General features: G+C 40.6%; 1 protein-coding gene and 1 pseudogene across 3 annotated transcripts; both read right to left on the bottom strand.

The window, feature by feature from the left end:
• Positions 1–39553: 39553 nt before the first annotated feature.
• LOC100722461 (small ribosomal subunit protein eS1-like) lies at positions 39554–44440 on the bottom strand (annotated as a pseudogene).
• Positions 44441–44846: 406 nt separating this feature from the next.
• Positions 44847–60521, bottom strand: Mro (maestro). Of its 3 annotated transcripts, none has more exons than XM_013157249.2 (7): positions 60375–60521; positions 59940–60091; positions 50326–50472; positions 49114–49296; positions 46917–47072; positions 46025–46132; positions 44847–45718 (listed from the first exon to the last, which is right to left on the bottom strand). In XM_013157249.2, exons 1-7 carry the CDS (start codon positions 60421–60423, stop codon positions 45665–45667), a joined length of 849 nt encoding a protein of 282 aa, XP_013012703.1. In that variant the 5' UTR covers positions 60424–60521; the 3' UTR covers positions 44847–45664. The 3 variants fall into 3 exon arrangements, with proteins under 3 accessions (XP_013012703.1, XP_003474089.1, XP_063087712.1); XM_003474041.4 differs by lacking the exon at positions 60375–60521 and adding an exon at positions 52051–52150 and having other exon boundaries at positions 59940–60360; XM_063231642.1 differs by lacking the exons at positions 59940–60091; positions 60375–60521 and adding exons at positions 52051–52150; positions 52576–52691.
• Positions 60522–72089: the final 11568 nt, after the last annotated feature.

Below are 72089 nucleotides of genomic sequence, written 5' to 3'. Positions count from 1 at the left end.
AGAAGGCAAAAGGAAGGTGTGCTGCTGCCCTCCTCTGGTCACTGAGCAGCTGTGGCTTTTTCCTTCAGACGGACAGTCCCAAAGGCCAGGGCACGGAGAATGTCTAAACAGTTCCCTTGCTGTGTGTAGCGAGTGGCTGTGGGTATGAATGTAGCGGAGGTACCTGGCCATTGCTCTCCCAGGTCCCTCCACACATGCTGGCATCCTATGCAGAACCCACAGGACCTTGTAAGCGCTCACTTCCCTCTCTGCTCATAACTCAGAAGACAAGTTCATGGCTCTTTCCATATGTTTATTGCTAACTTCTATTGTTCTACTCTGATCTTGATAAATCTTACTACTCTGAGAACCTCGTAGACACGGAATTTTGCAGGATTTTTCCTTTCATTTCTGGTTTGTTTCTCTTAGCACAGTGTCTTCATCAATACCCTTTTAAAACTTTTTAAAATATAGTACTTGGGTCACCTTTATCCTTTCCTTGTTGCTATTTGGACTTCGTGTACACTGAAGATCAAACCAAGACCCTCTGGTAAGCTAGACAAGTTCTCTGATGCTGAGCCATGCCTCTGCTTCTTGGGGGAGCTTTTGGAAAAATAACAAAGTCTGAAATTTGCCTACTAGAAAGGCTGGCTTGAATGGCTTGTGGTGCAGCCTAGACCTTTGGATCATTAGGACTTTTGAGGTGACTGATATGCATGCAGAGAGAGAGCCACAGGACAGGACCACCACCAGACATACTTTTTAAAACCCAGATTTAGACTCCCACACCCCACCTCCAACCCACCCATACAAAACATTTGGGAATATGTGGTTTTCTCCAGCTATCAGTGACTGGCTCAGGGCTGCAGAGAAGCAGCACTGTTCTAGACAGGGCTCTGGCATACAATGCTGTGAACTTCCACCCAGCTGCAGGGGTTAATAAGCATAGATAGCTGTCTCCCTCCCACTCTACCCCGGCCCCAGGTACTAGGGAAACAACAGGGAAAAAAAAAAAAACCCTGCTAATTCAGGAGGAAGGTTTCTTGATTTTCATAATGCTAATAATAACCATGTTCACACTTGCCTGTGATAATCTAGATGTTGGAATTGTTCCTTTTAGGGAAGGAGTTACAGGAATGGACAGTCTGTTTCTTCCTATTTCTCCCTGATGGATCTAAGCAGCCCTGAGGAGGGGCTGTATCCTCACTGCATGGGCTCTATAGGATCCACACAGCAGGTAAGAGCTGAGAGGCCCACAAATAAATGCACAGCCCACAACACTGGCCTGTACAGTCTCGGCCTCTCCTGCTCTTCTGCCATTCTAGAGACAGCTGCTGTTCCAAGGGAGGGTGAGTGAAGGAGAAAGGCATATTCCTCAGCTTTCCCATGAATCTTCTCCATTTCCAACACCCCGCCCTTTTTCCCGCCTGCACTTGGCATCGAGTCCCACCTCTGTTACTGTCCTTGTTCTAGTTTGCCTGGACTATTCCAGTTTAGCACAAAAGATTCTGTTGTTGCAGAAAAACCAGTATCAAACCAGGTGGAAGACTCTTTGCAATGATAAATCTAGAAAGCAATGTTTTTTTATCATAACGCCAGCAGGCTGGGGGACAATTAAGCATCCAAATCACCAGCAGTGACTTAAGAGTGAAACAAAAACTTATACACATTTTGAAGCAGGAAGTAAAAAGCAAGTGCCATGATTGATTACATACATTGTCAGGTCTAAATAGATTCTAAATAGATTTACTTAGCAGGAATTGTTTATAACATTCTGGAAAAGAAAGGAGGGTTTTTTTTTTTTTTTTCAAGAAAAGTAGAGTTAAATGTGTCCTTGACTTGGCCCTTTTGTTCTAGGCCTGAAGTTCTTGAAGCTAGTAACATATCTGAGTTGATTCAGTGCATTACTTGGATATAGACAATCAAGGCTAACCGTGGTTAGGAGGCTTGCTACATGACAGCAGGAGCATGGTCATGGGCTTCTAATTGATCTCTAGATTTTATGATGCAATACCTATAAGTTTGCTATTCTACAGGTGTGCCCTTATACTATGGTTGTGCTCCAACACTGTGAGTCAGGAAATCTCCCTCTTTATTTTGTGCTACATGTTCAAAATTCGCAGAGCATTATATGCACTGACAGAACTTTTGGGAAAGATAGCAAAGCTGGAGATTGAACCTAGGATCTCACATGTGCTAATTTTGTACTCTATTGCTGCACACGTTGCCAGCCTCGGCCCATATTAATTTAGATTATCAAATTAAAGAAATCAATTGCTAGCTGTGGCTAGTGGTTACCATGCAAGATAGTACTCGAGAAAGGTTTCACTCAGTCCCTGCTCAGAGTAATGATCCAACAATTCTGTCTCCCTGGAGACTAAAAGGAACAGGAGGGCTCTTGGGAAATAGGATATGTAATTACTGTATTGATTTTTTTATTGTAGCAGAGAAGAGGCAAGGCCAGGCTAAAAAGAACAGCTTAACATGTGGCTACTGCCATGATCTGACTCTGGGCAAGGGTTTCCCACACTAGCAGCTCTTGGCCTGGAACCATCACATAAGGCATCGGGTCAAGGGGCAGCAAATGGTACTTGAAAGGCTGAAGATCTGTCACATGTTACCATTGTTTCAGAAGAAACAAGAAGGGGTCTTGCAAGGTTGTACGTAGAAAGAAGGAGTGCCTCACACATTCCTCCATCACCACCACCCACCAGTTGAGGCTGTCTCTGTAACCGTCACTGTAATTGTTCATAAAGAACATCTCTCCCAAGGAACATCCCACCTCAACCAAAGCAGAGATATTAGCTCATGCCAGCCAAGTCACATAAGAATCTTTAGGCAGCACTTCCAAGCAGAGGTCTCAGAACAGATCTGAAGTTCTTAATATAGACCACTTTAGTTGGAAAGAATGTAAAGGGTGGATCACTCTCTAAAGGCCCTGTATTCTTAAGAATGTGATTGTGGGTCAGAGAATGCTAAGTTTCTACAGTTCAAAAGTTAGTTACCAAGTTGCAAGTGCTTCAAAAAGCAAAAATGATGGAAGCAGAAATGAGAATAAAAAGGAAACTTCTTTAGGTTGGACTATTGTCATGATGGGATGGTGGAAGTGTGACAGAATTCCAGAGTGTTGAATTTCCAGCACTCGTTGAAATAAGCACTCCTTGATAAGGAGTGTGTCTTCTTTCCCTGAAGAAGCAGCACTCAAATATAATCTATAACCCCATACACACTGCAGATTTTTTGAATCAATGGCATCACAGCATTGAAGAAGTCAGCTAAATAAATACACTTAAATTTGGCAATAAATTATAGTCTGATGGTAGGAGGGGATATAAAGCAATCTTTATTGACACATCTTCCAGGTCTATGTTAGTTAAGGGCCCAGTTATAAAACAGTAAGAGTATAACTATAGCAAACTTATAGATATTATGTTACAAATAAAAAATCAATTAGTGGCCTCTGATTATGCACCTGCAGCTTGTCATGTAGTTAGCCTGCTAAATTCTGTCAGCCTTGATTGTCTGCATCAAGTTGCTTTTCTTTGATAATGCCCTGAGTCAAGGTGACTGTGCCCACCTTTTGTTTTTCCTTAGTTAGAAGAATATATATAGTTTCCAATTTGCTTCAAGGACTTCATACTTGGGACAGACTGACCCAGTCAAGGACACTTTTAACTGTACTTACCCCACTCAAGCCCCCTCCCCTTGCTCCCAGGATGTTCCTATACTGTGACAAACAATTCCTTTTAAGTAAATCTATTTAGAACTAGCTTGCCTTACAATATGTGACTTAATTTATATAACAATTATGTAATAACCCACCATCGGTCTTGTGCCTCCTGCTTGTAAACTATATTTAAACTGCACTCTAAGCTGACTTGCACTTGGTGATTTGGAACTGATTCCTACCAACCCACCAGTGTGAGATCAATAAACATTGCCTTCTAAGACTCCTTGGTGCAAAGAGTCTTCCATTCAGTTTGATACTGGCTTTTCTGCAACATTTCTGGTGTGTTGGCCAGGAAGACACTTTGCTGATTAGTTAGGCCACTGGAGTAAGCCTGCTAGCCACTGCAAGGACCCATCCCTCGATCTGAAAACAGAAAGTACACTCTCCATAATTTTCTCAGAGTCTCCTTGGCAGTTGAGAGAGGAAGCCCTGGCATGACAGTAGAGACTTCATTAGGAGGAGTCAAAACATGGCCAGACCAGGCCATCCAACAAGGTATGTCTACCCTGGGATTTATACCCTGGAGTTAGCCTTGTTACCTGCTTGCTGCCCTCTGTGGATGGACCTGATTACTTCTGATGACTTTGACAATCACTTGTTCCTGTTTCAATTTTAGTCAGAATAGTCAGCTGCAGATGTTGTTCCAGTAAGAGTTTGCACTCAGGATTGAGGAGCTGCAATGTGTTAACTTCTAAGTGCCTATGTATGCAAGTGTGGACTAAGTGAAAGCAGATAGCATTAAGCAATGGGCTGCACTGTCTGTGCAACAAGACCGGGATACATGGGCCATGATGCTTGACTGGGCCCTCACCTGCAGTTCTGTGGTGATTGAACATATGGCATAATGGAGACCTCGCACCCTCATTAGCTAAGTTGCACCTAAGCTCCCACAAGGGGATAGCCAGGCAGACATCTGAGTGGTCTCTCCACTGGGAGGGACTTACCCCTACACCCTTGTCATGACACTGTTCAAGTCTGTATTACACACACCATAGGGAGAATGAGTGTAAGTCAGGGTAAGCCCACTGTGTTAGACTATGTGGTGGAAAATGTCAGGAAAAGCTTCTCAGCAGACTACAGAGTGAAAATGAAACTGTAGCAGCTCTGAACTTTTTGTGAGATTTATTGACCAGGCTTATGCCCCCTTGGCCACCAGAGGGACCCCTTAATGTGAAGATCATCTGCCAAGTTTGGGGCAAAGAGATAGATCCTGCACTGAGAGGCCATCCTTATTAATTCCCTTATATTGTTGATGGCTGGAACTGTAAAAATTCCCCACCATGGCTCTGGGCTTGTGCTTACTAAGAAGAGGGAACTCTCCTAGTGATTAAAGCCAATCAACTGAACCGGGGTTCCCACATAAACAGCATCCCAAAGACTAAAACTAAGATGATTTACCCCATGCTGCCCAATGACCCTGATAAAGACTTCCCCCCTCCTCAATACATGGGAGTCCATGCAAACCTTCCAGATCCTCCACCACCAACCCTGGAGGCATCTGCAACTCCTGACCAGCCATCACCTGCATTGCCTGATTCCATTGCTCCATCCCCACTCACCACTCCCTCACCACCTAGCCATGAGAAGTCACCTGCATTGAGCCCTTATTGGCCACCAACTCCACTCATCACATCTCCACAGGCCCCTTTGAGGATGTCCCAACATAGGGGGGCCAAATCAGCCATCTGCTTTATACTATCAGTTTTTTAGTTCCACTAATCTCCTCACATGGAGACATCATATGCATTCATACTCAGTAAATTCCCAAGCCATGATCAAGCTCTTGACCTTGATCTCCCAGACACATCAGCCAACTTAGGACGACTGCTGACATATTCTCTTGACTTTTCAACACCAAGGATCAGGTTTACCTTTTTAAGGGAGTGCAAGCTTGGATAAAGACTCAAATTCCAGATGATGCTGTGGACCCTGAGGCCTGGGTAAATACTGACTCACATGCTAACCCACTGAACTGGGAACTGTAATACTGAAACCAGTTGTACAGTTTTGACCAAACATTGGAACTGTTTTTGAGGGAACAAAAGCAGGGGGAGGGGAAGCCCACAAACATGTCTAGGATTGCTGATATTATCCAAGAGCTTAATGAAAACCCTATGAAATTTTATGAGAGACTGTGTGAAACTTAACAAGCCTACAACCCATTTGACCTAGAGGCTCTTCAAAATCAACAGATAGTGAATTCAGTTTTTGCGTCACAGTGTGTCTCTCATACACAGAGGAAAATCCAAAAGATTGAAAGTTTTCCTGGCATGAATTCAGCTGCTCCAGATAGCTCAAAAGGTTTTTATAAACTGAGAAAGAGAGGAAAGGAAAGAGCATAAGTGTGATCAGGCTGCTTTCTTGGCTGCAATTGTGGGAAAATCACTCCCCAAAGAGTTCCAAATAGACCAACAGCATTACTGAAACCAAGGCAACAAGACCTCACAGGGGCCTCAATTCAAAATGGGTGGCTGTCCGTATACCCTAACCCTGAGCAAATACCTGATTAAAGCTGTTTGGACATTGGAAAGACAAATGCCACTGCTACCTAAAGGATCAGCAGGCTTCCAAAGCATTAAACCTGCTATCACCTGAACCCCTGTATATAAAGAGCCTTTTCCTGAACCTCATCTCAGTTCATGAAGTTTATATTTGTAATCTCATGGAAAAATTATTGGAATGCTAGTGAATTAATTCCAATCTACCACTTCACTGCAATCCATGATGAGAATAAAGACATATTTGTAGTTATGGGGAGCCAAGAAAGTCCTATGTCCATCCAAGATAGCGGGTCACCAGAACAAAGGCCTCTACCAAGGGCCCAACATGAATTTTGTGAATTCTTGAAGAAGGGAGTTGCTTGAGGATGAGTGACTGTGAGAATGGCAGGAAATACATGAGTACAGTGAGCTGGGCTAGCTAAGAGGCTTGAAAGCACCTCTGCAATATGCAGAAAGAAGGATATCCAAAAGACTAATCTGCATAACATCATTGAGGTAACATTCAGTGTTTTGGGAGCCAGTGCTTCAGCTCTGATGTGAAAACTTTTCTGCCCTGAGAAGTCATAGCCTCTTACCTCAAGGCTCAATCCCAGGTGACAGTCGTACAGCCGTGGCTCTTCATTCTACGAGGCTCAACCGTGTTTTTGGACTCATAAGGTGGGGAAACAGCAACTGTCACCTATCTAAAGATTATGCATCAGCACCTCAGCTTGCCATTTTTGCTTAGAGTCAATTGAAGGGAAAAGAAAATGGCCTAGCAAGCTCTGTACATATCAGTACATGGAGACAGGGCCAGATTTAGCCAAAGTGGAGATAATTGCTCTTTGTTCAAGAAGCATTATCCAGGTGATGTCTACACTCCTGCTCTCACTTTTTGATGGCACTGAATAGGACAGACCAGGTTCCATAAGATTGGGCCCCTGGGAGCCTATGGTTACAGTGAAAATCAGGAGAAAACCAATGACTTTCATGGCCAACAGTGATGCTGAATATGCAGTTGTCACCCAACACATTGCCCTGACTTCTCAACAAGTCCAAGTAATGGGGGCTACTGACACTCTCACTGCAAAAATATTTTAACAAAGCAGCAACTTTGAGCTTGGAGGGTATCTCATCAAACATGAATTTCTATACACCCTGAATGCCCCATCCTTTCCTAGGCCAAGCTCCTAGTCAGCTTGTCGCCCGTTCCCTCAGGCCTCCAACTTCAGGCTTCTTGATGACTCTAAACATGTCCCAGATAGGTCTGCAGAGGAGGAGCTGGGCAGATCTGGGGTGCCCTCACTGGCCTCTCTGCGTGTCTGGAGGACTCTGGATATCTGCACCCAGACTGCTGGAGTTCCCTCAGGCTTCCAGGTGCAGTGAAGGAGAGAGGTGGGTTTGAGGCTTCCACATCAGCCTCCCCATTCCGGCTTCATTTGGAGACCTGCTGAGCTCCCGATAGGTGGGCTGGCCCACACTACCAGCCTAGCCCAGCCTGTTTAGCTGCCGCGCCTGGCCATAGGTCTGCAGAGGAGGAGCTGGGCAGATCTGGGGTGCCCTCACTGGCCTCTCTGCGTGTCTGGAGGACTCTGGATATCTGCGCCCAGACTGCTGGAGTTCCCTCAGGCTTCCAGGTGCAGTGAAGGAGAGAGGTGGGTTTGAGGCTTCCACATCAGCCTCCCCATTCCCGGCTTCACTTGGAGACCTGCTGAGCTCCCGATAGGTGGGCTGGCCCAAACTACCAGCCTAGCCCAGCCTGTTTAGCTGCCGCGCCTGGCCCTAGGTCTGCAGAGGAGGAGCTGGGCGGATCTGGGGTGCCCTCACCGGCCTCTCTGCATGTCTGGAGGACTCTGGACATCTACACCCAGACTGCTGGAGTTCCCTCAGGTTTCCAGGTGCAGTGAAGGGGAGAGGTGGGTTTGAGGCTTCCACATCAGCCTCCCCATTCCGGCTTCATTTGGAGACCTGCTGAGCTTCCGATAGGTGGGCTGGCCCACACTACCAGCCTAGCCCAGCCTGTTTAGCTGCCGCGCCTGGCCATTGGTCTGCAGAGGAGGAGCTGGGCAGATTTGGGGTGCCTGCATCGGCCTCTCCATGTGTCTGGAGGACTGTGGATATCTCTGCAACCAGGGAGGGTCCACAGGTTCCTGAAGCACTGCGGCCTGTGGTGAGTACCCTAACCCGGCTGCGATTGAAGAACTGTGGAGCTTCCAAGGGGCAGGTGGGCGCACAGTGTCCCTGAGGCCCAGCTTGTCTGGAACTGCGGAGTTCTGAACAGGCAGAGGAGGGCCACTGGTTCTGTAGGCCTAATGGCTTGGGGTAGCGTGGCGCCAGAGTCTCAGTAGCTCCAAACATAGAAGGGGATTTTCAACAGATCCTGAGGAAGCTTTCAAATAACACTTGAAACACAGAAATATAGGAAAATGACAAAACGAAAGACCAAATTACAACCTCAAACCTCCAGCCCATCTCAAAAAACCCTAGGAGCGATGTATATAGAAGAAAATATATCCCATCCACCTCATATATCGGACACAATAGCCACTGAAATTGACAAGCAACTCCAGGAAGCTTTAAAGAAATTCAAACTCGAAATAATCTCCCAGATAAAAGAAGAAATGATAAAAGAAATGAAAGAGATTCTAAATATATCTAAAGAAAACACAGATAAAAAATTGGAGGAACTAAACAAAAAGATAGAATCCCTAGACGAGCAATATAAGAAACAAACAGAATACATAATGCAGATGCACAGAGATATACAGGAAATAAAAAACTCCACTGAAGGTTGTAAAAACCGCCTTAATGAAAGTGAAGATAGAATTTCAGACCTTGAAGACAGGATTGCAGCTAGTGAACAGGAAAGGAAAGATCTTTTGAAAATAACAAGGAACCAGGAAACAACAATTCAACAACTGCAAGACGATGCAAAGAAGAATAACATAAGAATGATAGGGATTAATGAAAGAGAGGGAGACAACATGAAGGATGTCAGGAGGATATTTAGAGAAGTAATAGCTGAAAATTTCCCAAGCATGAGATCAGAAACTGACATCAGGATCAGTGAAGCATATAGAACTCCAAATAGTCATAACCAAAATAAAACTACACCCAGACATATAATAATCACCATCCCAGAAATCCAACACAAGAATAGATTATTAAAAGCTGTCAGAGAGAAAAGACAAATCACTTATAAAGGAAAACCTATCAGAATCACAGCAGACTTCTCAGCACAAACGATAAAGTCAAGAAGAGCATGGAGTGAAGTATTCCAGATCCTAAAGCAAAATGATTTCCAACCAAGACTGATATATCCTGCAAAACTATCATTCAAAATAGATGGTGCAATACGATACTTCCATGACAAAGAACAGCTGAAGAACTTCATGAACACCAAACCAACCCTGTAAAAAATATTGAAAGACAGTTTAGATACACAAAGGAAAAAACCACTAAGCAAAGCAAATAATTAAACAGAACCGAAAGATAAAGATGCAACAGCAGAGAGATAACATTCCTACAATTAACCAGCATTTAACAGTAATAACCATTAATGTAAATGGTCTCAATGCACCAATCAAAAGAAACAGACTAGCAGAATGGATCAAGAAACAAAATCCAACCATATGCTGTTTACAGGAAACCCATCTAACCCAGAAAGATACTCACAGACTGAAAGTCAAAGGATGGAAAACAATTCTTCATGCAGCAGGAATCCAAAAAAAGGCAGGAGTAGCCATTCTGTTTGCAGACAACGTGAACTTTAAACCAACAATGACCATAAAGGACAAAGAAGGTCACTACATACTCGTAAGGGGAAAACTCCAAGAGGAAGAGATAACTATCTTAAATATATACGCACCAAACTCCAGAGCACCCAGTTATATAAAACAATTATTAACAGAAATGAAAACTCAAATTATCAGTAACACAATTGTAACAGGAGACCTTAATACACCACTGACACCAAGGGACAGATCAACCAGACAGAAAATGAGCAAAGAAATAACAGAACTGAATCACACCTGTGAACAAATGGGTTTGATAGACATATACAGAATGTTCCACCCAACAACATCAGAATACACATTCTTCTCAGCAGTACATGGATCATTTTCTAAAATAGACCATATATTAGCTCACAGAACATATTTAAGCAAATGCGAAAGAGTTGAAATCATCCCTTGCATATTATCGGATCATAGCGCTCTGAAATTAGAAATTAATGACAAAGGATACTGCAAAAATTCCGCAAACACATGGAAACTAAATAACACACTCTTGAGTAATCAGTGGGTCACAGAAGAAATTAAAGAAGAAATTAAACAATACCTAAAAGAAAATGAAAATGCAGATACAACTTACCGGAATCTGTGGGATGCAATGAAAGCCGTCCTGAGAGGAAAATTTATTGCACTGAGTTCCCACATCAGGAAAACAGAACGAATACAAATAAATAACTTGATGCTACACCTCAAACAGCTAGAAAAAGAAGAGCAAGTCAAGCCCAAAGCCAAAAGAAGAGAGGAAATTATAAAAATCAGAGCAGAAATCAATGCAATAGAGACTAAGAAAACAATCCAAAGAATCAACGAATCAAAGAGTTGGTTCTTTGAAAGAATAAATAAAATCGATAAGCCCCTAGCCAACCTTATTAAAAAAAGGAAAGAAAAAGCTCAAATTCATGCAATAAGAAATGAAAAAGGAGAAATCACTACAGACCCAATAGAAATACAGAGGATCATCAACACCTATTTCGAAAACCTCTACTCTCAAAAGTTTGATAACACAGAAGAAATAGACAGATTCTTAGAAGCATATGAAGTACCAAACCTAGATCAAGAGGATATAAAACTGTTGAATAACCCAATCTCTGCTAATGAAATTGAGAATGTAATTGGGTCTTTGCCCACCAAGAAGAGCCCAGGCCCAGATAGATTCACTGCAGAATTCTACAAGAAATATAAAGAAGACATAATGCCGACACTCCTCAAACTATTCAATGAAATTGAAAGGGAAGCAATCCTTCCTAAGTCATTCCTGGAAGGAAATATTACTCTACTACCAAAACCTGAGAAAGACCCAACTATAAAAGAGAACTATAGACCGATCTCCCTAATGAACACAGATGCAAAAATCCTCAATAAAATATTGGCAAATAGGATCCAGCAAATCATCAAGAAGATTATACACCATAACCAAGTGGGATTCATCCCAGGAATGCAAGGATGGTTCAACATACGCAAATCAATAAATGTAATCCACCATATCAATAAAGCCAAAAATAAGAATCACATGATCATCTCTATAGATGCAGAAAAAGCCTTCGATAAGGTCCAACACTTATTCATGATAAGAACTTTACAGAAAATTGGAATAAATGGTCTTTACCTCAATATAATAAAGGCCATTTATGACAAACCAACAGCCAGCATCATACTAAATGGCCAAAAATTGAAAGCCTTTACTTTAAAATCGGGTACAAGACAAGGATGTCCTTTATCACCACTCCTATTTAATATAGTACTGGAAGTACTAGCCAGAGCAATTAGGCAAGAAAGAGAAATAAAAGGGGTAAAGATAGGAAAAGAAGAAGTTAAATTATCATTGTTTACAGATGACATGATACTCTACATAGAAGACCCCCTAAACTCCATTGAAATACTCTTAGATACAATAAATAAATTCAGTAATGTGGCTGGATACAAAATCAATACTCAGAAATCAATAGCATTCCTATACACGAACAACAAAATTACAGAGAGGGAAATAAGAGAAACTGGACTATTCACATTAGCAAGCAAAAAAATGAAATATTTAGGAATTACTCTTACAAAAGAAGTGAAAGACTTATACAGTGAAAATTATAATACACTGAAAAAGGAAATTGAAGATGATCTCAGAAAATGGAAAGACATCCCTTGCTCATGGATAGGAAGAACAAACATTGTGAAAATGGCCATTCTCCCAAAACTGTTATACAGATTCAATGCAATCCCAATAGAAATACCATCAACATACCTTATAGATCTAGAGAAATCACTCCTAAATTTCATCTGGAACCAGAAGAGACCTAGAATCGCAAAGGCAATTCTAAGCAGCAAAGACAAAGCAGGAGGCATCACAATCCCTGACTTGAAGTTATACTACAAAGCAACAGTAGTAAAATCAACATGGTATTGGAATCAAAACAGAGCTGAAGATCAGTGGAATAGATTAGAAGATACAACCACAACTACGAACACACTCAACCACCTTATTTTTGATAAAGGAGCCAAGCAGGTTCACTGGAAGAACGACAGTCTCTTTAATAAATGGTGCTGGAAAAACTGGCTCTCCATTTGCCGAAAACTAAAGCTAGACCCATGTCTATCACCATGTACTAAATTAAAATCTAAATGGGTCAAAGATCTGAATATTAAAACAGAAACACTAAATCTATTGGAAGACAAAATAGGTAGAAACCTTGGAGACATAGGAGTAGGTAAAGAATTCATGAACAGGACTCAAACCGCACGGGAAATACTTCCCAGAATCAATAACTGGGACCACTTCTTATTAAAAAGTTTCTGCATGTCAAAAGAAATCTCCAGCATAGTGAAAAGAAAACCCACAAACTGGGAAAAGATTTTAGTGAACTCTCTCTCAGACAAGGGCCTCTTGTCTAAAACATATAAAGAATTAAAGAAACTCAGGCCTCCGAAATTCAAAGATCCAATCCAAAAATGGGCATCTGAGATGAATATGCAATTCTCAGATGAAGAAATGCAAAAGGCAAATAAATACATGAAAAAATGCTCATCATCATTGGTCATTAGAGAAATGCAAATTAAAACCACACTGAGATACCATCTCACTCCTGAAAGAATGGCCAGGATCAAGAAAACCGACAACAAATGCTGGAGAGGCTGTGGGGAAAAAGGAACTCTCCTGCACTGCTGGTGGGAGTGTAGACTGGTACAGCCTTTGTGGAGATCTGTCTGGAGATTTCTCAAAAAGTTGGGACTGGAAATCCCATTTATTCCAGCTATTCCACTTCTGGGCATATTCCCAGAAGAACTGAAAGCATCATACCACAGTGATATATGTGCACCTATGTTTATAGCAGCACAATTTGTAATTGCCAGATCTTGGAAACAACCCAAGTGCCCATCAACTGAGGAATGGATAAAAAAGTTGTGGTATTTCTATACAATGGAGTATTATTCAGCTACAAAGAAGGATCACATTGAGATATTTATCAATAAATGGGCGCAGCTTGAGACCATACTCATTAGTGAAATAAATCAATCTCGCATGTGTGAATACCGAATAGTTTCCCTAATGTAAATAATGATTCAAATATATAAAAATATGTGGTAATCATGATTCCCCATTAGGTGGCCTTGAAGCCTTATAAAGTTTTCACTCATTAATTAGAAAGGCTTTATTCTGGGCTTCTTGATATGAAAATATTTGAAGCTAGAGTATATGAAGTTTTACCCAAATATTTCAAGGAAAAAGACACTATGGTAACTACTATTAAGTCAGGTTATAAGGTGGTGAAGTACTAGGTTATTGAAACAGTCATGCTGTGACCTCTATTGTTATATTGTTATGTCCTGTTTTATCTCAATCTCCCCCTTATTGTTTCAAAAAAAAATTATTTAGTCATTTCTTATGTTTGTCTTAATTAAAGAAAAAATTCAAAAAAATTAGGATATATAAATAGTAACTCTTTTCGATTTCCTATTAACTTGTTTTGAAGTCCTGTAGTACTCCCACGATCTTGTTTTGACTGATTAGACTCTGTTCCATTCTATATGATAGTATCAAGTTTGAAGACATAGGCAACTACTTTGAAGACAATAAGATCACTAAGATACCCATTCTGGTTTGACTATTGTCTTCTTTGGAAGTCCTGTAATGTTTACAACGCCTAAGTTTTATTGGTCTTGTTCTCTACTGTTTTGTCCAACTTTATAATATTTAATAAGATAGACAATTCTTTTTAAGGAAACAAGGGACAACGTTGATAACCATTGTTGATAAACTTGTACTCTGTTCTACACCATGTGCTATGTCTATCCTTGGTATTGACTGACAGCTTTGTTTTGCCATATTTGACTGTATTCTTCCCCCCCCCCCCAAAGAAAGTAATAAGCACTAAGGAGTAATAAAATCCAAGATGTGTAAATTTTGTTGTAAAAAAGAGAGGGAAAAAAAAAAGAGCTCTAACGGATATAACAGCAAGTGTGTTTGGGGGTGTTAAATAGCTGACTTTATCAATGTTTTTGGAACATTGAACACAGCTGTTTGCAGTCTCCCTGTTTGAATGTCCACCTTGTGTTGTTTGATACTGTGATTTGAGGAACTATTTTCAAGAAGATAGTGTGTAATCTACTAGCAGGTGATTTCTTACTGTTATGTTTTTTTGTTTTGTTTTGTTTTGTTTTGTTTTGTTTTGTTTTGTAGTTCTGTATTGCGTGTACCCTTACGCCGCTTTGGTTTGTTTTGTGTTTTTCTCTTTTTCCTCTTAAATAAAAAAAAAAAAAAAACATGTCCCAATAAGAAGAGTAGTGACTCTATCAAACATAAATGCCCCAAGACTGTAACCCTGTGGGTCTAATAACCATGTTTCCAGAGGTCTGGGCAGAAAACTTGCCATCAGGGCTAGCCGTTAAGCATGCCCCCTTAATGATTGGACTTAACCCAGAACTGTTCCCATTGCCATCACCTAGTATCCTATGTCCCAAAATGCCAGCCTTGGAATTCAGTCCCACATTTTCAGACTTAAACAAGTCAAGGTTTTAATAGACTTCCAGTCACCCTGCAACACTTTACTACTACCAGTTAAATAGTCTAATGGGGACTGGCAGCCAGTACAAGATCTCCACACTGTTAATGCAGCTACTGTAACATTAAATCCAATGATTATGAACTTGTACACCCTTCTGAGCCTCCTCCCTCCTGATGTTGTCTGGTTCACCTGCCTGGATTAAAAGGATGCTTTCTTCTGCCTGCAAATAGCTCCTATAAGTCAGCTACTTTTTGCCTTCGAATGGGAAGACAAAAAGGACAAATTACATGGACACACCTTCCTCAAAGGTTCAAAAAATTCTCCCATGTTGTTCGGAGAAGCCTTAGTGGCTAATCTAGCCAAGTTCACCTATAGCAGATTTCACTGTATTCTTCTGAAGTATGTTGATGATATTCTGATGAGAAACCCCGCTAATGAAGACTGTTGGAAGGATACACAGGCCCTTCTCCATCACTTACATGTACAAAGTCTCCTGAAGAAAGGCTCAAATCTGTAAGCAGAAAGTCAGATATTTGGGGCTTATTTTAGAGAAGGTGCTCCAACACTTAGAAATAAAGAAATAAGTAATTTGTTCCATCCTGCAGCCCCACAACAAAAAGGAGCTCAGAGAGTTTTAGGGGCAACTAGTTTTTGCCAAATTTACATATCTAGTTATGCTGGAAAGGCCAGGCTGCTTTATGACATGTTTAAAAAATGTCTGTGACCAAAACAGATGTAATAAATTGGACTTTGGAAGGAACTGAAGTATCCAAGCAAATCAAAAGACTCTGATCCCAGCCCCAGCTTTAGAAACTCCAAATGTGACTCTGCCTTTCAACCTGTTTGTGGACAAGAAATAACGTGTAACCTCGGGAGTCTGACCCAAACAGTGGGACCCTGAGAAAGACCAGTCACCTACCTAAGACTTTAGACTCGGGGTCTCTTTTGGCCTATGGGTAAGTCCATGGAGACTCTAGAGGGGGAGTGGGGATGAAAGGGGACAAGAGATGCAAAGAATGGAGACAAGACAGAAGTCCAATCAAGTCTTGTTTATTCAAGGAAAAAATATCAAATATATAGGGTATTGGGGAGGAAGGAATTGGGTTCTGAGACATCAGCAGGTAACTTAGCAACAGTGGCAAGCCTAAGGGTTATAGGTTAATTCAAATTTTCAAATTTCCTGTGCTAGTTCATAAGGCAGGCTGATTAGCATAATCCCTAAATAGGCCAAACAAACTAGGCAAGTTGCTTGCTTAACTTACCAAACCGAACTCCTAGAGGGAGTTAAGGTGGTGCGGCCTGTAGATATAAGGTGGCAGCCAATTATAGGGCTTCCCACAAGGGTCCAGAGGCTGACCTCCTTGTTTGTGGACACTTGTAGCAACTGCACTCCTGATTAAGGAGGCAGATAAATTGACTTTGGGACAAAACCTGACTTTCCACACAGTCCACACACAATTCTTGAGCTTTTCAATAATCGAAGACACCAGTGGCTTTCAAACAGATGCATTACCCAGTACCAAGGACTGTTTGTTGGGAATCCCCAACTCACCTTCCAGTCAGTAAAGACTCTAAATCCATCCACCTGTTTGCCCACAGAGCTCTGGAAGCCAGTGTTGATTGAATGGCACTGACAGACGAGCTCTTCACTAGCCACCCTGTCCTCTAGGTGGAGCATATGGCAGATGCTGTGTAGACCTTGTTTATGATGGAAGTAGCTCTGTTAAGGATGGACAGTGTCAGGTGGGCTATGCTGTTGTTAACACTGAAGATGTGATCCTACCCAGACCTCTTCTCCAAAATTGGTCAGCTCAACAGGCCAAGCTCTGGGGACTTATACAAGCCCTCAATTGGGAAAAGGACAAAAAGGTGACTATCTACAGGTTCCTGTGATGCTTTTATTATAGTCCATATCCATAGGATGTTGTACAAAGAGTGTGGACTCCTGAAAGCTGAAGGAAAACTAAACTAGAACAAAGATGAAATCTCTCAACTTCTGACTGCAATATGAAGGCCTGAAAATGTTGCAGAGGACACCAGAAAGTAAAGACTCTGTTATTCTTGGTAATCATAAAGCAGATGAAGCTGCTAAATTGGCTGCCAAGGCCTCAAATTGGAAAGACAATGATTTAGTCCAGAATTTAGAAGTTCAACACAAGATTCCACCAAAAGACTGTTCTTAGCTTGCATAAAGACTCTCTGCATTACACTGAAGAAGAAATAACATGGTCACAGCAGAAAGGGGCTTATGAGAGCCTAAATGGCATCTGGATGCTACCAGATGATCGACTGATCATTCAAAGGAGTTAGCCTACACCTGGATGAAGCATCACCATGACATCACCCATGGAGGGAAGTCTGCTATGGCCCATCTGCTGGGTTGATATTATTATATTCCAAGATAGCAATTTATATATCCATCAGAAAATGGTGTCTAACTAGTGATTTACTACTGTTTATTTTTTCTGTAAGTCTGTATAACTTTTACCCTTTTTTTGTTTTCTTTTCTTTTTTCTCCTTAAATAAAATTTTTTTAAAAAGAAAGAAAGAAAATGGTGTCAAATCTGTCCAAATACTGCGGCCTCAACAAGCCCCCAACCACCACTTGGAATCCAACACACAGGACTTTCTCCATTTGAAGATCTCCAAATAGAATTTAAGCTGTGCCAGAGGTATGAGTATTTGCTGGTTCTTGTTTGCACTTGTTCTGGTTGCCCAGAGGCATTTCCCACAAAGACTGAAAAGGTCTTTGAAGTGTGAGAGTTTTTATTAAGAGAAATTATTTTCAGATATGAGATGGTCTGACTATAGGCAGTGATAATGGGCTGTCATTTGTAGCAGAAATAGCTCAGAAACTAGCCAAGGAACTAACAATCAGATGGAATCTCCCTACTGCCTGTAGTCCCCAGAGCTCTGGCAAAGTAAAGTGAATAAACAGAACCCTAAAGCAAGTACTGACAAAGTACTACCAAGAAATTCAGACTCCATGGGTGTATTTATTACTTGTGGCTATCTTGAAAGTCAGGATTTCCCCTAGGACCACTGGATACATCCCTTTTGAAGTCCTGCTTGAAAGGGTCCAGCTCTGGATCTTTACTCCAGAATCAAGCGAGCTCATCCTGATGACTGATGGAGAGTCTGCCCTGCTGAGTCAAATCCTCTAAAGACTAGCTTGCAGAGACAACACACTCAAAGCCTTGCTTCTGCCACTCCAGAAGCTGGAAGGTCAAGGCATGCCTGAAGATTGAAAGGACATCGTACACTGGAGTACCTGTCCTAATTGACTGATGCTTTGTTTTCTTGTTTGGGCTTTAATTTCCCTTCTCTAACTGATTTTAGTGCTTACTACAGGACTTGGGGCTATATCTCCAGAGGACTGGAAAGTTCCCCTACAAAATTGCCTTCACTTCCTTCTATATTGGTGTGACAATTGTATTAGGTTCCTTGATCTGTTTTGTCAAGTAATAGGTTTGATGTATTGTTATTCTGCTTGGCGTTTAGTCAATCTCCTCTTAATCTCTGTGTTTGTTAGCATTCTCTGGGCCACAACTCCAACAGACTTGAAATCCATAGAAGGCTGCCTCTGTCCTCCACTTCATAAACATAATTCTTAGGTTGCTTACCTTTATCTGCCTGTACCTAAAGTACAAATGACTCTGCTATGGATACCATGGGTTAAGATTTTAGGAGCATTTGGAAATCCAGTACATTGGGAATTCCGGGTTTAACCTGAAGGTGCAAGCCTTAAGGTTATTCTTAATCAGACCAGTAGGACTCCTCACAGCCTAAAGTATGTGTGTATTTTAATATATGTCCAGCTCAGGCTAACTCTCTGGATTGAGAAAACTGTCACTATTCCTTGTTTTATGGAGGATTAAATTGGGAATGAGAATATTGTTCCAATAATGAGTAAGCCTATCCAGAACGGTGACAAGCCAAAATGCATTGGGAGCCCCCTTTCTCGTTTATGTTATGCCCCAAGGGGGATTGTGTTATAGGCTAGGATGGATCCAAAGATGGTCTCAAGACTTGTCTTCAGGACACCAAATAAAAGTCCAGGTAAATGACAGGGACAAGATGCATAGCTTATTTTAAAACTCATAAAGTTCTGGATATGCCCTGGACCCTTGTCCACATTGGGATTCCATCCCCTAGACCACTAGTGTTGCATTAGCCCATGCACCTTTGTAAAGAACATGGGTCCCCTAACTCCTGATCTCCTACATCTGGTCGGTGGCACCCACTGTGTTCTCTAAGCTGTAAACCCTGATTTAGGCAAAGATTGTTGGCTCTGTGTCTCCCTTTTAGTTCTATCTTATGGAGATCAGGGTCTCACTTGAAATAATTCTAAATTTAATTCTATTAATGCTCCTGATCACTTACTCCACTTCCCGGAATTCAGCAAGGGCCAAAATGCATCTGCTGACTGAAGATAAAGTTTTGAATGTCACTTCAGTTTCTCTGGCAGACCCTCTTAGGACTTCGTTTGTGCTGATGCATTACATCAAGCATTTGATAACACAAAAATGAGTCTTTGTGCACTTGATTTCCTGGCACCTGACCTCTCTGTTTATTTAGGACAATGAGCACCCACACATGCCCATCAACCATGTCAAAAATGTGACCTAGTGATAATGCTCATATTAGCTGGTCTAGCGATAGTAGGGAGTTTGACACTCGGTGCGACAGCTATGGTTGTAAGCCAAAAGCAATACTGACACAGTTAAGTGCTCAGATTGCTACAGATTTTGCCAACATACAAACTTCCTTACACATGCTTCAGGATCAAGTAGACTCCTTAGCTATAGGTGTCCTCCAAAGTTGAAGAGCCTTAGGTCTTCTGACAGTCCAATATGAGGTGACCTGCCTTTTCCTGGCAAAAGATTACTGTAACTATGCCAACAAGTCAGGAATAGTAAGAGAAAATTCCCATCAGCTGTGGGAAGGCCTCAAGCATAGGGTTCCAAATCATATGGGAGGCTCTTCCTGGTGGAGATCTTTTGATTTTTTTCCCTTCATCGACAGGAGCGATCTTTGGACATTTGGTCGATATTCTGACATATCTTCTTCTAGGCCCTTGCATGATCCACATTCCAACATGCTTTATGTCTCAAAGCTTTGAAGCTATGTACTACCAACTCCTTTTGCAAGTTACTTCCCCTTAGTAGCTCCTTAGTACTAAAAAACTGGGTAAACTAAGGAAGAAGAATATCCTCTATAATAATGGGGAAGTGTAAGGGCACAATATAAAATAGTAAGGTCACAGTCATAGCAAACTTACAGATATTATATTATAACTTAAAAATCAATTAGTGGCCTCTGACTATGCACCTGCAACTTGTCATGCAGTTAGCCAGCTAAATTCAGTCAGCCTTGACTGTCTGCATCAAGTTGCTTCTCTTTGATCATACACTGTGTCAGTTTGACTGAGTCCAGCTTATATTTTTCCTTAGTTTGAAGAATATATATTGTCTCCAACTTGCTTCAAGGACTTCATATTTGGGACAGACTGACCAATCAAAGACACTTTTAACTGTACTTACCCCACTCAAGCCCCCTCCCCTTGCTCCTAGGATGTTCTATACTGTGGCAAACAATTCCTTTTAAGTAAATCTATTTAGAATTAGCTTGCCTTACAATATGTGACTTAATTTATGTAATAACTCACCATCGCCCTTGTGCCTCTTGCTTGCAAACCATATTTAAACTGTACTCTAAGCTGCCTTGCAGCTGGTGATTTGGAACTGATTTCCACCAACCCACCAGTGTGAGATCAATAAACATTGCCTTCTAGACTCCTTGGTGCAAAGAGTCTTCCCTTCAGTTTGATACTGGTTTTTCTGAAACATTAGTACAACTCAAGCTGTTAACTTGTTCTAGAAAAGGCAGGGAAGTATGAGGTATGCAGAGCTGCTCAGGCAGTCTCACACCCGCTGCAATAGGGCCCTGGCTGTTACCCAGCAGAAGAGCATGAAGGCTAACCTGAATAATGAATGTTTGCATAACAGAACAGATCTCCAGGGAAAGGACTGCATTGAGAAGAACATGGAAATATGCCTGATAGGCAGCAACTGTGTTAGTAGAGCAGCTGGAAATGCTGAGTTTTGAGGAGCTAAAAACTCCACCACCTCATCACACATGCACACATGAGTCCCATTCTAGCTAAACCTTCCTTTGATAAACCTCTAGAGATGTCCAACTCACCATCCCTCTGAAATACCTCACAGTCCACAAAAGCTGTATTCATTACTCCTAGCAGAGCCAGGGGAAGGGAAAGGAAATTGTGAACCAGAGAAGAGGCAAGAGCTGGGTCAGTTTGTTGCTTGTTCATCTTTATAACTTTAGCACCCATCCAGGAAAAATATCTACTATTGCTTTCCTAAATTAAGACAGCACCTTGTCTGAGACTGAGACAGATAGGAGGATACCAATTTTGAGCCTGCCCTGGCAACTTAACAAGACCCTGTCTCAAAATATTTTTTTAAAAAAGTTAAAAGGCTGCAGCACTGGCTTCAATCTCCAATAACACACACACACACACACACACACACACACACACACACACACACACACAACTATGACCTGTTTGATCTTTGAAGGGGATGAAACCTTATAGTCAAACTCCCTGCCACTGGCCTTACCCCAGGATGCAGGTCTTGAAACATATAGATGTACACAAGGCATGATTTGCATGTCCCCTAAAGAAAAGGTGATCCAACCTGGTCCCCTCGAACTCTTCTCCAGTTTACAGCCTGAGAAGTGAGTATCACACAGTGTACTGTGAAAGTTATGCATCAGTGCTGGGGAAATTGGAAGCTACTGGCTTTGATTCCTTGGGATGACCTTATTTATTGACACACAAATCTAAATAATATTCAAAAAATCTTATAAAATTGAAATGTCCAGCTACTACTCTCCTTGGGAAAGGAGAAAGCTAGGAGATTAATCAGTTGTTGGGTCCTGGTATAAACATATATTCAGACAGGGCAAAGGTCTTTTAAGGATATTCAGATTTATTGAGCATATTCTATTACCTTCTTCATAAAACTCTTCTCTGTGTGTTTACTAATAGTTAATGAGAGGAAGTAAGGCGTAAATAAAATATTTTAACCATCTACACAGGTAAACAGTGTTTAATACAGGAAATTGTGTTTGTTCCCCTAAGTCATAAAAATGTTTTCATTTAGGAAATTGGATTTTGTCACTTAGATTGTAAAGTGAGCTCATAAGTTTTGAATTAAGTTAATCTACCACTCTTCATATTACATAGATCTTCTTGCCAATCAGAAAAATCAAAGGTCCTTGGAATTATTTTTCTTAGGCTCATGCAAAGCTAAGCTGTCCCCCTAGCATGTTTAAACCAAACATACTAAAATGTTCCTTTTTCCCCAATACAGTAATAAATAGTTTTTGAGTTAAACTTGATCCTAATATTCTAGTAATCCAAAGGGAAAGTGTCAAGATTTCCACAGTTTCTGGATGTTTCACTTCCTATTACAAAAATTAAAGTACAATTGAATTGTACAAAATCAATAACATGTTAATTTGTAAACTGAATCCCATTTCACATTAAAATGGGGGTATTTGTTATCTGAAAAAGTATGTAAAACAATATATCATACTTGATTTTACCATTTTTTAAAGCAAAACAATAGTTCACCACAAAACAACCTGTAGCTACCATAAGAGTAGCTACCGCACTGTCTCTTTCCTTGAAATAGTTGAGCACATTTTCATACACAATAGTATCAAACATAACAAAATAGTATAAAACCATTAAAAAGAATGAAAGTATTACAGGGCATTCAGAACCAAATAACAGAAAATGAACAATGGTTACTATATTATCTCATTGTCCATAAAAATTTGTTTATACTACTTCATATGATAAAATCCAATAAGATACTACATGATAGAACCAATGGAAATAGAAAAACAAAAGTATGGTAGGACTTCAAAACAAGATGATATTAAATTGGCATTGGCTATTATAATGTCTTGTTTTCTTCAAAATAGCTGTTCATACCATCACAGATAATAAAATCAAACAACCCAGCATAAAACCATTCCAACAAATGAATGGAAACATTATAAGGCTTCAAAGCAATGCAATGGGGAATCATGATTACCATAAAATCTTATATATTCTTACCATTTCTTACACTAGGGAGACTATACAGTATTTACACATGAGTTTGCTTTATTTCATTTATGAGTATGGTCTCAAGCTGCGCCATTTATTTATAAATATATCAATGTGATCATTCTTTACAGCTGAGTAGTACTCCATTCTATAAGAATAACAAAACGTTTTTATCCATTCCTCAGTTGTTGTACACTTAGGTTGTTTCCAAGATCTGCCTATTGCAAATTGTGCTGCTATAAACATGGGTACACATATATTACTGTGGTGTGATGCTTTCATTTCTCCTGGGAATATGCTTCAAAGCGGAATAGCGGGATCAAATGGGACTTCCAATCCTAGCCTTCTGAGAAATTTCCAGACTGACCTCCACAATGGTTGCACCAGTCTACACTCCCACCAACAGTGCAGGAGAGTTCCTTTTCCCCACGTCCTCTCCAGCATTTGTTGTTCGTAGTTTTCTTGATCCTGGCCGTTCTTTCTGGAGTGAGATGGAATCTAAGTGTGGTTTTAATTTGCATTTCTCTAATGACTAATGATGATGAACATTTTTTCATGTATTTATTTGCCATTTGTATTTCTTCATCTGAGAACTGTGTATTCATCTCAGATGCCCATTTTTGGATTAGGTCTTTGAATTTAAGGGGTTTAATTTTTTTAAATTCTTTATGTTTTAGACAGAAGTCCTTTGTCTGAGGGACAGTTCACTAAGATTGTTTCACAGTTTGTGGGTTTTCTTTTCACTATGCTAGAGATTTCTTTTGCATGCAGAAACTTTTTAATAAGATGTGATCCCAGTTATTGATTCTGGGAAGTATTTCCCATGCAGTTTGATTTCTGTTCATGAATTCTCTAACTACCCCTATATCTTCAATATTTTTACCCAATTTGTCTTCCAAAAGATTTAGTGTTTCTATTTTAATATTCAGATCTTTGATGCATTTAGATTTTAATTTAGTACACGGTGATAGGCATGGGTCAAGTTTTAGTTTTTGGTACATGGAGAGCCAGTTTTTCCAGCACCATTTATTAAAGAGACTGTCGTTCTTCCAGTGTATATGTTTGGCCCCTTTATCAAACATAAGGTGGTTGAGTGTGTTTGTAGTTGTGGTTGTACCTTCTAATCTATTCCACTGATCTTCAGATTTGTTTTTATTCCACTACCATCTTGATTTTATTACAGTTGCTTTGTAGTATAACTTCAAGTCAGGGATTGTGATGCTCCTGCCTTGCCTTTGCTGCTTAGAATCGTCTTTGCTATTCTAGGTCTCTTCTTGCTCCAGATGAATTTTAAGAGTGATTTCTCTAGATCTATGAGGTATGTTGATCATATTTTCACTGGGATTGCATTGAATCTGTATATAGACTTTTGGGAGAATGGCTATTTTCACAATATTTATTCTTCCTATCCATGAGCAAGGGATGTCTTTCCATTTTCTGAGATCCTCTTCAATTTCTTTTTCAGGGTATTATAATTTTCCATATATAGATCTTTTACATCTTTTTTGAAATTTATGCCTAAATATTTCATTTTTTTGGATGCTAGTTCAAAGGATGTGGCTTCTCTTATTTCTCTCTCTGTGATTTTGTTGTTAGTGTATAGGAATGCTATTGATTTTTGAGTATTGATTTTGTATCCAGCTACATTGCTGAATTTATTTATTATAAATAGGAGACTTTCACTCGAGTTTTGGGGGGGTCTTCTATGTAGAGTATCATGTCATCTGCAAATAACAATAACTTAACTTCCTTTTTTCATATCTTTACCTCTTTTATTTCTCTCTCTTGTCTAATTGCTCTGGCTAGTATTTCCAGTATTATGTTGAATAGGAGTGGTGATAAGGGACATCCTTGTCTTGTGCCTGATTTTAAAGTAAAGGCCTTCAGTTTTTGGCCATTTAGCATGATAATGGCTGTTGGTTTGTCATAGATGTCCTTTGTCTTATTGAGATAAAACCATCTCTTTCAATTTTCTGTAAGGTTCTTATCATGAATGAATGTTGGACTTTATCAAAAGCTTTTTCTGCATCTATAAAAATGATCATGTGATTCTTACTTTTGACTCTATTGATATGGTGGATTACATTTATTGATTTACATATGTTGAACCATCCCTGCATGCCTGGGATGAATCCCACTTGGTTGTAGTGTATAATCTTTTGATGACTTGTTGCATCCTAGTTGCCAATATTTTATTGAGGATTTTTGCGTCTGTGTTCATTAAGGAGATCTGTCTATAGTTCTCTTCTTTAGTTGGGTCTTTTTCAGGTTTTGGTTCTAGAGTAATATTTGCTTCCTGGAATGACTTAGGAAGAATTGTTTCCCTTTTGATTTCATTGAAGAGTTTGAGGAGTGTTAGCATTAAGTCTTCTTTGCATTTCTTGTAGCATTCCACAGTGAATCCGTCTGGGCCTGGGCTCTTCTTTGTAGGTAAGGACTTAATTACATTTTCAATTTCATTAATAGAAATTGGTTTATTCAGCAGTTTTACCTCTTCTTGACCCAGCTTTGGTACTGCATATGTTTTTAGGAATCCATCCATTTCTTCTGTGTTATCCAGCCTATGAGAGTAGAGGTTTTTGAAATAGGTGTTGATGATCTTCTGTATTTCCACAGAGTCTATAGTGATTTCACCTTTTTCATTCCTTATTGCATGAATTTGAGCTTTTTCTCTCCTTTTTTAATAAGGTTGGCAAGGGGCTTATCAATTTTACTTGTACTTTCAAAGAACCAACTCTCTGATTCATTGATTCTTTGGTTTTCTTAGTCTCTATTGCATTAATTTCTGCTCGGATTTTTATAATTTCCTCCCTTCTTTTGGCTTTGGGCTTGACTTGCTCTTTTTCTAGATGTCTGAGGTATAGCATCAGGTTGTTTATTTGTATTCGTTCTGTTTTCCTGATGTGCGAACTAAGTGCAATAAATTTTCCTCTGAGGACAGCTTTCATTGCATCCCCCAGATTCTGGTACGTTGTATTTGTATTTTTGTTTTCTTGTAGGTATTGTTTAATTTCTTTTTTTTTCTTTTAAAGAGGGTAAAATTAAACAGAACAAAACAGATCATAAAGAAACAATTTTAAGAAACATGGATTACAAAGCAAGATCACTGGATATCTTCACTGTCGATCGTATCATCTCTTGTTTTCTTCCAAATAGTTGTCCACATCTTCATACACAGTGAATACATAATGAACATTATAGTACTAAACTAATCAGAACAGGATGATGAGACTTTTTAGGTCTTCAAGACCAGACAATAAGGAATTCAACAATGGCTGCCATAATGTCTCTCGTTCTTTTTGAAATAGCTGTCCATATCTTTATGTACATTGAAATTAAACATAAGAGACTAGACTAATATCATTCTGAATGGTGAATAATAGTATTGCTACATATTATATCATAATGCTACAGAATTAGCACTGGGTATCTTAGTGTCTCCTCTTCTTCAGAGTATCTGTTCATTACATTGTGCATGATATAATCTGTTCCTGTAAACTGTTTAGAAATTCTACACATGTGTGAATCTCTACATGTATACCTATCCTTTCTGAAATACAGATCAAAACAACAAAACAAATTCCTAGAAAAATATGAAGCAAAAAAGACATATAAAATCACAGTACTAGGTGATCTATAGTAGTTGCTATGCTGTCTCTTGTTATTTTCAATAGAATTGTCTATATCATCAGGCATAATATAATTGAACATAGCATTACATACCAATTTTAATAAAAACACAACATTGGAGACATTGGAGACTTCAAATACAGTTAATAATCAAACCAGAATGCATTTACTGCATCTTGTCATATTCAGAGAAGTTGCCTCTACTCTTAGACTTGTTACTATCAAGCATACCAAATTCGAATAAAATCAGTCAAGACAAAACAGCAGTTTAACAAACCAGATTCAAATAAAATCAGTCATAGCAAGACAATGTAAGTAATACAGGGCTTCAGTTTAAGTTAATAGGAAATTAAGGACAGTTACCGTAGTATATCCTACTATTTTGGGGATAGCTGTCTGTGCCCTCAAATCTAGTCTGAGTAGCAGACTGGAACAAAATAAAATTAAATTAAATTAAACAGAGCAATAAGACTAATGTGGCTTTTAAATCCTGATACACTATTAACAATGTCCTCTGCCTTCCTTTTTTAAACAATTCCTCCCTTTTCCCTTTCTTGGGATGCTTTGTACATTTTGGGTCCCACTGGCTCCTTTAGTTATTTACCTAAGTGGTGCTGAACCTTTTTATCCCTGAGCTTGATCTTGAGCTGTATTCCTTTACCTACTAAAGCCTTAAGGTTTTCCTCCCTTCTAGCTGAGTAGTTCTCCACTGCATTAAAATCTCATGACTTTCAAATCTATCTGTGGCTGCTGGACAAGTTGTACCTGTTTCTTTCTGGTTCCTTGTCATATAGGGCATCGTTTTCTCATCTTTGACTTTCAGTTTATTAACCCTGTTTCAGGTTGAGTATATTTCCTATTCAGAACATTTTGATGAATTCTATCTCCTGATCTACTCTGCCTGTGTTTCTTTTTGTTAGTGTATCAAGTCCATCTATATTAGAGATTATAGCCAACCCTTTCTGCCTCATCTCTGCTATTCTATTTTTCTGCTATTATTTGTCCCCTTTTCTCTTTCATTCCACTGTCTGCCCCATTCATTGAGGCCTCTCTGCCACTGTTGTTGGAATCCTGGTATTTTTTTTTTCTATCTCTCTCTAGAATGTCCTTCAGTATTTTTTGTAAGGTTGGATTGGTGGTCATGAACTCCCCCAGTTCCTCCTCATCATGGAAACATCTTGTTTCTCCATTAATTTTGAGAGAGAGTTTTTCAGGGTACATAAATCTGGGTTAGAGGTTATTTTCTTTCAGGGCTTGAACTATTTCCCCCCAGGCTCTTCTCGATTTGAGAGTTTGTGTTGATAAATCTGTCGTTATTTTGATGATTTTTCCTTTGTAAGTGATCTGCTTCTTTTCTCTGGCTGCTTTTAATATTCTGTTCTTGTGGTGGATTTCTGGGATCTTGATTATTATACATCTGGGTGTAGATCTGTTTTGGTTGTAGTTGGCTGGAGTTCTGTATGCCTCATTTATCTGGATATCTTTTCTTTTTCCTATGTTTTCCTTAATTATTTCTGTGAATAGCTCACATTTTTATTCTTAAACCACTCACCATCTTCTAGCCTTTGTATTTTTACTTCCTGGCTCCATTATTTTTAAGAGGTATTTTCTTTCATGATCACACCTTGCAAATCTATCTTCAAATTTTGAAAGGCTAACTTTAGTTTCTGTCAATTGCCAGCTTTCAATGGAGTTTTTAATTTCCTAGTAATCTCTTTGGATCTGTTTCACGTATTCTAGGTTTTGTTTATATTCTTCATCAAAGGTTTCTCTTCTTTTTCTGGGTTCCTCCATTATTCCATCTATGTCTTCTTGAGAGGGACTTAGCATTTCTTTTATTAATCTTTTTATATCTTGCCTCAATTGGATTAGAATTTCAGTTTTAAGTTCGTCTATGAGATCATGAAGGTTTTTCTTTATGTCTGCTGATACTGTGGCCCATATTGCATGATTGCTGCCCTGGATCTCTTCTATATTTACCTCTCCTAGATTTATTTTCCCAGGGTCAGTGGCTAGAGGCTTTTTCTTATTTCTTTCTCTTGTCATTCTTCTGGTTTCTTTCAGATAGGTGTATGGTAGAGGTCTCAGGCCCTCTCCATATTGCTTGCAGTTTTTCTATAGCGTGCTGGCTGTGGGCTTGCTGCCTTCTCCAGTTTACTGTTATCTGAGGTACACACAGAGACAATGTGAGATGGTCCCTCTCCTCTAAGCCAGTCAACTTGTGAGTGCCTTCAGCACGTTAGTCTGTGCTATGCAGATATCACAGGTTCAGGACAGTTTTGTCCCTGGCTATTGGGTCTCAACAAGGGGTGTGACCCAGCCCAAGAAGATCCCACCTGTCCTCTCCGGGCCAGGGGTGGCTGAAACCACTGCAATTCCAGGTTCAGGCCTTATTCTGCCCAACTCCAAGATATCCTCCAGCTGGCCACACCCACCATGGGACCCAATTTTGAGCACTCACCACAAATTAATGCAGCTTTCCACCTTGGCTACACTCTATGCTGTGCCACATCCCGACCTCACCAACTTCTGTTTTCGGCGGTCGCAGCTTCACTGTGACTGTGAATCATCCGATTCCACCGCATGCTCAGCACAGCACAGGACCAGTCCCAGTGAATATGTCTGGTTCCAGCCTTTGTTCCACGTTTTTCCTTCCTTTCTTTCTTTTTTTTCCCCTTCAGTTTCTTCCTGGGTCGTGAGAATCCTTCTCCTTTCATATGGTCTTCTCCATGTTGTTAATTTTTAGCATCTGAGTTGTTTTCTCAGAGAGGCTCTCTACCCTGCTACCTATGAAGCTGCCATCTTCAGAACTGTATTATTTAATTTCTTCTTTAGTTTCCCCTGTGACCCACTGATTGCTTGAGAGTGCATTATTCAATGTCCATGTGTTTGTGAGGTTTTTGCCGTTTCTTTTATCATTAATTTCTAGTTTCATTGTGCTATGATCTGATAACATGCATGGGTTAATTTCAACTCCTTTGCATTTATTTAAATATGTTCCATGGGCTAGTATATGGTCTATTTTGGAGAATGTCCATGTACTGCTGAGAATGTATATTCTGATGTTTTTGGATAGAAAAGTCTGTATATGTCTATCAAGTCCATTTGTTCACAGGTGTGATTCAGTTCTGTTATTTCTTTGCTGATTTTCTGTCTAGTTGATCTCATTTCTTGGTGTCAATGATGTATTAAAGTCTCCTGTTATAATTGTTGTATTATTGCTATATTGTGTTTTTGCTTGTGTAATTGTGTTATTGCTAATTTGATTTTTCATTTCTATTAATACTGGCTTTGTATAACTGGGTGCTCTGGAATTTGATGCATAAATATTTTTTTATTTAAATGAAAAAGAAAGAAAAACAACAAAACAGTAGTACAGAATTTCAAAAGACAAAACAGTAAGAAATCACTAGTTAATAAATTACATATTGTCATCTTAGAAATAGTTGTGTAACTTACAGGATTAAAGCATACAAAGTGGACATTCAAACAGTGAGACTGCAAACAGTTGTGTTCAATGATCCAACAAAAACTTAGTAATATGGTCATCTATCTTACACACCTAAACACACTTGCAATTGTATCCTTTAGAGCACTTTTTTCCCCTCTATTTTTTACAACAACATTTATGCATTTTGAGTTTTATTACTCCCATAGTTCTTATTACTTTTTTTGGAAAAGAATAAAACCAAATATGACAAAAGAAAGCAGTCAGTCAAAACAAAGGATTGACATAGTACATGATGTAAAAACAGAATACAAGGTAATCAACAATGGTTACCATAATGCCTCTTACTACCTTAAGAAGAATTGCCTATATCATTAGGTATAATAAAATTGAACAAAAAAGTACAGAACAAGCCCAATAAAACCTAAACATTAGAGACATTACAGAAAAGAAGATAATAGTCAAAACAGAATGGGCATCATAGTGAATCTTATTGCCTTCAAAGCAGTGGCCTATACCCTCAAACTTGATACTATCAAACAGAACAGTAAAATCAGTCAAAACAAGATGGGAGCAATACTAGGCTTCAAATTAAGTTAATAGGAAATCAAAAATTTTACTATACTATATCCTGCTAATTTTTTTTGCTTTTTTCCTTAATTAAAAAATAATAATAAAATATGGGGCTGGGATTTAGCTCAGCGGCATAAGCGCCTGCCTTGCAAGCAGGCAGTCGTGAGTTAGATCCCTGGTACCAGTAAAAAGGAAAAAGACAAATAATAATAATAATAAATATATAAATAATTTTTTTTAAAAAGGGGGAGATTGAGATAAAAAAGGACATAACAACATAACAATGCAGGTCAAAACAACAATTTCAGCAACCTAGTGCTTCAACCACAAGATAACCCAATTTAACAGTAGTTACCATAGTGTCTCTTTCCTTAAAATATTTGAGTATAACTTCGTGTACTATGGCTTCAAACATATCAAGACAGTGTGAAACCATTCAAGAAGATGAAAGTATTACAGGGTATTTAGAACCAGCTAATGGAAAATGAACAGTGGTTTCTATATTATCTCTCTGCCTATAAAAATTTTTGTTTATATTATCACACATAATAAAATCCAGTAAGATACAACATGATAAAACCAATGAACAACAGTTTGGTGGGACTTCAAAACAAGATGATATTAAATCAGCACTAGCTATTATGATGTCTTGTTTTCTTCAAAATAGCTGTTCATATCATCACAGGGAATAATATCAAACAGCCCAAAATAAAGCCATTCCAATTAATGAGTGAAAATTTTATAAGGCTTCAAAGCCACATAATGGGGAATCATGATTACCACATACTTTTATATATTTGAAACATTACACTAGAGAAACTATTCAGTATTCATACATGTGAGTTTGATTTATTTCACTTATGAGTATGGTCTTAAGCTGCGTCCATGTATTTATGAATATCTCAATGCGATCCTTCTTTATAGCTGAGTATTAATCCAATGTATAAAAATAACAAAATTTTTTTATCTATTCCTCAGTTTATGGACACTTAGGTTGTTTCCAAGATCTGGCTATAACAGATTGTGCTGCTATAAACATGGGTACACATATATCACTGTGGTATGATGCTTTCAGCTCTTCTGGGAATATGCCTAGAAGTGGCATAGCTGGAACAAATGGGACTTCCAATCCCAGCTTTCTGAGAAATCTCCAGACTGACCTCCACAATGGTTGCACCAGTCTACACTCCCACCAACAGTGCAGGAGAGTTCCTTTTTCCTCACAGCCCCTCCAGCATTTGTTGTTGTTGGTTTTCTTGATCCTGGCCATTCTTTCTGGAGTGAGATGGAATCTCAGTGCGGTTTTAATTTGCATTTCTCTAATGACTAATGATGATGAACATTTTTTCAAGTATTTATTTGCCATTTGTATTTCTTCATCTGAGAATTGTGTATTCATCTCAGATGCCCATTTTTTGGATTGGATCTTTGAACTTTGGGGTCTGATTTTTTTTAATTCTTTATGTTTTAGACAGAACTCCTTTGTCTGAAGGACAGTTCACTAAGATTTTTTCCCAGCTTTTGGATTTTGTTTTCACTGTGCTGGAGATTTCTTTTGATGTGCAGAAACTTTTTAATAAGAGGTGGTCCCCGTATTGATTCTGGGAAGTATTTCCCATGTGGTTTGAGTCCTGTTCATGAATTCTCTACCTACTCCTATGTCTTCAAGTTTTCTACCCAACTAACTTGTCTTCCATTAGATTTAGTTTAGTATTCAGATCCTTGATCCATTTAGATTTTAATTTAGTACATGGTGATAGGCATGGGTCTACTTTTAGTTTTCAGCATATGGAGAGCCAGTTTGTCCAACACCATTTATTAAAGAGACTGTCATTCTTCCAGTGAACCTGTTTGACTCCTTTATCAAAGATAAGGTGGTTGAGTGTGTTTGTAGTTGTGGTTGTATCTTCTAATCTATTACATTGATCTTCAGCACTGTTTTGATTCCAGTATCATGTTGATTTTACTATGGTTGCTTTATAGTAAAACTTCAAGTCAGGGATTGTGATGCCTCCTGCCTTGCCTTTGTTGCTTAGAACTGTCTTTGCTATTCTAGGTCTCTTCTCACTCCAGATGAATTTTAGGAGTGATTTCTCAAGTTCTATGAGATATGTTGATGGTACTTTTTTCGGGATTGCATTGAATCTATATGAGAGTTTGGGGATAATGGCCATTTTCACAATATTTATTCTTCCTACCCATGAGCAAGGGATGTCTTTCCCTTTTCTGAGATTGTCTTCAATTTCTTTTTTCAGTGTATTATAATTTTCCCTGTATAGATCTTTTACTTCTTTCATGAGAGTAATTCCTAAATATTTCATTTTTTTGGTTGCTAGTGTAAAGGGGGTGTCTCCTCTTATTTCTCTCTCTGTGATTTTGTTGTTAGTGTATAGGAATGATATTGATTTTTGAGTGTTGATTTTGTATCCAGCTACATTACTGAATTTATTAATTATATCTAAGAGTCTTTCAATGGACTTTAGGGGGTCTTCTATTTAGAGTATCATGTCATCTGCAAACTATGATAATTTAACCTCTTCTTTTCCTATCTTTACCCCTTTTATTTCTCTCTCTTGTCTAGTTGTTCTAGCTAGTATTTCCAGTACTATGTTAAATAGGAGTGGTGATAAAGGACATTCTTGTCTTGTGCCTGATTTTAAAGTAAAGGCCTTCAATTTCTGGCCATTTAGTATGATACTGGCTGCTGGTTTTTCATAGATGTCCTTTATTATATTGAGGTAAAGACCATCTGTTCCAAATTTCTGTAAAGTTCTTAACATGAATGAATGTTGGACCTTATCAAAAGCTTTTTCTGCATCTATAAAAATGATCATGTGATTCTTATTTTTGGCTCTATTGATATGGTGAATTACATTTATTGATTTACATATGTTGAACCATCCTTGCTTGTCTGGGATGGATCTCACTTGGTCACGATGTATAATCTTCTTGATGATTTGCTGCATGCTATTTGCCAATATTTTATTGAGGATTTTTGCATTTGTGTTCATTAGGGAGGTTGGTCTATAGTTTTCTTTTTTAGTTGGGTCTTTTTCAGGTTTTGGTACTAGAGTAATATTTGCTTCCAGGAATGACTTAGGAAGGATTGCTTCCCTTTCAATTTCATTGAAGAGTTTGAGGAGTGTTGGCATTACATCTTCTTTGTATTTTTTATAGAATTCTGCAGTGAATCCGTCTGGGCCTGGGCTCTTCTTTGTAGGTAAGGACTTAATTACATTTTCAATTTCATTAATAGAAATTGGGTTATTCAGCAGTTTTATATCCTCTTGACCTAGCTTTGGTATTTCATATATTTCTAGGAATCCGTCTATTTCTTCTGTGCTATCAAACCTTTGAGAGTAGACGTTTTTGAAGTAGGTGTTGATGATCTTCTGTATTTCTGTAGAGTCTGTATTGATTTCACCTTTTTCATATCTTATTGCATGAATTTGAGCTTTTTCTTCCCTTTTTAAAATAAGGTTAGCTAGGGACTTATCAATTTTATTTATTCTTTCAAAGAACCAACTCTTTGATTCATTGATTCTTTGGATTGTTTTCTTAGTCTCTATTGCATTAATTTCTGCTCTTTTATAATTTCCTCCCTTCTTTTGGCTTTGGGCTTCACTTGTTCTTATTTTTCTAGATGCTTGAGGTGTAGCATCAGGTTGTTTATTTGTATTAGTTCTGTTTTCCTGATGTGGCAACTTAATGCAATAAATTTTCTTCTGAGGATGGCTTTCATTGCATCCCACAGATTCCGGTAAGTTGTATTTGTGTTTTCATTTTCTTGTAGATATTGCTTAATTTCTTCTTTAATTTCCCCTGTGACCTACTGATTACTCAAGAGTGTGTTATTCAGTTTCCATGTGTTTGTGGAATTTTTGCAGTATCTTTTATCATTAATTTCTAATTTCATAGTGCTATGACCTGATAACATGCAAGGGATAATTTCAACTCTTTTGCATTTATTTAAATATATTCTGTGAGCTATTATATAGTCTATTTTAGAGAATGACCCATGTACTGCTGAGAATGTGTAGTCTGATGTTGCTGGATGGAACACTCTGTATATGTCTATCAAGTCCATTTGCTCACAGGTGTGATTCAGTTTTGTTATTTACTTGCTGATTTTCTGTCTGGTTGATTGGTCCCTTGGTGTAAATGGTGTGTTAAAGTCTCCTGTTACAATTGTGTTACTGATAATTTGATTTTTCATTTCTGTTAATACTTATTTTATATAACTTGGTGCTCTGGAATTTGGTGCATATATATTTAAGATACTTATCTCTTCCTCTTGAAGTTTTCTCTGACAAGTATGTAGTGACCTTCTTTGTCTCTTCTGATCATTATTGGTTTAAAGTTCACATTGTCTGCAAACAGAATGGCTATTCCTGCTTTTTTGGGTTCCTGTTGCATGAAGTATTGTTTTGCACCCTTTGACTTTCAGTCTGTGAGTATCCTTTTGGGATAGATGGGTTTCTTGTAGACAGCATATGGTTGGATTTTGTTTCTTGATCCATTCTGCCAGTCTGTTTCTTTTAATTGGTACATTGAGACCATTTACATTAATGGTTATAACTGTTATATATTGGTTTATTGTTGACATGTTATTTTTCTACTGTTGCATCTTTATCTTTCTGTTCTGTTTAATTGTCTGCCTTGCTTAGTGGTTTTTTCCTAAATATATCTAAACTGTCTTTCAGTATTCTTTGTAGGGCTGTCTTGGTGATCATGAAGTTTTTTCAGCTATTCTTTGTCATGGAAGTATCTTATTTCTCCATCAATTTTGAAGGACAGTTTTTCAGGGTACATCAGTCTAGGTTGGAAATCATTTTCCTTTAAGTTCTGGAATACTTCACTCTATGCTCTTCTTGACTTTATTGTTTGTGCTGAGAAGTCCTCTGTGATTCTGATAGGTTTTCCTTTATAAGTGATCTGTCTTTTCTCTCTGACAGCTTTTAATATTCTATTCTTATGTTGGATTTCTGGGATGGTGATTATTATATGTCTGGGTATAGTTTATTTTGGTTATGACTATTTGGGGTTCTATATGCTTCACTGATCCTAATGTCATTTTCAAATCTCATGTTTGGAATTTTCAGCTATTACTTCTCTAAATATCCTCTTGACATCCTTTATGTCATCCCCTTCTTTTTCATTAATAACTATCAATCTTATGGGGTTTTTTGCATCATCTTGCAGTTGTTGAATTATTATTTCCTGATTTTTTGTTATTTTTAAAAGAGCTTTCCTTTCCTGTTCACTAGCTGCAATCTTGTCTTCAAGGTCTGAAATTCTATCTTCACTTTCATTGAGGCAGTTTTTACAGCTTTCAGTGGAATTTTTGATTTCCTGTATATCTCTTTGCATTTGCTTTATGTATTGTTTGTTTCTTATATTGCTCATCTAGGCATTCTATCTTTTTTTAAATTTTATTTAAAAGGAAAAAGAGAAAAAACAAAACAAAACAAAGTGGTGTAAGGGTACAAGTAATACAGAACTACGAAAAAAAAAACCAGTAAGAAATCACCAGTTAATAGATTACACCTTATCATCTTATAGATAGTTTAGGCATTCTATATTTTTGTTTAGTTCCTCCAATTTTTTAAATGTGTTTTCTTTAGATATATTCAGCATCTCTTTCATTTCTTTTATCATTTCTTCTTTTACCTGGAAGACTATTTCTAGTTTGAATTCCTTTAAAGTTTCCCAGAGTTGCTTGTTTATTTCTTCCCAGAGTTGTTTATTACTTCCCAGAGTTGCTATTATATCCAGTATTTGAGTGTATGGCATATATTTTCTTCTATATGCGTTGCTCCTAAGGTTTCTTTGGATTGGCTGGAGGTTTAGTGGTTTTTTGTTTTTTGTTTTTTGTTTTTGTCTTTTTCATTTTTATCGGTACCGGGGATTGAACTCACGACCGTCTGCTTGCAAGGCAGGTGCTTATGCCGCTGAGCTAAATCCCCAGCCCCTTGGCTGGAGGTTTGAGATTGTAATTTGGCCTTTTGTTTTGTCATTTTTCTATATTTCTGTGTTTCAAGGGTTTCAAGTGTTATTCTAAGGCTTACTCAGGGCCTGTTGGAAATCCACTTCTATGCCCTCAGCTCCTGGGACTCTGGCACCCACTTCCCTGGATTGATAGAGGGTCACTGGGGGTGGAGCAGGCTGGTTCAAGCCTAGCCTCTGGAACCAATGGCACCTGCTTCCTTACTTAGCACTCCACAGTCTGCCAAGCACAGCCAGGAGAGACGAGACTGATGCCTGCGCTTGGGACCTGCCATGCTGCTCCAGTGCACCCAGAAGCCACAAGATTCCCTGGCCAGAGCCAAGAGAGGGTCCCAAACTAGCTGGGCTCAGAGGAAGGTATGCAGGGCACTTAAGCCAAGCCACTGGGCCTCTGGAACCTGTGGCACCTTCCTGCTTGCTTAGAACTCCACAGTCCTCCAAGCACAGGTCAGAACAGGGAGACCCATGCAGGCGTCCCAGACCTTCCAAGCTGTTCCAGTGCACCCAGAAGCCACAAGGGTCCCAAACAAGCTGGACTTGGGGGAAAGTGTGTGGGGCACTTACCCCAGGACACTGGGCCTTTGGAACCAGTGGCACCTGCCTGTTTGCTGAGAACTCCACACTCCCCTAAGCACAGCCGGGAATGGGGAGGCCAATGCAGGCACCCCAGATCTGCCGAGCTGCTCTAGTCAACCTCAAAGATGCAAGGGTCCCAAACAAGCTGGACTCAAGGAAAAGTGCATGGGGCACCCCAGAATACCGGGCCTCTCAGTGCATAAATATTTAAGATTGCTAACTCTTCCTCTTGAAGTTTTCCCCTAACCAGTATGTAATGACCTTTATCTTTTCTGATCATTCTTGGTTTGAAGTTCACATTGTCTGCAAACAGAATAGCTACCCCTGCTTTTTTTTGGTTCCTGTCACATGAAGTATTGTTTCCCATCCTTTGACTTTCAGTTTGTGAGTTTCCTTTTGGGTTAGATGGGTTTCTTGTAGACAGCATATGGTTGGATGTTGTTTCTTGATCCATTCTACCAGTCTGTTTCTTTTAATTAGTGAATTGAGACCATTTACATTAATGGTTATAACTGTTATATATTGGTTTATTGTTGACATGTTATCTTTCTGCTGTTGTATCTTTATCTTTCCATTCTGTTTAATCATCTGCCTTGCTTAGTGGTTTTTCCCTATGTGTATCTAGACTGTCTTTCAGTATTCTTTGCAGGGTTGGCTTGGTGATCATGAAGTTCTTCAGCTGTTCTTTGTCATGGAAGTATCTTATTTCTCCATCCACTTTGAAGGACATTTTTCAGGGTACATCAGTCTAGATTGGAAATCATTTTCCTTTAGGATCTGAAATACTTCACTCCATGCTCTTCTTGATTTCATTGTTTGTGTTGAGAAATCTGCTGCAGTTCTGATAGGTTTTCCTTTATAGATGCTCTGTCTTTTCTCTCTAACAGCTTTTAATATTCTGTTCTTATGTTGGATTTCTGGGATGGTGATTATTATATGTCTGGGTGTGGTTTTATTTTGGTTTTGGCTATTTGGAGTTTTATATGCTTCACTAATCCATATGTTGGTTTCCATTCTCGTGTTTGGGAAATTTTCAGCTATTACTTCTGTAAATAGCCTCTTGATATCATTTCTGTTATCCCCTTCTTTTTCATTTATCCCTATCAATTTTATGTTGTTTTTCTTTGCATCATCTTGCAGGTTGAATTGTTATTTCCTGATTCCTTGTTATTTTTAAAAGAGCTTTCTGTTCACTAGCTGCAATCTTGTCTTCGAGGTCTGAAATTCTATCTTCACTTTTGTTGAGATGGTTTTGACAACTTTCAATAGAATTTTTGATTTCCTGTGTATCTCTTTGAATCTGCTTCATGTATTCTGTTTTGTTTCTTAAATTGTTCATCCAGGGATTCTATCTTTTCCTTTTGTTCCTCTAATTTTTTAACTGTGTCTTCTTTAGATGTGTTCAGCATCTCTTTCATTACTTTTATCATTTCTTCTTTTACCTGGGAGATTATTTCTAGTTTGAATTCCTTTACAGCTTCCCAGAGTGCCTCTTTATTTAAGTTGCTATTATTTCAGGTATTTCAGGTGTATGGCATATATTTTCTTCTGTTACATGGCTTCTAGGCTTTCTTGGATGGAGGTTTGAGGTTGCATTTTGGTGTTTTGTTTTGTCATTTTCCTATATTTCCGTGTTTCAAGTGTTCCAAGGCTTTCCCTGGGCATGTTGGAAATCATCTCCTATGCCCTTGGCTCCTGGGACTGAATAGAAGTTGCTGAGTGTGGTCCAGTCAGGCCCTCCTGTGCCCACCTCCAGTGTTCCAGGAAGCTGGGCAGCCACCTAACCACTGTGGATGATGGTCCAAAGCCCTCCCTGGGCAAGGACCAATGTGCTGGAACTCACTTCATGTGCTCTCAGCTCCCCTGATTGAAGGTCGCTGGATGTAATCTAGTCAGGCTGCAAAACCTCCCAAGCCTAGTCTAGTGTGGCTGGAAGATAGGTGGGTCCTTGACCACTGGAGCAATGTTCTTAAACTCTCCTGGGGGTTGGGATGGTGAGCAGGAACTCACCTCTGCTGGCAACCCAGTTCCTTCCTTCGACAACACAGTTCCCCAGATTGAAAGGTCACTCAATTTTACTATTTTTATATTTATTTTTTTAAAAACTGGTTATTTGTTGTCTTTAAACTGAGATCAATGTAAATATTCTGTTTCATTCATTTCCACCCCTCTCTTGGATAAACAGGCTCTAATATTGAGTGGCTACCATATAAAAAGAACATTTTATTCGAGTAACATTTCATAGTTTACACAGTATCTTGTATGTGGGGGTTCCCTAGTAGTAGTAAAATTAGAGTGTAAAGGCAGGTGTTTTAACATCAGATCTAATGTCCTCTCACAGCACACCGAGTGTCTTGTTTGAAAAATCTCTCTCCTTTTCCAGCAGGTGGTTGTATCTGCTGGTGCAGACAGGCAGGCATGCTGAAAAGCTTTGGATTTCTAAATGTGTTCTTGCCGTGGCAGAGGCATGTGCCTCTAGCAGTGTGGCTGAGGAAATGACATTTTAAGTGTGATCTACATTTCTGAAAAACATTTTCTTCTTGCAGGAAGACATTTGGCCCAATGCATAGTTAACATCTGCAAACTTCAGTAGAAAACTCATTAGCTTGAAAGGAACATGATTACAGCAGTCTCATCCAGAAACAGAAGGTGATGTGTTAATTATTAACAAGAGATTGCCTAAGAGATTTAACTTTGAATTATTAAGGAGCTGTTGGGAATATTAGGGTGGGATGAACACCATTGAAACATAAATAGGCATTGCTCTGCTCTGAGTATTCACAACATCCCAAGGAGGACTTAGTGGGAAAGAAAAACTTGCTGTTCTCCTTCAGTTGTGATCCTTATGTGTATTAAAATTCTAAAACCTATCAGGTGGCACGTTGAGTTTGGCCAAGGAACCAGCATTTACAATTCAATAAAGTAAAACAAACTTTGCTGAATACCCATGCCAGGCTCAAAGCCATATATATAGAGAACTGGGAAGGAGTGAGATACAGATGCCACCCCTCAGGCGAACACTAAATTACCCTGAGACAACCCAGAAGGGACTGCTCTGGAGCAGCTTCAGGAAAAGAAGGCATAATACCTGCTGTGCTGATTAGGAATAAAAATAACATTTCCACAGCAACTTTCACGTGCCAAGCACAGTGCCAAGTGCTCTCTGGAGCCCAGCAACTCAATGAGTTTGGTTACTATCTCCATCTTGCTGCTCAGCAAACTGAGGCTTAGCTCACTGACTTGCCCAAAATCAGTGGGTGAGCTGATCCTCTCTGATGATGTGTTCTACCTCTGAAGAAAAGGGCATGTGAAATCAGTCTGTGAGTGCTGAATGGAAACCAGGAATTGGACAGTAAAATATTCCAAGCAGTAAGAATTTGGAAAGAGACAAAGGAAACTAAGGCTGGTGTCTACTATAAAGAATCACAAATGTCTGGTGTGGGAGTCATACTTAAATCGGTAAATAATAGAAGCTTTTGCATATTAAATCATCCTTTTCAAAAAATTAGGATATGTTAGGTTTATGGAGAGTGTAGGATTTTTCTAAGAATATTGAATATGTAAATGCAGGAACAAAACATTCTACTGTAATGAGATTAAAATAATGTTATATCAATAATGTAAAGTATTGATCATGAGCTATTTTACTTGTCATTGTCAGATTATGTCATCAACAGATAAAAACAAGTTGTCACAAAAGGACAAAAGCAAACATACACTAGTAAGAGTGAACACCAGCTATCTAGGCTTTCCAGAGTGTATCACTTACACTGATGAGCATTTTTCTGTTTTTGTTTTTAAAGGGGCATTTTTGCATGTGTTATTTGATTCTAAAAGTCACACATGCTCATTACAGAAAACCTGAGAAATACAGAGAAGTACAAACATACCTTATGCACATCGTTCACTCCTTGCTAACCTGCAGAACTGTAGGTCCTTTCTAAACCTCACTAGTGTTTTTTTACAATGTGTGAAGCTTTCCCCCCAGTTAATTTCCCTGGTGACTGGCACTGATTACCAGAGCTGGTCACAAATGCTAGCTTCTTGGCCTCTGTTTCTGTTTTTTTTCCTCTCCTTTTTGCCTCTCAAGATTCATTTCTACCCCCCGAAGCAAGGACCACATTTACACATAGTTCTACACTGGGCACTTAGCATGTTGGCCTTTGGGCACTCTTTTCCCTTTCTTTTATTCAACTGCTCTATATCTAATGTTAAAAAGAAATGTCAAAGCATTGCCTGTAGGTTGGCATTCAAATTAGTAGGCGACTTATGAGGAAAGGGACATTTTAAATTCAAAAGTATAAAAGGAAACTGTGGGTCAGTTACAGCCAGTGAAATAATGATCCTCATTTGTCAAAATGAGCTCCTCTCAGAAGAGTAATCCTTTAGGATTAATCTCTGGCTTCTTTTCTTCCCTAGTCCACATTCACTCACTGAGTACCTGCTGCATATCTTTGAGATCACAGGAAATACACAGATATACAAGATCTTCAGTCTAACAAAAGACGACATACAGGTTTTTAAAAATTTTAAATGTGGCATGGCTAAGTCACGTAAGACTGCTAGATCTTCTAGAAATTCAGAGATTCAAGCTGTTTGTTGACTGAAAGGTTCTGAAATTTGGTTTAGGCTTGCAGAATAAAGAAGACATGTATGTGAAGTGTGTGTGTGCATGCACGTGAGTGTGTGTGTGTGTGTGTGTGCATGGGAGTGTGTGTGTGTGTATGCACATGTGTGTGTTTACAGGAAAGTGTGTGGGTCAGGGATAGAGGAGTTCAGGGAAGACTAGGCATAAAGTACACATATAAAGGTGATAAAGTATAAAAGACCAAGAAGCTTTTTGAGGAAAAGAGATTTGGGAAGAAGAATGTGAGTCTGCAGCTGAGAGCCCAGGACAGCGCATGTTCCCTACAATTGGAACCATTTAGTTACTCAGCAAGTGTTTCTTAATCACAAGCTGTGTGGTAGGCCCTGGGACAGAAATGGTGAGACACAGGAGGAAAAACAAGGCATGGTGCTTTGCTTTTGCCAATTTCACAGCAACACACCTTTTTAGAAATATAATTTAAATTCAAGGAGAATTTATCAGTGGCAAAACAAAACTGGAAAAAATAACAAAAATTAATGATAAGAGCTCTCTTTTATGTTATAGCTGTGAGACAAAGTATCCCACAAACTGATGACTTGAAAAACAACTGCTTACTGTCCACAGTTCTGCAGTAGGGGTGGATGTGATGGAAGCAGCCATCTCCTTGAAATGCGGTATCAGTCACTAGGGTCTGGGGTCCATCTGGACCAGCCAAACTGTGTCGTGTACCTCAGCCTCAGACTTTGCTGTGACCTGGGTTCCTCATTCTCCATTAAAGGCTCTCAGCTGTTTCCCTCTGTGCCTGGTAATTTGATTTTGTATGCAGTGGCTGGCTCCCGCTGGAATGTAAAAGAGTAAGCTGCCCAGGTTTTCACAACTGGCACAGTGTCCCTTCTATCACATTCCGCTGGGTAAAGCAGATCACAAAATGAACCCAGATTTGAGGGCAGAGGATTGTACAAGGATGTGAATATCAGGCGGCGGGATTCGTTGGGAGCAAAAATCAGTTTGGAAACCTAAAGTCATATAACCCAGCAGCATCTTCCATAATTGTCTTTAAGGGACATAAAGTAGATATACTTTTTCTACTTCAGAGCACATAATCCCACCCCCTCACCATATCCCCATGTTTTTAAGTGCCAGGAAAACACAGTCCTTTCCCATGTAGCTCACTGACTCCTTAATGGAACTGTATTAGATTCTAAACCAACCTTGCACTATGCCAGGAAGGAGAGAGCTCAGCTCAGACCTGTCCCACCGGCTGCTGACACTGTGTCACTCCTAAGAGCTCCTGTTGTTACTCCTGCTTCCAAAAGCAAGAAAAGGACCCTCTGTGTGCCTGACACTGCTGCCTCTGTGACCATCTCCGCAGCATGACTTTCCCAGGATGTTCCTAAACCCTCTCCCTCCTCACAGGCCATTTCAGATCCATCTATTGTTTTGTTTTGTTTTGTTTTGTTTTGTTTTTTGTCACAAATAGGATTTTATTTATCACTATTAAAAATCTGGATTTTAAACAGACTCTTGGACTGGTGGCTCATATCCATCAGCTCGTTCAACTTTAGCTCCAGGCTCATCTCCAGTAGCTTTTCCAGAGCTGCTACCTTCACCATGAAGCTCCATGAGTTTTCCCAATTCAAACTTGGGCTTCTTCATCATTTTTACCTTTCTGACAAAGACATCATGAAGAGGATAAATAGACTGGCAAGCCTTTCCTATGTCTTTCCCAATGCTGTCTGGAATCAGTTTACTGGCCACTTCTTTCAAGTCATTTGTCTGCACCTCTCGGGTCATGATTTCCATCATCTTCTTCCCGATTTGGCAGACTTGTTGGTGCTGAGCATAAGAGGTCTTCCGTATCTGATTGTTGCGTTTTTTAGTAAAGCCAACATAGAACAAACGAAGCAAATAACCATCGGTAGTCTTGACATCAACATGAGCTTCGATCATGGTCTGCCATTTTTTGACCATGGAACACATTTTGTCACGGGTGAGATCCATGCCATGGAAGTTAGTCAGGCAGTTTTTGCCCTAAACATCTTCAGCAATTAGCTTGAATTTCCTAAAGGCAACTTCATCATTCTGCAGATCAGCAAGGCTCACTTCAAACACATGACCTTTGAGCCCATCAGACGCAATTTTGGTTCCTTGAGTTCTAGTGACTAATGTTTTTCCAATATTTCTTATGTTGAACATAGCCGGTGCCTTCACATCATACCAGTCTTTTTTAGAAAATGGGTCAACCACTTTCTTCTTGGCTCCCTTTTTCATAAGGCACTTGTTCTTGCCTACCACCATGGTGCCACTCAGAGAGCCAAAAGGCCATCTATAGTCTTTATGATTTGCTTTCCATCCTTGGTGATCTGTCTTTCCATTTCCAAAACTGACCATGACCCTCCAGGCACAGCTAAGCACTATGTGCACTCAGAAATACTAAAGTAATTCTGGGTAATCTTGTTGGTAGGAAGGGAGGAAAGGAACTAAACAATTTTTTCTTAAAATGTTTTGCTTTTTGAGACAGGGTCTCACTATGTTGTGTAGGCTGACCTCGAAGCCACGGACTCAAGTGATCCTCCTATCTCAGCTTCCAAGCAGTTGGTACTACAGGCAGTATCACCATACCCACCTAAAACTTTTAATAAGAGTGGTGTGGCCCCTCGGGTAACTAGGATTGATCAACAAAAAATCCGCAAATAATCCAGAAGAGATAAATAAAAGTATATGCTTAACTCATGTAATAAAATAGTACATTTAGTATATATACATAAAAAGACCAAAAGCTAATTGGGTTTATTAGAAAAGCAAAAGCTAAGAAAGTTTTTTTTTGTTTGTGCTGTTTTTCACATATCTAACCAATAATGATTCCATGAAGACTAATTGTGCACAAGCCCCAGAAGTCAGACATAGATTCAGATTCTCTCTCCACCATTTATTTTGAGCAAATTACTTGATTTTTCCACATCTTGGATGTTTCATGTATAAATAAAAGTACCTACCTACCTCATAAGGTTGTTATGAATATTAGGTAATACTTGAAAGTTCTTAGATAATACCTAATAAATTGTAAACATTCACTAAATGGTACTCAATCATTTTATTCCATAAGTTATCATCATCCTGAGAATGTTGAACACGTGCTCCGTTGATATTTTTTCTTTGTTATTTCTTTTTAAAGGTGATCTTGAAGGCAATGAGTTTTTAAGACAGTGAGAAGCTGAAGATATCCCTGCAAATTATCTTCATGGTATCTTGGCCAACTTTAAGTCATGGCAAGAAGAGGTAGCAAGAGCAAGTAGCAAAATATCAGTAGCAAATTCATTTTTAAAAAAACACACCTCAAGGTAACAATTATTCGCCTAAGTCATAGAAGTTAAATATGAGAAATAGAAGGTAATTAACAGAGATGAACTTCAGAGGGAAATAGCTGAGAAATACGCATTGAACTCATAGGTAGACATATACCTTCAGTGATTTTAAGAAAAATATACCTTCTCATCAAATCTGGATGGGGAGAAAATGAGATATGTGAAAGCAATTCAGAATTCCATGCTGAGCTTCAGTGTGCAATTCCATGGTAGTATTTTTGCTCTCAGTTTCTCTCCTGACGTCCTCTTTTCTATGATAGTCATAAAAGGCAGGCAGACGAGGCATTCAGTGGGGAAAAACAGAGAGCAATGACGTCCCCAGAAGGACACTTGAGGGGAACCATTTTTCTGCCCTCTGTACTTAGAGAATTTTATTTGCATAGAAGAACTGCAGGAGCTCTGGATGACAGTGGCTCTGAAAGAAATTGGAAAGCAACCTGTGAGGGAGGACTCAGTACATCTTGACTACATCACTAGTAGGCAGTTGTCAACATAGGGCATGAGGATAAACAACAGGCAGGAGAGATAGAGGCAGCATCCCTGAACTGGACATGCCAGTATACTCTGTACGTGATCTTTCAGGTGTGTAGCCATTTGCAATGCATTGTGGGTCGATTGCAATGGAAATAATTGGCCTGAGTCATTTTACAGGGCATGCCTCCTACCCTGCTTGGTCACCTTCCATGTTACCAGGAGAATCCCTGCCAGCTGGTTCACTCACCAGCTGCCGACAGAGTTTGGGGTTCCTTCGCTCTTCTTCATTCTGGAAGTTGTACTCCTTCCTCAGTTTCAGATACGGAGAACAGGCTCGAACAGTTGTTTTACATGCCTGAGAAAAATAACAAAGCCATCTGATGTTGAAAATATTAGGAGAGTTCTAGAAGCCCAAAGAAACAATACCACACAGGAATGCACCCAGTCTATGGTCAGGGCTACTAAGTGAGTTAAAGTAACTTTCAGAATGTTTGCAAACTTGAGCCTTATGCTTATGAAATGGCAGGTGTATGTCTAGGGGCTGTGAGGGGTGGTGTAGAGCTTTATAGTTTACACAGCTTCTTAATACCAAATTCCTAAACTCGACCTCATTTATATTCTCTCCCCCCCCCTCAATAATGGGTTTCATAGGACTCTTTACTCCCAATGGTTTTGAAACATTCGCTTAGTCCCATTCCACAGCAGGCATGATGTTGATCCAGCCCAGCCAAGAATAAAACAAAACAAAACAAAAATCCCATAAGGAGTTGCAAAACTAAGACTAGGAAATTGTACTAAGGCACAGTGAGAAAAGTTAACTGAGGCTAAAGAGATACATTCACTCAATGGGCTGCTTCCCCACTGACTAAATCCACCCCCCCCCCGCCCCATCTCTCATGAATCTGAGCTTTTCCAGCCCTCGCAGGTGCTGGATTGGGCAGATGGGTAAGAAGCAAATGGAGACGAACATCCTTCTGAGCAGGAAGTACCTACAGGAGGCCTCTTTTCCAAAATTCACAAGCAGGCTCCACTAAGTGGTCCTCACCTGAGGCAGGGTTGGCATCTCAGCTCTACAGGGCTGCCTCACATCCGCTATGACCAAAGGAGATTTCACGTTGTTGGGAGAATCACAGTCTTACCTTGGCAACCTGGGGGTTGCTGTCCTGTAAATGGGTTAGGAGGGAATCTCGTGTCTGCTTCACCTGACTGATGAAAAACTTCTTCCATTTCCGCCCAGCGAAGGCAGCCAGTTGCCCAAACAAAACAAAGGCTGAGTATCTCACATTGTCGTTCTCCTGTGGGTTGCCATCAACAAAACAAGAGCCAGTCTCAACCAAAAGGCAGCTGCATCAGGGACAATGCGGTCAGAACTCTTGGACGTACATGACAGGGTACATCCAAGGCCCAGAGTCCCTTCTCTCTTTTTAACATAGGTAGACATGCCATCTACTGGTGTCAGGCACCTCAGTTTCTCTATTAATTTATCTAGCCCTTTCCCACATCAACCTTTAAAGGATTTTCATCCTTTTTTTCTCCTCCTTTCCCTTTCTCTTTTGCATCATCATTCACTGGGCCAATTCCTTGTCATAACTTCCAGTACTTTTTCCAGGTCACCTCTCTGCTGTTGGTCCAATTCCTCCCACTTGCAGTGGAAATAAGGATCCTGCGTCTTCTCCCTACACCCTCCCAATGCTCCTGGCTTTTAGTCAAATGGGTCAGTTCCTCCAGGGTCACAAGTCAGCGGGCTCTGCCCTTCTTTCCTCTCCCATGTGGGCTGTTTGCTTAGTATCTTTTTCTTCCTAGATGAAGAGTCTGTGGCCCAGGGCATTTGAGCAATGTGCCACGAGTTGCCTGATCAGGCAACAGACTCCATGCTGCCAGAGCCCAGCCTCTCAACTCTGGGTGCACAGGTTTTTATACCAGTGTTCTGTGGTATAACTCCAGATGAACCTGTAGGAAAAGGGCAGGGCTGGGTCCCCTTAAGAGCAAGGAGTATCCAGGACACAGAAACTAAGCAAGTCTGAGGATCACTGATTATTTTGTGACATCTTTGTTTTTAGCATATGTGACACAGAAATTGCACAGGCTTGTCATTTTGTCCACTGATCCGGTGGTGTGATTATGTATGTGCCGTCCAATGCCCTCCCCAAATGCTGAGATGTGCAGGAATGCTAAAACAGGTATCTGTCCCCCAGGAACTTGACAGTCACCCAACAGGGGCACATGCATGAATGAACATTGTGTAAGGCAGACAGTAAAGATTGTTAACTCTGCTGGGAATATAAACCATCAGCAAAAAATTCTGCATGAGAATTTCCCTGTTCTACATGACCAAGATGTTCTTCCATGGCCAAAAATGATAGGCTGGCAGGGTTTTAATAATGGTCAAATGGCAAATAAGTCCTGAAGTTCAAAAGGGACCTCTAGTGAGACTCAAGGACCTGTACCCAAAACATCTGCTGACATTCCAGGATGATGAAGCAGACATCTTCCTCTCCGCACCTCAGAGAGGACCAGTGTACGCTTATTCCAGAACAAAATTCTATCTCTCTCTGGAGGAAAGAGAAACAAACTTGCCAGCAGCTCCTGCAAAAGCTCCAAGTTTCATAATCTCAAGGCCTCTTATTCTTTTGCAAAGCTATCTGGCATTGTGTGGCTCCACAGGAACTCAACAGTGTGGGGAGCTGAGTCAGGTTACTTGAGCAGAAAATAAAAGGTTTGTTCCCTGTTCATCAGGTTGTATTTTTCAGAGAATAACTGGCAGGCTAACTTGATAGCTTGCAAGCCAGGTATCTAAGATCCTCATGTCCCAGTAGCTGACAATGCAGGCATTATAGCCAGGCCTTTTTTCATGTACAGTTACTGCTCTGCAAACCTCTGGTAGGGTCCAACCTTTCCGTGTTCTGGTTTCCTCATCTGTAAAGTGAAGGCAATCACAGAACCTACCTTACAGGTTACTATGAAGGCAACATGAGATAGTCCATGTAAATTGTCTAGCAGTGGGTATGGCCCTCGGTAAGGGCTCCCTGAATGCTATGTATTGTGGTTGCTACATTGTTACACATACAAGAGAGCACCGACTATGGGAGACATAATCATAATCATAATGTATATATTCACTTCTTTAATAAAATGAAACCTTTCCAAGGGGAATGAAGGGATGCTATACAACTTTTATGCCCTCCATAACTCTTCTCACGGTACTAGCTCATAAATGATTTATAACTGAGTAACTGATACAGACCTTGTTCCCTAAGCAACACAGTAAGCAGTGCTCTCATTTCTATTCCACTTTGATGTCAATAACCCAGAATTTTTATGAATCATCTCACTTACATCATCCAATAAAATCCTGGTCTGAAGGGTGATGTCTATGAAGAAGGAGCCCAAACTTTTTCCCTGGATCTTGCCCAGGATGATGCTCAGAGCCTTCAGACTCTCATGGATGACTTCAGAACTCACAGGGTCGTACAATCCGTGCACCAGCAGGTCTAGCACAATTTTCTTGTACTTTCTCACCTGTTACCAAGGTTGAAAAGCATTAATAGTCCAGGAATCACTCTCTATGAATTCAAAAGCAGTGCTACTTCCAACCTTCCAGTAACCTAGGTCTTGTACCAAGCAACCATGGTGACCTTCAGGATCTGCCATGACTCTTATCAAAATACAAATGCTTCCATTAGCCAAGTCTTTGAACAACAGAAAGCATGAGCTTGATGGGTGAGCTGAGGAGGGCACTTGAGGGAGGGTGTGGACTGTGTGACTCAAGGGCTTGAGGAGTACTAGGTACTTTAGGATGGGGAAGTCATAAAATGGTACTGCAGTTGACAGATGTTAAAGGAAGAGATGTAAACAGAGCATTATTACTGAAGAAACATAAATCATGGGAACATTTCCAAAGAGATGTCAGCATGTGTCATCTCTGCCTGGAGCTCTGTGTACCACGCCTGAGAGTGGTGAAGAGTAAGGTGGCCCTAAAATGACCCTGAGTGAATCACACTTTGTACAATCTGCTCTTCTTCATTGTAGAAAGAACCACACTCGCTTCTAGCCTCATAGACTATGCAAAGGTGACAAGATGTAGCTCTGGTGGTTACTTGGTATTAAGGAAGATTCCACTGTAGCAGGCAGGAGTGAGAGACACCCTCCTGCTGGCTTTGAAGAAGTAAGCTGACCTCTCATGAAAGGGTGACTTGTGGGCACTGGGAGTGGCCCCAGTAGATGACCAGCAAGGAAATAAAAACTTCAGTCCTACAACTGGAAAAGCTGAATTATCCCCAAAGCCAAGCATGCCCTGAGCTTTCTCAGGAAGGAACACAGTATGGCTGACCCAGGCTTTGCAAGATTCTGATAGAGAACCCAGATGCATCAGACCCTTGATCCACAGACACTGAAATAACAAACACACTGCTCTGAGCGGCTGAGTCTTTTGTGATTCACTGCACAGCAGCTAACTAATCTATGAGGTAGGGTGCTCCAACATTGAGGACTCCACACATGGGCACCGGAGAAATGGGAAGATAGGCCGAGTTCATCTCCTTTCCTTACCTGGTTGGGGGCTTCATTGGCCATGGTGCCCAGGCCTTTCATTGCCAGATAGCGCTTTTTAGCACTGGGGTCCCGGGCTCTTTCTGCCAAGATGAAAAAGACATTCTTCAAAGACTCCCTCTTCTGGAACCTCAGTTTCCAAGAAATCTAAGGGGTAGGTAAAAAATGTATTAATTTGGGACTGTTTGGAGTCATATGCTGAGCCCAGAATTAACACTATCTCCTCTCCCTGAAGAGAATCCTAACATTACCTGCTCAGTTTTACACTTCAACTAAATGTGTGTGTGTGTGTGTGTGTGTGTGTGCGCACATGTGTTGATCAAATCAAACCCAGGGCCCTGTGTATGCTAAGCACACACTCTGCCATTGAGTTATGGCACCATTCCCTAGAGGTGCCTGATTTTGTTGGAATAATATATTAATTTGACCTGCATCATGAAGAAATTGATGGAGGAAAAGAAAAGGAGAAAAAAACTAATGCATGATAAGGCAGGTTTGGGAAAATTATAGAAAAGTTATACAGCAGTGGTAGCTGTGACAGAAATTAATAAGGAAGAATCTTATAGGTGTTGATGTGAGAATACGGACACTTTTCATGCTGCAAGAAGTGCTGTTTTCCCTCTAACCTTAAAGATTCTCTTCTTCCTAACCACTTCCTATTTTTCTGCTCTACTGCTAAATGCTTTGAAAGACAGGTCTGTACAGTACTTGCTCTCTCCAATTCTCCTCTCCGTCTCTTCCTCTCTCCCTCTTTTCTCTCTCCCTCTCTCCCTCTTTCTCTCTCTCCCTCTCTCTCCATTTTTGTTTTTTGAGACAAGGTCTCACTGTGTAGTTTGGGCTGGTTTTGAACTCACTATGTAGTCCGTGCTGGCCTTGAACTTTCAGCAGTCCTCCTGCCTCAGCCTCCAAAGTGCTGGAAATAGGCACACACTACCAACCCAGCTCCTCCGGTTCTCCCTTGAATCTTCTGCAGTCAGGCTGATGCTCCCCCGTCTCCATCCCACCATGTGTCTAATTCCAGGGCCCATCATTGGTAGGCATCTTACTCAGCCAGCCAACAGCGTGTGACACTATTGGCAAAACTCATCAGCAAACATCTGTTAGCCATCTACAAACATCTCAGGGCCCATAAAAGTCATCCTAAATCCAGAATGCATGCATCCAAGCAGTTAAGATTAGGAAGAGGGATGCATAAACAATTCAAGTTAGGAAACACTCAGTGTCCAATACAGACACCTATGCTTCAAAGGCTGAACTCTAAGTCACTGCAGGGCAAGAAATGTGGCAAGAGATGTGCCGCGCTCTATAGTCAGCAAATGAGCCTGGGAGAGTCCTCTTCAAACACAGAACAAGGCAACCAGTATTAGAGTCAGAACCGAGATAATGAAAGATCCAGACAAGATGAGAGACGAAAAGCTATCTACCCACCATCCTCAGTAAGTGTGGAATGGGGTTGATGCAAATCTAGCTGTTTCTACAGCACTATCAAGAAGATTGGGCAGTTTCCAAATCTCATTGCTATTTCTGAGTTGCAGTTCATTCTACACTTTCATTATTGAGTGAGCAGCAATTTAAATCCTCCTCCACTCATCTTGGTGTATTCCTGGGCTCTATGCTAAAATTCTTTTTCAGAGTAACCCTCAGTGGAGCAGGTCCAACTAATGATGGAGCAAGCAGGTGCATCTTGAGGGAAAAGGCATCTGTTCATTACATTTTGTGCCAGACCTTAGAAAAGAAAGATATCACTGCTGTCCTTTTCTTCTTAGGCTTGGAAGTAGGGGTGGAAAGGGACTGGCCCAGGAGTCTCTGTGTTTGGTCCATGGAACTAAAAAAGAAAAATGAAAATCATCACATGGGCCACAAACACCCATGCACAGCCTTCTGGTCAATACATACTGCTGTCCACAGCACCACATGGATGAGAATGGAAAGAGGCAGTATCAGGAGGTCTCTCTCTAGGAATCTCTCATTCTGGCGAGGAGAGGGGACAATCACACAAAAAGGTAAACAGCAGCCTGAGGCAGACCCTGAGAAGTGGCAGCTTGGTGGACCTGGAGCTCCATCTCTGGCTTCCCTAATCCATTCAGCAGACTTCTTTATCACCATTGCCTAAGAAATAAGACTCAGATTTCTGGCCTCACTCACAGACTCCTCAAGACTTGAAGAAAAGCATAAACTCAAATGCTGTCTTGTTTAAAGCTCCCCAGGAACGAGTTGTGTATCTTGTTGTCTTTAAAAAGAAGTACTTACTCTTTCATTTAGCAATTCTTTAATCCTACAGACATTATTAAGACATCATATGCTCATAGGTGTGAAGCAGCTCTGCAAGTCCTCTATTGTCAGTATCTTTATGATTTTTAAATAAGTACGGTGAAGACTGCTGCTGAGTGCCCTGCAACAGGAAGAGACTCGTAAGACCATTACGGTGTTGTCAGCATCCACCTTCTTCACTGGATTTGACACCGTGCAACCTCTTGTTCTTCTCCATAGTCAAAATGACTATGAAAAGTAAACATTTTGAATCAATTGAGAACATCAAGGTGGCTATGACAACACAACTAAAGACACTCAAGACTTCCAGAACTGCTTCAAACAGGGGCAAGAATGGTGGAATCAGCGTGTTTGAAGGGTGTGGGGACTATTCTCAGGGAGATTAATCCTCTTTTACTGTAGTAAATATTTTTTAACTTAAACAGTCACTATATTTTTGGCCACTCTTCATTCATAAGAGAGAGGTACCATAGCACTGTGATGAACAACACCACGTTCTTTAATTGTGGTAATGTAAATACATTGCCTACAATGCTATGACTCTGTTATAGCAGGATTGTTATGCAATCATTACAAAGAATATTGGGCAGCACTATATGTGCTGAAATGATCTTTAAAATAGATTGCCACAAAAAATGCAAATGAATGTCTACAGTATATTACTATTTGTTTAAAATCAAAAAGGGAAGGGGGCACATATGTACAGACATTCTTGCATTTGCAAGGAACAGGGAAGAATACCCAGGAAACACAACCCAGATTGCCTCCGGGGTGAAAAACCTGAGATGGAAGGCAGACTTACTCTACTGCTCCTCTTATATACATACAACCATTACTTTTACCAAGTGCATCCACTACCCAATGTATGTATTGTAAATAAATGTAGCTCATCAGTGACTCTGATCAGCAGGCTAACTTGCGGCCCAGCAGAGTAAACCAGAGCTTCTCAAACTGGAGTGCACTGGAATCATTTGAGATCTTGTTCAAATGTAAGCTGTGACCCAGTGGGTCTAGACTGGGAGCTCCAGCTTCTACTTTTCTTCCTGGTGTCCAGGGATGCTAAGGCTGCTGGTCTACCTTGAGCGGTGAGGGCAGAAAGGGTCAGAAGAGTTGGGAGAGAACTGTGGGCCCCAAATGCTGGCAGACCCCTCCCAGAGCACACTACACTGGGATTCATAGGTTTAGGATAGCAAAGCTACAGAGGAGGTAAGGCTGCAGAGGGCAACAGTGTGGAGGACTTGACTGCTAAAGAGTGTGGTTTCAGTTGCGCTTTGTAGATATTTGTGGATGACGATTTTTAAAACTCAAATGAAATCCATGTTTAATCCACCATTAATCAGCTTAACAATGCTATGTAACGACCGCCTCTCTCTAATCTCATAATTTACTTCATCCAAAAGAAAATCCCATCCCAATTGAGCAGTCATTCTTCTACTCTATCCTTTCCCGTGTGTAGCAATCATTAATCTGCTTGCCATCTCTATGGTTTTACCTATTCTGGATATTTTACATAAATGGAGTTGTGACCTTATATGTCTGGCTTTTTTTCCATAATTTTTTCAAGGTTCACGCATATTGTAATATGTATCAGTACTTGCTCGGTCTGATGGCTGAATACTATTTTGTTGTATGAATATATCACAATTTGTTTATCCATTAATCAGCTCATGGGCAATTAGGTTGTTTCCACTTTTTTGGGTATTGTGAACAGGGCTGCTCTGAATATTTGTGTTCAGGCGTGCATCTGGGTATGTGCCTTCAGTTTTGGAGGACACATAAGTAGGAATGAAGTTGATAGATCATAAGGTGATTTTTTTTTCTTTCTTCATGATAATAAGGATTGAACTAGCTACAGCCACAGCCACTTTTAGCTTTTTTGTTTTTAAATTTTGAGACAGGATGACAGAATTTCCGAACTGCCCAGGATGGGCTCAAACTTACAATCCTCCTGCCTCGGCCCCCTAGAGTAATGGAATTACATATGAGGACCACTATGCTCTACTAGGGATTCTATGTTTAACTTTTTGAGAACTTCCAAGTCTCTTCCACAGCAGCTATACCACTTCATATTCCTTCATATAAGACTTTTTTACTTTCCCTTAACATCTGTTATTTTTCATCATCATTATTATCATCTTAGTTGGTATTAAGCAGTACGTTTGTTGTGTTTTGGTTTGTACTTTCCTAATAATGAGTGCTATTAGGTGCGTTTTCAGTGTTACTGGTGATTTGTATATCTTTTAGAAGAATTTTCTGTTCATAGCCTTTGCTGCCCCCCTTTGTTTTGAGACAAAGTCTTGCTCAAACGTGAGATCCTTCTGCCTCAGAATCCTGAGGTTACACATATGTAACACCACCCCCAGCCTTTGCCCATTCTTTGATTGATTTGTTTGTCCTTCGGTTTGGAATCGTAAGAATTCTTTGTATATTCTGGATACTGGACACTTAACATATATGTGACCTGCAAATATTTTCTCCCATTACTATTGTCATTTCACTGTTTTGTTAGTGTCCCTCAAGGCACAAAATTTACTTTTGATGAAGCCCAATTTGCCAATGTTGTTACTATCCGCGCATATATCTAAGAACCTACCGCCAAATCCAAGGTCACATGCATAACCAATGTGTTTTAAGTGTTTTATAGCTTTAGCTCCTATATGTAGTTTATTGATGTGTTTTGAATTATTTTTGTTTATGGAGTTGGTAAAGCACCTGACGGGGGTTGACCTGTAGATAGGTATGGATTTAGTTTCCCTGTCATCTCTGCCCCAGGTTATTGAAGTCAACCTGTCTTGTTCACAAGATAATAGAGAGATCCACAAAAACAGCTCCTCACCTCCTGGTCTCCAGTCCCAAGTTCTCCTTCTTCTCTGGACAATAAACTCTGTTGGGACCAAAATATGAACCACTACCTGCAACCCAGTTAGAGTTTCTTTTTATGTCCATTACCTGGCTGAACTAGTTCTCTTTGTTCAACTGAAAGCAGGCCCCCAGCTTTATCATGAAACCACTGATTCTCATAACTGAGCATCTGTCAGAATCTCATGAGAGATGCGTGAAACACACATTGCCAGGCGCGATCCCCAGAGTTTCGGATTCTGTGCACTTGGGCTAGTGACCTCACAATTTATACTTTTAACAAACCCCAAGAAGACACTGGGGTGCAACTGACTTAGGGACGACACTTTGAGAGCTGCTACAATCAGAGGAAAAAACCACAGCACAGCAAATCATTCCCCTCGAGCAGAAAAGGATTATAAAGTCATATAGAGGCCCCCCAAAATGCTTCATTGTTTCTTTCTGCTGTTTTCTTCCTACCATCTTCCGTTTCAATGGAACTTGCCACTCTTTGGGTAGAATACTCTGCCTCAGAGCGGCATCAGAGCTGACAGATGCCTGCCAGTGGGTATGGGGAACTTACAAAAAGTGTAGATCCCGTAGGCTGGGTGTCTGCTTGCCAAGGAGGGCCCAGCCTCATTGTAAAACAGGAGGCATCTGTGTTCCAAGGCATAAGAAATCACGCCTTGGAGCTGCTCTCTGCTGTGAAAGAAAACAACCTGTTCCCTTGTTTTTCATGTTCAATTTCTATTGCAAGATTAGCAAGGCCGCTAAGGGGTTCAGTCAACCAAAACAGCTTCCCCCACCCCGGCTTCTGAAGCCAAGCAGCCAGCTTCATCTTAATAGGCAAGTCTAGAATTCAAGATCAGGGAAAGCTCTTGAGCAGGGCAAAGTGAAGGAGAGCTGAGCCATCCTTCCTAGAGGATTCAGCATATGGTTAGAGACACACACAGGCTCCATCCTCAGCTCACCACCTGTTCCCTGAGCCTTTCCCACCTCCTTGCTCTGATCACAAGCTAAACACTGATTTGCTCAATCTCGCATGTTGTCCCTGAGACCTCAAGTTGATCGCTGGTGCAAAAGCAAAGCACTCCTCACTATGTGTGTGGGGGGAAGGCTGAGGGAGCGGCTTCCATCAGCCTCCCTGGTATATGTTACAAACTCCAGGTTGACCCCAGAGGTACAAGGTCAGAGTCTCAGGAAGCATCAGGGCTGAGCATTGCACTTTTCATTCAAGGTGCCTATGGTGCTATACACAACTTGGTATGTATATAGAGTCCTCTGTGCTAGAAATCAGTCCCAGGATTGGCTACTCCAGGAAGCTGAGAGTAAACCTGAACAGAGACCCCACCCCACGGGAGGAGAGAGGCCAATGGGGGAGAGAGGCAAGTGCATCAGTGTCTTTGCAAACAAAGGATTGATGGCACATGTTTGTGGGACATGATGAATTTCACTGTTGTTAGGTTTGGAGTTGGTTTGTCCCTTCCAGAATTCATGTTGAAATTTAATAATTGTGATATATTAAGAGATAAGACCAGGTTTTGCCTTTAAAAGCTGGTTAGGGTTCTGCCTTCATCAATGGATTACTACACTAATTTGATTAAGAGATTAATGAATTAAAAGGTTATCTCAGAGGGTCTGCTAGTTTGGCTGGATTTCTTTTATGCTTGCTGTCCCTCACCCACGGATATCCTGCCCCACCTCAGAACTCCACAAGCAAGAAGGCTACCACCTGATACAGCCCTTTAACCTTGATAAGTCTCTCCTTCTTATAACTTTCCTAATTCGTGGTACTGGGTTATTAGCAACACAGAATTGCTAAAATAACTGTCAGAATGGAATCATACAGGGGCTAGGTGTGGTGGTGCCCACCTATAATCCTAGCTACTTGGGAAGCTGAGGCTGAAGTATCTAAAGTTTGAGGCCAGTCTAAGCAATCTTACAAGACCCTATCTCAAAATTTTAGAAAAATTTTAAAGGGCTAGGAGTGTAGCTCAGCACTAGAGCGTTAGCCTAGCACTGGATTCCTAGGGAGAAAATACTGTGGGTTTGGGGGGATGACTGAGTGGTAAAGTGTGAGTTTAGCATGCACAAGGCCCTGAGTTCAATCTCCAGCATTGTCACCCATAACCAAAAACACAGTGAGCTGTACAACTATGATCTGTGTACTTTCTGGGATGCTATCCTTAAAATAAATAAAATACAATAGGAACCAGCTCAGGATCACAAGGCCTTCACCAGAGCTTTGTACCTCTCAGGCTTGCTGCTTCTTAAAGGACCCACACCTCCCACCGGCCCTTCCTGCCTGTAACTTCCTCTTCCCTCTCCTCCAACAAGTTATGTACTTTCTACTCAATCCAATCAAAACAAAAGATCATTTCCATCTGTTGCAACACAGGATGTCAGCAAGGAACATTTTAAACCTACTAAGAAGGACCTGGTACACAAATGCCGAGATTTTGTAGGTGTCTGGCTCTTCCTACATGCCCCAAAGCAATCTTATTCAGTGATCTTTCCCCTTAGGGGTGAGCTTTTCCAGTTACTGTCTACAAGCATCACAGGTGCTTGGCCTGGGGTGACCAGGACCGGGAGATCACGTAGCTAAGCCAAGGCCAAAGACAGCTGTGCTTGCGGCTGTGCTCATCCTGTGCACAAAGCTCGAAGAGTCCTTCTTCCTCTGGGAAAGGATTCCGGTGTGCACTAGGCCTGGATCCCTCCCCTGGGCTTCATCGACATGTTCTCATTCTCCCTGCTCTGTCCAAAAAGAAATGGATTCAGGGTTACAGAAGATTATTCACTGCCAACTCCCAGATGCCTCTTCAAATACAAACGCATCTGACTCAAATGCTGATCAATACTACAAAAGCCAAACTTACAAACACTTGGATCTTCTTCTCATCTGTAAAACGAGGGAAGAAATTTTTATTTCTAAAAAGCCTGAACTCATTAATGATAATAGTATGCAGGGTTTCTAGCTATCGGGTGGGCATTTTTGTATGCTACACTAGATTAAATAGAGTCCACCAAAAAATGTATGTGCACTTCAGGAAAAGAAAAATATGATATTGTTTTCTAACAGATGGTGTCCCTAGAGGATGTCATACATCGCAGAAAACCCACCATACTGCTGGGCCTTATAGAAGAAATTGAAAATGCATGTGCAGCAATCTCAATGACCAACATTACCCAAGCAGCAGTTCACTATACTAACAAATATCTGGAAGCTAATGGTCACCACTTTGAACATCTCTTACAGTTGTAGAGGCCAAATGTAACTTGAACTAATCTCAAGATACTTCAGTAAATTTACTATTGAAATGTTTATCCAAGTTTTTCTTTGTATGTGCATTTTTTTGGCAGACACTTTATTTAATCTGTGCTCAACCATCACAGCAGGGTAACTGGATTCTCCAGGCCATCTCTGAAGCGCACAGAACACCGCTTTAGCTGATGATATCTGCTCCTCCTGCTCCTGGAAGCTCCATGCCTCTCAAGAATCAGTTCACAGCAGCAGTACTTGATATTCAGACTGTGAAATGGATTTATTACTTCAAAAATTTTAGTGATATATTGCTGTGTTGGGGATAGAACTCAGGGCCTCTCTTGCTGGGCAAGTGCTCTACCACAGAAGAACATTCCTAGATCTATAACTGTGAAATTTAATTAAACATTATATGAAGTGTTAAAACACGAATATACAACAGAAGAGAGATGCTTCTCTAAAAGCAGTGTTGAATTTTCAGGATTCCACAATGGGAAGCTGCTAAGGAGGCAGGCAGACAGCAAAAGCATGGAGAAACCTTACTGACCCATTATGATTTGGGGAACTGAAATGATCCCATGAAAAGTGGCTTTGTAAGTGCCTTCCCAAGCATCTTTGGGTTCACATTACATCTGAAGAAACCAAAACTACAAAACTGTATCATGCATGTGATTAATGCAAGAAAGCAACCCAAAAGAAGCTAGTAGATGGATCCATATTGGAAGAAAAGGTTGTGATGCTCTGAAATCTAATCCCAATCTCCCAAAAAAGAGAGCTTTTCCGGTATTTCATTTAATCCTCACATTAAGCTGGAGAGGTAGGGTTAATGATCTTCCCCTTAGGAAAGGTGCAACTGAGACTTAGAATAATGCTCAACAACTACTCAAAGTCAATAGCAGAGAAGAGTTCCAGACTTCAGAAGCTACATTTCTATCCCAATTTTATCGCCTAAACAATGCGCTGCATGCTGATGAGGGTGTGGTCATTTCTGTTTGAAGGGAGCACCAAGGTCTTCCCTTCAGTCCCTCTCATCCTGACTCTTTGCTGATAGAATATTGATCTGTATTTTTTTTGTCTTGATCTGTAACCCAATCGGCTCCAGAATCAACCCTGCCCCCTTGAATTTTCCAAACAGAACATCGCAGCTAGTTACACACTTAGGATCCAGCTCCCTCCGATAGTGACCAGAGTGGCCTCCTAGGGATTGCTTTGGGAGCCAAGATGCAGAACGCGGCGCCCTCACCTGCTGTCCCGGGCGGTCACGTGACGCAGCGCTGAGGTGCGCGGTCCCGGTTGCTAGGTACTCGGTGCTCGGTGCTCGGTGCTCACAGGGCTGCTGTCCCCGGGTGGCGGCCAGATGTAATGACACGGCTAGCTCTCCCCAGCCCTGAAATCCTAACACACAAAAAGGCAAATGAGAAGATGAAGGGGGGTCAGTTTGGAGTAACCGGCCAGCGTAGAGTGCTGGAAAGTGAGACTCGAACGATGGGGGAAATCGGTGTGGGTTTGGCCGCTAGGAAAGAGGTGGGGGAGGGAGTTGCCCTCCGAGGATACCGACAAGGTTGTTGCAAACCCCACAGCCATCGCCCGTGCCCTTGGAGTCCCTGCAGTGTGCTGAGCTGTTTCTCTTCCCGCGGCCACTACCACTCCCATATTCTTCCTTCCTGTCCAGCCTCACCCGCACTTTGTCCAGAAAGGACGCTGATTCCGAGGCCCTTTCCGGGCATCAAAGGACGCGATTCTGCCAGCGCCGTTGCCTCGTTCTGCCACTAGATGGCGCCATCCCTCAACGCGAGGCTTCCTGGGTCCGGTGAAAAGTCAAATTTTTACTGGGATGGGACGATATTCGTGCCAAGCAGCCCCTGTGACTGTCGAACCTACCACTGGCGCTTTAACCGATGACACCACTTTGCTGCTCAACGAACATCATTTGTTCCAAAAGAAGCGCTCTGAACTCTCCACAACTTAAATGGCTTATTGCTAAAAATAAAACGTAAAAATCCTGGATGCTACAGTCCCTGAAGATTTTCCAACTTCCTCAGCCATCCTTTCTCTTTCGCGGGGTTGTCCAATCACGTGCATAAACCTAGTGATTGATTACTGCCCGGCCCTGGATTGAGTCCTGAGGGCAATATGTCCTAGAAGGGGTGGGGGAGGTCTGTTTTCAAAGACCTAGGAGTTTACTGGCTTCTTGTTTGTTTTGGTTCTGGAGGTTGCACCCAGGACCTTTGCACTAAACTACATCTCCAACCTTGCTTTTATTGTAACATTTTGAGACAAGATTTTGCTAAATTGCCCAGGCTGAGCTTAAACCTGTGGTCCTCCTGCCTCAGCCTGCCAGGGTGTTGGGGTAACAGGTGTGGGTGTCACAACTGCCAGGAGCTTCTTGTTATACCAATAGACAACACGAATGAATACTTTCATATGCCAAATATTGCAGTAAATACTGCATAGACAACCCCAACTGTAATGTCAAACCAAAAGAAGAACTCTTCCCATCACTCTCGTTTTAAAACTAGGCAAATTGAGGAAGGAGAAATTACCTTGTCAGAGGTCATGCAACTGATTAGTGGCAAAATTAAAAATCAACCATAGGCTCACTACTGCAAGAGCTTGTACTCTGCCAGGATGCTATGCTGTGGGCCAGTTTGGAAAATACTCTTAGGAAATAGGCTGACAAATATAAGCCAGAGAAGTAGATCAGAGTTGGGAAAAGAAAACTGATGTCTCTGAGAAAACAAGAATGAGGCTAAAACAAAGCCCTGCTGGCTGGGTTCCAGGTATCATCATTGACTTTGGAGGATGCAATTTCAACAGCACTGGAAAACGGAAAGAAGACTGCCAAACCAGGGCCCCAAGGAAAGAGGAAGTGAGGTGTCTTGCTGCAGAAGGAAAGCAGTAAATAGCTAGAAGAGAATGTGAGGTCAAGGAAAGGCATTCTGGTTTTCTGGTGTACTTTTAAAAATAGAAAAAAGCCAGGTGTGGTGGTGCATGCCTATAATCATAGCACTCAGAAAGCTGGAGCAAAAAGTCTCCAGTTCGAGGCCAGTCTGGGCTATAGAGAACTAGCCTAGACCAAAGCGTGAGAACTTGTCTTAAAAAAAAATAAAAATTAAAAATAAAAATAGAATAAAACCTGGGTGTGTTTGAAAGCAGTTGCAAGAACCCTAAAAATACAGATGGCATGTAGTAGTGACAGTGTAACAGGAAGCCGGAGAAGGAGGAACTGGGAGTACAGGGGGAAAGTTAGCTCTGGAGAGGAGGGCTGGGAACGGGAGAGAATCACAGAGATAAAGACGGGTCAATATGAAACAAGGTGTCCTGAGGAACTGCAAGTTCAATTAACCTTAATCTTTTGGTAAAAGATTACTAAATTATCTGCAAGAGTGGGAATAAGGTTTGTGAAGACATAATCCAGGAGCTGAAACTGATTCTCTAAGTGTTTTAGAATGATTGAACCAAACAACAGATAGAACAAAGAGATCAGAGAAGGAAAGGCTGCAGGGTGACTCTGAGTTGGCAAAATCTCACTCATAAACCAGAGCTGAACTTTGCACCACTGAATGGACAGAAGCGCAACAGAATCACTACTGGTTGATTGATTTTATTATGTATTTATTTGCCCGATTCTTTTTTGCTGTGCTGGGTATCAAATACAGAGCTTTGCATATGCTACGCAACCACTCTGCAGCCTACATGCTGAGGTACACTATTGGTGACCCCTCTTTCCACATTACATGGTATCTAGGTCTGAAGGCTTTTTCCAAGGTGCCTTCTCTACTGCTAATGGGAAGAACAAACTTGCAAAATTTCCTTGTTTGGCCTAAAGCCACAAAGGAAATCAGGACCAGAACTGGACCTGGTGCCCAGAGTACCTTCTGATCCTGCAGTGGTGTCAGCTGTGTCACACACTATGCACGAGGGCATCAGTGTAATTCATATCCCCAGAGTGTCCCAGAAACGGCATTAACTGATGGGGACTCCAAATCAGAGAGCCTATGGCCTCAGGCTGCAGCAAAGTCCTGGGAATTAGAGTGAGTTTCTCTGATGATTCATTGTCACATATTGACATATGACATGAGATCCCTAAGACTAACACACCACAACTATTTAATTTAATCATTTAATGGTTCTACCTTCAGTGAACGCTTCCTCTGTGTCAGAAGCAAGCTGGTGCTGCTGCCACTGGGAAAAATGTGACGCTGATGAACAGGGAAACAGGCAAAGCAAACTGATGAACTTGTCACTCACTGTACAGTTAATCTGGGCAGATGGGGACACATGACAGTCACCAACTGAATGGTTTGTTTTTGGTTTCAGGATTGCCAAAGCACCTCCTTGTGTGAATGTCCGTTGTCTAGTCCAAGCACTTACTTAAAAGGGACGGATTTATATCTCCTCTTTTTTTGTCTTCCTTCAGGATATGTCCCCACAGAGGCTTAAACTTTGTGTTGATTTTTACTTCTAAAAAGAAGTAAAATCAGCATAGCATGGTAGCACATGCCTATAATCCCGGAACTCTGGGTTACAAATCTGAGCTCAGCCCAGGGAAACTTAGCCATTTAGCAAGACTGTATCTCAAGATTAAAAAGAATTTTAAGGGGTTCGGGGTATACCTTAGTGGTAGAGTGCTTGCCTAGCATATACAAGGCCCTGAGTTTGATCACTGGCACTGAAAAATAAAATAAATAAAGCAAAAAAAAGTTAAATAAAATATACTGCCTCTACAGCCAAAGCTTAGGAATACCAACTGCTCATTCATTCAGTCTTTAAATGTTTATTGCAACCCTGCTTCCATCAATAGAGTGCTACACTCTTAAGTGTCCCCAGGGAGAAATACACAGGAGAGGATTTAAGACTGGGCATTAAACAGATGGGGTAGTGCACACCTGTAATCTTAGCAGGAAGAGCACATGTTTGAGCCCAGCCTGGGTAACTTAATGGTTTAGGGAGACCTTGTCTCAAAGTTTTAAAACTAAAGAAAATTTAGAAAGGGTGGGGATATACTTAGGTGCAAAGGCCCTGGGTTCACTCCTCAGTTACACACACACACACACACACACACACACACACACACACCCCTGGGCCTTAGGTGTCCTTATTGCAGGATAGGAATAGATAAGTGCTGCAGAAAGGGGTTGACAAAGAGCCACAAAAGTCAAAGGGCAGTGTCTAAGTCAAGTGACCCTAAAGAAGGAACTGTGTACCTGGCCTGAACAGATGCTATTTAACAAGGACAGACAGGGGGAAGCACATCCGACCTGGCAGCGTCCTGTCACCTGTGGCCCCAAAACACTGCCACAGCCACCTGCAGAGTTACAGCTGTCTGCACAAGCAGCTGTCCTTGGGTGGCTCAAACCCTCACACCACTTTTCACTTTTGCTTCCCATTACTTTCGTGCATTTGTAGTAAAGTGATGTAAAAACAATGGTTTTGTGTGGTTTTTTTTTTTTTTTTTTTTTTTTTTTGCTTCAACTCTTTAAATAAAATACATGAAATAGGAAAAAATACTGGGCTTCCTCAGGGGCTTCAGATGTGCTCTGGCACATGGATGTAGGAGCCTCTTGTGCAGAGCTGCAAACTTATGACCAGAAAGCTGCTCCCAGCTGTCTCCCTGCCCGCCAGCCCATATGGCTCTTTGACCTTTTTTTTCCTGATCTTATTATTTGACAGTCATTATTAGTACCAGAAGGCAAGAATAGCTTCCACTGGGTCTCAGGTGATCCCTGAAAAGTTAAGGATGTTCCCTTGACCCAGAAACACCTATAAAATTATTCTAACCAAGAGATTCAAATCATCATGTCTCCTCAAGAACACCAAGGAAACTGCCCAGGTCATCCAGCTGGCCGTGATGGCGCATGCCTGTAGTCGCAGTTACTTGGAGGCTGTGGCAGGAGGATCGCAAGTTTAAAGCCAGCCTGGGCAAATTATGGGGACCCCTGTCCCAAAATAAAATAGAGAGGGCCAAGGAAGCAGGTCAGTGGCCCCCATCCAACCCTCAGTACACACATGAGCACACCTATCCAAGAGCCACGAAGCATCTGAAAGCGTCGCTCAGTAGAAGAGGTGAGTGACGCTCTGTCATTGCAGTGGTGGAGCTGGTGGGTGGTATAACCAGGCCACGCAGTTGGGTTAGGGTGTCTGTGGTCCCAAAAAGATGCTTAGCTTTTGCCACAGAAGTGTAAAGGTGCAGAGTAATACTGATTCTAAAGGTTTGCTGCAGGTTCTTCAATCACTGAGCACATCCAGGTGGACAAGTCCCCAAGAGATGCACTGTCCTTACAGAGTTCATGGCTAAATTAATTCATGTGTGGTCTTCACAGAAAAGGAACAGATTGCTCCTAAACCAGAAGAGAGGATTACACCAAAGAAAAAGATACCCAAGACAGGTATGGTGCTGCACACCTGTAACCCCAGCACTCCGGGAGGCTGAGACAAGAGGACTGAAAGTTTGAGTATGGCCTGGGCAAAGGAACAATTTAGACAAAAAGAGGTGGAGATGTAGCACAGTGTGATGACCCTGGGTTCAATCCCCAGCAGCCGGGAAAGAGAGGAAAAAGAAAGAAAAAGACATCCTAGAAAAACACACACACACACACACATACACACACACACACACACACACACACACACACACACACACACACAGGATTAAATTGACTGTAACATAAATGTAAGTAACCGTTTAAAAAAAGAAAAGAAAAAATGCTCAAAATCAATAACCTTCCTTTCCCGGGACGGTGACCCTCCCTACATCACCCCTCCGCGGTACTCCTACCGCCAGAAGAGCAGTCGGTGGCTCAAGCCCGCAGGTTCCAGCCCAGTCTGGGGTCCGCAGCACCGGCATGCGGCCTTACCTGAGGTGGCCAGGAGCGCAGCGCAGCCAGCCCCGTGCGCTCCTGCTGCTGGAGGCGAATGTAACAACCCAGGGACAGCGTGGTCCTCCGCGAGCTGCGCGCTCAGCTTCGTCCTTGAGGATGCAACAAAGAACAGATTAGAGTTTCAATGCAAAAAAGAAACACAGAATAAACCCTTTCTAAAGGTTATCTGTGCCCTGATAATCGCCAGCATCCGCCGTGGGTCGCACAGTCCTGGAAACGTGGGACTCCCGTGGCGCGGTCCCACATAGAGCTGTGCCCTCAGGGCGCACCGGGCATCTCAGCATCCCCAAGTGTCCGTGAGCTGTTAGTCATTCTGTGCTCTCGGTGCTGGGGACAGGGTCACTCTCATGCCTCTTGGGTAAGGCGGGCAGGGGAGGGGCAGTGAGTAGTGGACTCGCCATCGAGGCCAGTTCAGGGCCCGGGTCTGGAGCTGGCCTTCTGTCCAGCTCTGACAGCCATGCGCTCCTCAGGGCCATGCTCTCAACCTCTGGTCCTCTTTTCTCCAAACCCCTTTTACCATTTTGCCCCTTGTATCCTCCCCTGCCCTCTTCCTCACCTTCCTATTTGTTGGGGGGGGGGGTTGCCATTTGTTTATTTTTGGTTGTCGTTTAACATGTTCCTTTCTCTTAAAAAGCCCATTCTCTCAGCTGCCTGTGTTCTGCCTTCATTTAGGGAGAATGCAGGAGACTCCCAGAGCCTCAGGAATGTCAGGCGTCGCCTACCGAGGAGAGTAATGTCAGGCAGAATCTGACCAAGGGCAGACAAGTCCACGTGTGACAGAGGGCTGAGCTGTCGATGGATCTCACCCGTTTTCCCTCCAAAATGGTGGTACTAACAGTCGTCAGTTTTGGCAGAGATAGTGTCCCATTTCTAAAATCTAAAACTTGCCCTGCTGCCTAAGGTAGAGTCAGTTTTCACTCACCTGAGCTTAGAAGAAAAACTGAGAAAAATGAACAGCAACAAAAACCCAGTGGAAGGATCAGGGGCTCTGCGTGGGGCTGCCTTCCCTGCCCTTCCGTTTTGGGGGCGACCCAATGAGCGGCCCCTGGAAGGAAAGAATAGCAGCAGGGGCAGAGGGCCTGTTCTTAGTCTCGGGGTCCCTAAGACCTGTCTGTTTGGCTCCTGGATGTACACGTGCTGATGGAGATCTCTTTTGTTCTTTTCTAGAAAATGTTCTGGGGAAAGTGAAGTCATGCTTTGGTGCAGCTGAGGGAGGCCAGTACCATGGGATCAAAGATGAACTCACTACCGGACACCTGAGGTGAGGTACACGGAATGTACTTCTACTGGAGTCTTCTCATTTCTCAAGGAAGGGTCCACTGTCCCCGTAAGGGAGTGAATTTCTAATGTGCGTGTGCCCTGCAACTCAGGAATTCTGTAGGTAGTCACCAAAGCGATGGTGAATTGTAAAGAAGAACTCGTTACTAAAAGATTTGATGTCTACTTGTCCCCAAAATATCACAGTAAATAAGTGATGTCTACAGAGTGAATGGTGTCCCCCAAATATGGATTTTGTATGGTATACAACTTTTATCACTTTTGTTCTGGCCACAGTTGCCTTATGCATGTATATGAAAACTGATGTCAAGATATATGAAAGAACTATCCACTGAGGAGTATACATTGTAATACCCACCAAAAAATGTCACTAAAGTCTATCTACAGGGGACAGGCTAAATAAAGATATTGGAGTATCTATATGATGGAATACAAAAAGAATATTGTAGACCTATATACTCTAATCAAAAAAGCATTCAGGGTATATTATTAAGTTTTTAAAAACTAGTGCTTTTATAATCCAGTTTGTGTACATTTTTCAAAAGAAATGGATATTGGTATACAGCGCTTATTCTAGTTTTTGAAAAGACATTAAAATCCTTAATCAAAGTCTCCTTGGAGAATGATTGGATGATGGAGCTTTCTGTTCAAATGTGTACTCTTCTGTGTTGTTTGAATTCTTTTACTGAAGGCTTTTATTATTTTCAATTTTACAGATCAGCAAGAATTATTAGACTAAAAAGATGACAGATTTTTTTCCTTTTACCTTCTAGTATAAAAGAAAAGTACCTTAAGCTGGGCATGATGGTGCATGTTTGTAACACCAACTGCTCAAGAGACTGAGGTAGGAGGATTTTAAATTCAAGGCCAACCCAGGCAACCCAACAAGAGACTCTGTCTCAAAATACCAAGGAAAAGGGCCCGAGGCTGTAGCTTGGTGTTAGAGCACTTGCCTAGCATGTGTGAGACCTTGGGTTCCATCACCAGTACTACCAAAGACAAAAACTTGAAAGATATTTTTTCCCTCCTGTGCATATCCCCCAATGGAATACATTAGAAAGAAGGCTGTGGGTTCCTTCCACAGGCTGACAAAGGACACAAGGAAGCAGGCTGATGAGGAGAGAGACCTGTCTCGGCCCCTCTGTTCTCTAAGGACATGCTCACTTCTCGATTCACACTCCTGAGAACAAAAGCTACATTCACACGTTTCCTGACAGTTCTTACATTTAACCATGGAGGATACCATTGCACACGCACTGTCTTCTTACTCCAGCTCTCCAGGAGGGTGAGCTCCAGCACGTGCAGAGTCACCTGTGATGGAAGAAGGCCCAGTCCTGTGAGAGGTTTCAGCTCACCTGCTGCCTTCAGCTGACAGTGCTAAGTGGGGAGGGAGAAAGAGACTCGCAGCCTTTCTCCTTTCTGTCTCTGTGTCTAGATAGAGGAGAATTCTAGCTTGCTATTCATTCCTGAAGTTTAAACCATTGCTAGAATAAAAAGAAAACTGAATGCATTATTACAGATTGCATGCTAAGAACGCAGTCTCCCAAATGAATACGTATGTGAGTTGCACATGCATTATTCCAAAAAGAGAGTATAAAAAAGTTTTTCTTTAATGAATAGAAATTACATTTAATATAATTAAGTAGCATAGCAACCCCAAATCTAACAATAGAGTGACATTTATTCCTTTTGTTAAAAAGGAAGCATTTGTATTAAATGACATTGTCACTTCAGAAGGCTGTCGCTCTCCTGTGGAAGGCCCTGAGTTCAATCCCAGCCTGGAGATATTTTACCTTCAGGAATGTATGTCAGAGGAGAGTACTTTGAATGTTATAAATTTTTCAGAACTTTCTTCTACTCGAAGTTTTACATTTTGTATCAAGTGTTTGTTCCATTGGGCCTTGATTTTGATTACAAGTTATAAATATTTTAATTATAAGCCACACACGTTCCATTCTTCCACACATTAGTAAAGAAGTTTTACTGACCTCGTTCCAGGGAAAAAGTCTTCTTTTGACACATTAAAAACCACTCTTCAATGCCTTGCTGAATTTCTGTTTGGAGACGGATTATTTAGAGTCCCAGCATTTATTTTCTTATAATATGTGCTTGATAGTCCAGACTGTGCCACCAGCAAATATTTATTCATTCATTAAACATTTATGAAGAATCTTCTAGGTCCCTGGCTCTCTGCCCAGCACTAGAACCCAGGGAATATAAAGATAAGTGTAAGATTAAAGCTATAGAATCCCTGCTCTTAAAGAGGTCAGAGGTTCTTCTGTCCAATGTGCACCACGACACTCTTCTACAAAATCAGGACCAGGAAGAAAGTGAGGCAAGAGACATGTGGGAAGCCTCTGAACTCAGGGCTGTGCAGGGTGGGCAACAGGGTCAAAGATCCCAAGGACTTTGGCCAGCTTCACCCTGCTCTTGACCTGGAGAGAGCAAGATTATTTCATGTCAGTGTATTTATAACAAAACAGAGAAGTTGAGAGACTTGAATAGAATCGTCTAGGTGTTATGTGGTGGAAGGAGGACCTAAGCCTAAGACACAGCCCCAAGTGGAAAATACGATAAGAGAAATATGTGCTTTCATTTCCTTAGTGACGGTACATGTATCAGAGAAACAGAAGTAGAACGAAAGGGATATGTGCATGGCGTCCTTCATTATCTGCCCGACTCAAGGGAGGATGGATTCCTGAACCCTCTGTGGATTCCAAGTGTCACAGCTTCCCACGCGCCTTACAGAAATGGCATAGTAGTTATATATAACCTATGCACATACTCCTATGCACTTTAAGTCATCTTTGAATTACTTATAATGCAACTTGAGACCATAATAGGTTCTTCTTGAACAAATTCCATCGCTGAAGGATTTCTTTTTTTAATTTTATTTTAAGGAAGAAAAAACCAACACAACACAAAACAAAAAAAAAACAAGAGACAATAATAAAAAACTAAAGCAATAACAATATAAGTTTTCAAAACAAGATGGTAGGGAATCTGTGAGACTTGGAATCTAACTTATTTTGCCCCTGTGAGCAGTTTCTTATGTTTCACAATATTTACTTATTTATTTTTACTTAAAGAGAAAAAAACAAAGCAGTAAAAGGGTACAAGTAATACAGAATTTCAAGAAAAAATATACAGTGAGAAATCACTAGTTAATAGATTATATATTGTCATCTTAGAAACAGTTGTCCAAATTACACAATTAAAGCATACAAAGTGGACATTTACATAGTGAAATTACAGACAGTTCCGTTCAAAGATCCAACAAAAACTCAGTAATATGGTTTTCTATCCTACACACTTAAATATACATGCAGTTATATCTTTTAGATCACTTTCTTTTCCTCTCTTTTTTACAATAACAATTACACTTTTTGGGTTTTATTACTCCCACAGTTCTTATAGCTTTTTTTTAAGAGAAAAAAAAAAAAAACAACCAAATGTGACAAAGCAAAACAGAGTCAGAACAGGACATAGTACATGATGCAAAAACAGAATACCAGGTGATCAAAAATGATTACCATTATGCCTCTTGCTTCAAAAGAGTTGCCTGTATCATCAGGTATAATAGAATTGAACAAAACAGTACAGAACATGACCAATAAAACCTACATTGGAGACCTTACAGGACTTCAAAAGAAAATAATAGTCAAACCATACTGGGCATCATAGTAAATCTTTTTGCCTTCAAAGTGGTTGCCTATACCCTTAAAATTGATACTATCAAACAAAACAAAATATAGTAAAATAAGACAGAACAAGATGGGGAGAGCAATACTGGGGTTCAAATCAGGTTGATAGGAAAACAAAAAAGTTACTATAATATATCCCGCTATTTTTTAATTTAGTTTTCCCTTAATTAAAAAAAGAAAAAATAAATTAATTTTTAAAAAGGGGGGGAGATTGAGATAAAAGAGGCCATAGTAACAAAACAACACAGGTCAGAACCAAACAATTTAAGCATCATTGTGTTTCACCACCAGATAACCTGACATAATAGTAGTCTCTATAGTGTCTCTTTCCTTGAATTATTTGAGTATAACTTCGTATACTATAGCATCAAACATATCAAGACAGTGTGAAGCCATTCAAGAGAATGAAAGAATTACAGGGTATTTAGAACCAGCTAACAGAAAATGAGCAACGGTTTCTATAATATCTCTTTGCCTATACAAAAATTTTGTTTATACTATTGCATATAGTAAAATATAATAAGATACAACATGTTAAAACCAAGGGAAACAGACGAACAGCAGCTTGATGGGACTTCAAAACAAGATGATATGAAATCAGCACTGGCTATTAGGATGTCTTGTTTTCTTCAAAATAGCTATTCATACTATCACAGACAATCAAATCAAACAACCCAGATTAAAACCATTCCAATTAATGAGTGAAAACATTATATGGCTTCAAGCCAATATGATTGGGAATCATGATTACCATATACTTTTATGTATTCTTATCGTTTCTTACACTAGGGAAACTATTCGGTATTTATACATGTGAGTTTGATTTATTTCACTTATGAGTATGGTCTCAAGCTGCGTCGATTTATTTATAAATATCTCAATTTTCACAATATTTATTAAAGATCATATGTGATCTTATTTACTCTTTTTTACTTATCTTAGATTTTGGCCAGAGAGTAAATCAAGGGGTAAATTAGAGAAACATGATGTATGAAGCTTCATATGCATGCTTCTTTCTGGAAAGTATCTTATTTACTCTTTCAGTTTCTTATACTAGGTAGACAATATGGTATTTACACATATGAGTTTGATTTATTTCACTTATGAATATGGTTTTAAGTTGCATCCATTTACCTATAAAAGCCTCAATGTGATCATTCTTTATAGCTGAGTAGTATTCTATTGTCTAAAAATACCACATCTTTTTTATCCATTCCTCAGTTGGTGGGCATTGGGATTGTTTCCAAGATTTGGCTATTAAAAATTGTGCTGCTATAAACATGGGTGCACATATATCAGTGTGGTATGATGCTTTCAGTTCTTCTGGGAGTATGCCCACAAGTGGAATAGCTGGAACAAATGGGACTTCCAGTCCCAGCTTTTTGAGGAACCTCCACACTGATTTCCACAGTGGTTGCACCAGTCTACACTCCCACCAACAGTGCAGAGGAGTTCCTTTTTCCCCACACGAAGGGTTTCTTATAAAGAATTACACTGATGACCCTTCTCCATTTTGGCAGCTCCTACTAA

Source organism: Cavia porcellus, unplaced genomic scaffold, assembly GCF_034190915.1.
Source record: "Cavia porcellus strain 051 isolate PalLab524CR breed Dunkin Hartley unplaced genomic scaffold, mCavPor4.1 scaffold_20, whole genome shotgun sequence".
Classification (NCBI taxonomy): Eukaryota; Metazoa; Chordata; class Mammalia; order Rodentia; family Caviidae; genus Cavia; species Cavia porcellus.
This window is presented reverse-complemented; position numbering and strand designations above follow the sequence as displayed.

Bases quoted from the DNA above. Each gene is read 5' to 3' on its own strand.
- Mro (XM_013157249.2), bottom strand. From the start codon at position 60,423: ATGCCCGGAAAGGGCCTCGGAATCAGCGTCCTTTCTGGACAAAGTGCG. The intron at 49,297-50,325 runs GTAAGGAAAGGA...CCTTGGTAACAG, and splicing joins CCAATGAAGCCCCCAACCAG to GTGAGAAAGTACAAGAAAAT. The intron at 46,133-46,916 runs GTAAGACTGTGA...TATTTTTCTCAG, and splicing joins GCAACCCCCAGGTTGCCAAG to GCATGTAAAACAACTGTTCG.